This window comes from Miscanthus floridulus, chromosome 17, assembly GCF_019320115.1.
Source record: "Miscanthus floridulus cultivar M001 chromosome 17, ASM1932011v1, whole genome shotgun sequence".
In the NCBI taxonomy this organism is placed as follows: Eukaryota; Viridiplantae; Streptophyta; class Magnoliopsida; order Poales; family Poaceae; genus Miscanthus; species Miscanthus floridulus.
This window is the reverse complement of record NC_089596.1, coordinates 102,367,342-102,428,289: the sequence shown is the minus strand read 5'-3', so window position 1 is coordinate 102,428,289 and position 60,948 is coordinate 102,367,342. Positions and strand designations below refer to the sequence as shown.

The window sequence follows — 60,948 nt, the reverse complement described above, 5'->3', positions numbered from 1 at the left end:
ATGCAAACAAAAAGGAACAATTCACCAAGATGAATGATTAACTCCAGTAATTGTTCTACAAAAATGCATCTAGCCTCCGCCCGATCGTCCTCCCTCTCTTGATTGGAGAGATCAATAAAAATCTCTCACTAGACTTGAAGACCTAGGCTAGATCGAGAGAGAAGGTGTGTTCCCTGGAACCCTAGGCACGGGTACTGTTCCCGTGAACAGTAAATCGCCCCAAAAATCCCAAAAGCCCAGCCCCTCTCAACCCTAGGTGTCACATATTTATATCTCCAAAAGGTGGCCCACCTAAATTACAAGACTGTCATTACGCGACGTAAACGACACGTAATGGCATGATAATCATATCCAATCAATCACGTCCTCCATGGCAAATTCCGCGATGTTCGTGATCCCTCCATCTCCGCGATGTGATCCTTGCGATGTCGCCACACGACCATCCGAAATCATATCGCGATCGCCGGAAATTTCCATCTCCGGCCACGCCCGCCGCACGAGCGTCCCGGTACGTCCTTGGTTTTTGTGGCTCAACCAAGAAACCGTCCACCGACGTCCTCCCGCCGTGTAGCCAGATACAGTAGACGTACACCGCACAATCTCCGTCCCTCGAACGCGAGCGTCGAACCACCCTTCACCGTCCCGCGGTTCATCAGCATGGCATCCTATCCCCGTTCTTCAAAGATCGCCGCATGATTAGTCTCCACCTGTCACCTGCAACCACAGCCTGCCAAGAGACACGTCACACGCACACCGTGCTGTCAATCGCTCATCACAAGGCACTAGCCCCATGGGCATCTCAATCTCCCCCTTGATGAGTGCATTGACAACACCACACCTCACAAATTCATAGAGCTATAAAATCAAAACAGAAGAAGAAAGAAAAAGAAACAATCTTGATCCCCAAAGACATGGGCTAGGCTCGACACGATCAAGACAAATAAAAGAGCAACTCGAACAGCTCCAAAAACTGACTCCCTCCCTTTCTCCCTCAAAATCAGCAATTCCATTTGCAAAAATCTGGCCACAACTCAAACTCCCCCTGAAATCAAGCATTATCCCAAAAGCAATTCAAGAAAAAATAGCTCCCCCTGCAAACATGAATTTGTGCCACTCATTCTCCCCCTTGTTGACAAGGCACTCCATCAAGTAAAAATGCAAGAATCCATTCTGAGATACATGAGAAGACGGCACATGTAGAAGCTTCAGAAACATATATCAAATACTTATAAAAGCTAACCAGTGACGCTAGCCATCCAAAGAAGAAGCAGCACAATGCAGTGACCATTAAAGTTAGGAACCAAAAGCCTTTTGAAAACCAAAGAGCAAGGTGAAGCAAACAAACCATGAGACAGTACCAAGTTGAAAGCAGAACATATATCAAGCTCACGCGATGGGTAACAAAACTTCCAAACAAAGTTCACTGCAAACACTTCAATCAGGTCTATGCCATGAAAGACAAACCCATGGCACACACGTCACTTGCAACTTGGGCAAACTGTGAGTAACCAACTTAGGCCGCCATGCCAAAAGCACTAGTCCTTATGAAATTTTGTTTTTTACCCCATTTCAGCATCATATATTTTTCTTTTATACCCCAATTTTGCATGCTGAATCATGAACCCATTTTTCTTTTGGTGTCCCTGCTGATTCGGGATATTTTGACAGCCCCTGGACTATAGAGTGCCCGGTTCATGTGTGTCTTTGCGACACGAAGGAACCTTGCCCTTCCATAGGCCTAAAAGAAGCTACATTTGCAGTGACAAACGGTCTTTGACCCATTGCAAGGAAGCTGAAAACCGAACCATGAACAAGATATATGTCGAGTCTTCAACAAGATATTAAATCAAGGATAAGCAAGCAAAGCCCAATATAAACAAGAGAAATTATGTGCTATTTTCAAAACAAAGTATGGTCAAGCAAAGCATCACAACCTCTCCAAAAACTTTGATCACCAACTAGTCAAAACAAGTATAAGGTATATGAAACCGAAGCAAGCAAAAAGACTAATACTAGAATGGATAGCACACACTAAGCTCACCACGCAAACGTGCAAACGTGGTTTGATCGAGTGGCTTCGTTAAAATATCAGCAAGTTGCTGACTAGTATCAACGCGCCGAAGCTCAATATCACCCTTCTCAGAATGATCCCTCAGAAAATGATAACGAACATCAATATGTTTCGTTTTCGAATGAAGCACAGGATTCTTTGCAACACTAATAGCACTAGTGCTGTCACACAAAAGAGGAACATGAGAAAACGACAAACCAAAATCACGAAGGGTAGCTATCATCCATAAAAGCTGAGAACAACAGCTAGCAGCAGCAACATACTCGGCCTCTGTAGTAGATTGAGCAACATTTGATTGTTTTTAAGAGGACCAAGAAACAAGTGAAGAACCCAAAAACTGGCAAGTACCCGAAGTAGATTTTCTATCCAACCGACACCCAGAAAAATCAGCATCCGAATAACCGCACAAACTGAGAGTCGAAGAAGCAGAGTACCAAAGGCCAAACTCAGGAGTGAATCGAAGGTACCTCATTATGCGCTTCACAGCCTGTCGGTGAGAAGTCCTAGGAGACGCCTGAAAACGAGCGCACAGACACACTGCAAAGTGTATGTCCGGCCTCGTCGCTGTCAAGTACAAAAGCGACCCGATCATGCTTCTATACTCCTGATCCACGGGCTCTCCATCTTCATCAGCATCCAAAGCTGCGCTAGTCGACATGGGTGTAGAGATTGGCTTTGCATCAGCCATATCAAACTTCTTGAGGACATCCTTTGTATATTTTCCCTGATGCAAAAAAGTCCCATCTGGTGTCTGTTTAATTTGTAGCCCAAGGAAGAAGTTCAGCTCACCCATCATTGACATCTCAAATTCCCTGCTCATAGAATCTGCAAACTTGGCAACAAGAGCATGAGAAGAACCACCGAAAATGATATCATCCACGTATATCTGAACTATTAGAGTGTCTTTGCCTTGCTTGAGGAGAAATAAAGTTTTATCAACCGAGCCCATTTTAAAACTGGTTGCAAGTAAAAAGGTTTTTAGTCTAGCATACCATGCACGAGGTGCTTGTTTCAACCCATACAAAGCCTTTTGCAACTTAAAAACACGATCAGGAAATTTAGGATGCTCAAAACCAAGAGGTTGTTTTACATAAACTTCTTCTTCTATAAACCCATTCAGAAAAGCACTCTTCACGTCCATTTGATAAAGCTTAAAACCACGTGAAGCAGCAAAAGCAAGCACAATGCGAATAGCTTCCAAATGAGCAACAGGAGCAAAAGTTTCACCATAATCAATTCCCTCCTTTTGACTGAACCCCTAAGCCACTAATCTGGCTTTGTTTATGACAACAAGTCCATCTTCCCCTTGTTTGTTCTTAAAAACCCATTTAGTACCAATTGGTTTGCAAGAAGGAGGTGGATCAACCAAAACCCAAACCCGATTCCGTTCAAAATTTTCTAACTCCTCATGCATGGCATTGACCCAATTAGAATCAAAAAGCGCGTGTCCAACATCACGGGGTTCAAAGGAGGCAACGAATGTAGAATGCGCAAAAACACACTGATTTTTATATTTATACCTTGTCGTGCGTTCATTCAAATTACCTATCATTTGTTGGGGAGGATGGCGACGCTGAATATGTCATGGTGCTGTCCTCTCTGAGATCGCCTCCCCCTCAACTGCAGCCAGTACATGATCATCCATGAGTGGAGCTACATGATCGACAGTGGACGTATACATGTTTGAAGGCCCATCCTCTGTAGTAGTGCTGGACGCCTACACCGGCTGAGGGCTAGGCGCCACCGGTGCCTCCAATGCATCATCATCCTCATCATCACGTCCATCATCCTCATCATCATTCTCAAATATGGCCTGTCCAATTTCATCATCACCTGCACACTCAAAAGCAGAAGAAGAACAAGGCATTGTCTCGTCGAAAGTGACCTCACAAGTCTCATCGATGCGATTAGTGTCAAGATTAAGCACACGGTAGGCACGCCCTTGCAAAGCATACCCCAAAAATAACCCATCGGAAGAACGAGACTCAAACTTGTCCAAATTTCCCTTTTCCAGAATAAAACACTTGCACCCAAAAACTCGAAAGTGGGAAACTTTGGGAGAACGACCAAATCTCAACTCATATGATGTTTTCCCCAAAAAAACTCCCAGAAAAATTCTATTAGCAACATAGCAAGCGGTGTTGATTGCCTCAGCCCAGAAACGCCTAGGAGTTTTATGTTCATCTAGCATTGTCCTAGCCATTTCAACAAGCGTGTGATTTTTCCTTTCAACAACACCGTTCTGAGGGGGAACATAAGGAGAAGAAAACTGATGATCAAGACCATGTTTTTCACAAAAAGCTTTCATACGAGTATTCTTGAATTCTGTGCCGTTGTCACTACGAATAGCTCTTACGGCATTATTAGATAACTCGTTTTTCAGCTTTAGAATAAGATCACGAACATGTGCAAAAGCCTCATCCTTAGATTCCAGAAAGAACACCCAAGAGTAATGAGAAAAGTCATCCACAACAACGAGCGCATACCACTTTCCACCAGCAGAGCGAACACGGGCTGGACCAACAGTGTCCATATGTAACAGCTCACCCAGTCGTTCTATCATCACCTAAGTCAGAGGTGTATGAGGAGCAGCAACCATTTTGCCATGCTTGCAGGGAGCACAGACCAAATCCTTCTCAAACTTGAGTTTCGGTAAACCAGCAATTAAATTCATAGAACTCAAGCGGCAAAGCAAGTCAAAGCTCAAATGGCCCAAGTGACGATGCCACTTCCAAATATCAGTGGAACCATGAGCAACCAAACAACGAGTCTGTCCAAAAGATTTAGAAAAATCAACCTTAAAAACTCGTCCAAAGGGAGAGATCTTGAAAACAAGGTTACCAGCAGAATCAAGAACTCACGAATTGCCTTTCTTAAAACGCACTTCAAAATCATCTTCAAGAAGTTGCGAAACAGAAAGCAAATTATAATGCAAATTTTGTACCTTCGCGACGTCCTTTAGCATGTATTTTTTAGTTACCTTGATGCAGCCATGCACCAGAACCTTACCTTTACTATTATCCCCGAATGTAATATATTCCTTGCTGCTCGCGGGGGTGAGGCTGGAGAACCATTTGTCATCTCCGGTCATGTGGCGCGAACAACCGGAGTCCATTATCCATATGTTCTCCTCACCTCCATCCTGCAGTCAATGATGAGCATAAGAGTGAGCTAATGACTCAACACTGGGGTTAGAATAATGCAAAGAAAACCAGTGCTAAGCCACTTGCTCAAAAGAGGCATTAGCAAAATCAAAACTCTCAAAAGAACGATGAGAACCACAAGGGGGAAAACGTAGCCTGTCATTCCGACGTGGTGCAAGAGCACGAGTACGTGAGCAAAAACCAAAAGAGCGAACAGTAGGCTCATGACCCAAAATAGGACGATCATGAGTACCACATGCAAGGTACTGCTCACGTCTCTCAGCACGCTTCCGACGGAAGCAAAACTCATACAGATGACCATCACGATCACAAAAATCACAATGGTAACGCTTATGCGCAGGAGCAAAAGAAGCCATAGCCTTAGAACCAGAAGCAGCAAAGTTAGGCTTAGCCATAGCAAAATGATCAGATGATGAAGCAGTTGGCTTAGCATTCTGCGTAACCTTGAAGTGTTTAGGTTTTGGCACCCAAACCTACTTTTTAGGAGCAGATCTAGATGGTTCAACCAACAACCCCTCAGGTGTGACACCTGAACCCTCCTTCTTGGGAGGTGGTCCAGTGTACTTAGCCAAAGGTGGATTCTTTTCATTAATAGGAGCTCCACTCTTTTCACCAAACACATGTTTCAAATCGTATCCAGGTCCAAAACGCTCACTCCGTTTAATTTGAGCAATAGACATACCAATCTGGGGTTCACGAATAGAGCACCAACCAAGAATAACTCTCAAATGTTTATTTTCTTCTTCCAAAGCAGAAAACTTTACCCTCAAATCATTATTTTTAGCAACAAAAGTAGAGCAAGTCAAACAGGGAGGCAAAACAGGACAAGAATGTTTCTCCAACTCAACAATACAAGATTTAGCATTATTCAATTCAGATTGCAAGGTTGGACACGAGACACAAGCACCAAGTAAAGCAGAACTAGAGTGAAGTTTTTCCAACTCAATCTTAGCATTTTCAAATTTATCAACATTGGAGGCATGCTTAGATTGCAATTCAGAAAGTGAAACCATATGCACAGAGCACTCTTCACATTCTACTTCAGCAGGAGTAGCATCTTTTAAGACTTTTAATTCAGAATTGACTCTATCATACTCGGCCTTAAGTTTTGCTAAAATTTTATTTTGTTTATCAACATTTTTTGTCAATTCTTTAATTTCTTCTTCTACTGAATTTTGTACCTCATTGTCGGAAGAGTTATCGCTGCAACCAGAGGCCTCATCATCATCCAAGGCCATGGTGCACATCCCTCCCTTGATGTCGGCGAGGAAGCAGAGTCCATCAGTTTTCTTCTTGGGAAGCTCATCCTCAGAGTTTGAATCACTCGAGTTCGAAGAAGCATCTGAAATAAAATCACCAAGAGAAGAAAACAAAACATGTGCAGCCTTTTTAATTTGCTTATCAGTGTACTTCTGGCCATTCTTCTTCATGCGCCTATCACCCTTCTTCTTCTTCTTCTCCCTTGATTGTTCCTGGCGCCTGGAGTTGTTGCCCTGCTCAAATGTTCTAATCTTGTTTAGGCAATCAACAACAAAGTGGCCTCGCTCACCACAACTGAAGCATCCTTCTGAGCGTCTTCTGTTGCGTTGGTTCTCATAGACTCGCTTGAACTTGTTGGAGAGCAAAACCAACTAATCATCATCCAGCGCCTCCAACTCGTCATCTGCAACATGACACAGAGAAGACAAAGCAAAGCTAGGAGAACTTGGATTAGTGTTAACGTTAGTCTTACTCCCAGAAACCAAAGCCATAGGAACATCAGTAGAAGAAGTGCTAGTGGGATTTTTCAATTTGCGCTTGGAGAGGACATCAATCTCTTTTGATTTGAGCTTACTGAAAAGCTCATCAGTGGTAAGAGTCTCATAGCCAGCAGACTCAACGATCGCCTCTACCTTCATATCCCACTCATCAGTAGGTGAATGTAACAATCTAAGAGCCCTTGCATGATCATCGTAAGGCATATCCTTATTAAGAGCTTTCATCTTGTTTACAATCACTTGAAACCTTGCAAAAAGATCTTCAATAGATTCATCGGGCAATTGAGAAAAAGCATCAAATTCTTTTCTATGAATTTCGAATTTTCATGTTTTCACAGCATTGGAGCCTTCATGACATTTCTTTAACTTATCCCAAATCTGGAAGGCTAGCTCCTCACTGGAAATACGATCATACTCAGGTTTATAAAGGGAAGCTTGCAAAATGTCAACAACCTGGTTATTTGCCTCAAGAAGAGCAACGACAGCAGGATCAGTAGGGTCCTCTGTAGGAATCACATATGTAGAGTTTTGTGTGATCCTCCACAGATTCATCCCCTTCCCCTTCAAATAAGCTTTCATACGTGACTACCAATAGTCATAATCAGTACCATCAAAATGTGGAGCGCGTGTATCGGATTTTCCAGAGGTCGCCATGGTTTTTTGGAATCGATTAAGATATGGAAAACCTTAACCTTTCTCTGATACCAATTGAAGGACCAGAATAGGCGACCAGAGGGGGGGTTTGAATGGGAGCCGATAAAAGTTTCTTCAATAAGAAAGCAATCAGCAGAATAATAAAACAAGTAAATAGGCAAACGTATGGATTTAACCGGAAGCCAAGATGTTGAGAATGGAGCAGCTGTTGCCAATGGCTTGACCCTGACAGCAGCTTGCTGGTGGCCGGCAAATAGCAGGTGCTGAACTCCCATCCTGGTGTGCTCGACCAGCAGCAGCAGGGAACGGCAACAACACCCAGCGGACGGCAGAAACTGGACTCCACGACGGCGCGTGTGAAAGCTCTAGTTTGGTTTTGGTAAATTGATGAAACCCTAAGTGCTAACCTAGTTTATCAAGTGATCATGACATAGGTAGCACACTTCAAGTAGAAGAAGCTAATGAAGATCATAGCATGACAATGGTGATGGCATGGCGATGATCAAGGGCTTAAACTTGAAATAAAGAAAGAGAAAAACAAAAAGCTCAAGGCAAAGGTATAAACCATAGGAGCTATTTTGTTTTGGTGATCAAGACACTTAGAGAGTGTGATCACATTTAGGTTTGATAGCCGTACTATTAAGAGGGCTGAAACTCGTATTGGAATGCGGTTATCAAAGTGCCACTAGATGCTCTAACTCATTGCATATGCATTTAGGATCTAGTGGAGTGCTAACACCCTTGAAAATATTTGTGAAAATATGCTAACACATGTGCACAAGGTGTTTGTAGGGTTGAGATGGGTTTGGGTCCCTCTCTATTTTGAAAAATGAAATGTCTATTTTCTATTGCGCCGGATGCAAAATTCTTGGTGGTTGACACATTTGAGCAAGAGTGAAGAAGTTAGAGTTGAAATGGAGTTGGTCGAAATGATGCTGGCGTCGATCTACTGACCGGATGCTGGGTCACTCAGCGACCGGACGCTGAAAGGCTGCGTCCGGTCGAGCTGTCAGACGGCACAGTAGGCTAGGGTTGAGCACCGAACGCTGGCTGCGTCCGGTCAAGGTGGACCGGACGCGTCCGGTCGGAAAAACATGCCTCGGGGAGCTTACTAGAAACGACCGGACGCTGGGGCTTCAGCGTCCGGTCAGTTTTGACCGGAGCGTCCGGTCAGCGTCATAACCGTTGGGATCTGACGAACAGCGTTTGAAGGCGATGACATGTGACGTCCATCGGGCGACCGGACGCTGAGGGCCAGCGTCCGGTCAGTTTGACCAGAGCGTCCGATCAGAGCGCGTTTTGCCTAGTGAAGGGGTATAACGGCTCTATTTGATGGGGGCTCTATTTATAGCCCCATGGCCGGCTCAAGGGCAGCCTCTTGCATATTTTCATTGACATAGCAACCTTGTGAGCCTAGCCAAAGGACTCCCACTCATCTACATCATTGATTCATCATCATAGTGAGATTGGGAGTGATCCAAGTGCATTGCTTGAGTGATTGCATCTAGAGACACTTAGTGATCGTGTTTCGCTGCGGATTTCGCTTGTTACTCTTGGTGGTTGCCGCCACCTAGACGGCTTGGAGCAGCGAGGATCGTCGAGTGGAGGTGGTGATTGTCTCCGGCTCCGATCGTGGTGATTGTGAGGGGTTCTTGACCTTTCCCCGGCGGAGCGCCAAAAGGTACTCTAGTGGATTGCTCGTGGCTTGTGTGATCCTCATCTTGTGTTGGTTGTGCAGCACCCTATTGAGGGTTTGGCGTGTGAAGCCAATTAGCGCGTGAACCTCCAAGTGAGTGAATCGCCACAACGAGGACTAGCTTGCTGGCAAGCAAGTGAACCTCGGTAAAAAAAATCATTGTCTTCATCATTGATTCCGAGGTGATTGGTCTTCATTGTTATTCATCTTTGTGATTGATTAGTTCTTCATCTACACGGCGGTATAACTATCCTAACCACTCTCTTTACTTTACCGCAAACTAGTTGACAAGCTCTTTAGTGTAGCTAGTTGTGAGAGCTTACTTGCTTGGTTGGTGTGGCTCTTTAGTTAGTCTTTGAGAGCACACTAACATAGGATAGTGTCTTTGCTATTGTGTGAATAGACACTATCTAAACTAGAATTGTGGTAGGTGGCTTGCATTTTAAGTAGGCTAGTGCAACACTCGCTTCGCCTCAAAATTGTCTAACCATTTGGTTAAGTGTTGTTGTAGAAATTTTTATTAGGCTATTCATCCCCCCTCTAGCCATTAGGACCTTTCAAGTGGGAGGTCCCTGGCGATGGTGGAACTGAGACCCCCAGGTGACAATCTGGAATAGTGCAGAACACAGAACCAAAAGCAAACACAACTACCCTGGTGGCGAACGGTAGGAAAAGTAGACGCAAACAAAAAGGAACAATTCACCAAGATGAATGATTAACTCTAGTAATTGTTCTACAAAAATGCATCTAGCCTCCGCCCGATCGTCCTCCCTCTCTTGATTGGAGAGATCAATAAAAATCTCTCACTAGACTTGAAGACCTAGGCTAGATCGAGAGAGAAGGTGTGTTCCCTGGAACCCTAGGCACGGGTACTGTTCCCATGAATAGTAAATCACCCCAAAAATCCCAAAAGCCTAGCCCCTCTCAACCCTAGGTGCCACATATTTATATCTCCAAAAGGTGGCCCACCTAAATTACAAGACTGTCATTACGCGACGTAAACGACATGTAATGGCATGATAATCATATCCAATCAATCACATCCTCCATGGCAAATTCCGCGATGTTCGTGATCCCTCCATCTCCGCGATGTGATCCTCGCGATGTCGCCACACGACCATCTGAAATCATATCGCGATCGCCGGAAATTTCCATCTCCGGCCACGCCCGCCGCACAAGCGTCCCGGTACGTCCTTGGTTTTTGTGGCTCAACCAAGAAACCGTCCACCGACGTCCTCCCGCCGTGTAGCTAGATACAGTAGACGTACACCGCACAATCTCCGTCCCTCGAACGCGAGCGTCGAACCACCCTTCACTGTCCCGCGGTTCATCAGCATGGCATCCTATCCCCGTTCTTCACAGATCGCCGCATGATTAGTCTCCACCTGTCACCTGCAACCACAGCCTGCCAAGAGACACGTCACACGCACACCGTGTTGTCAATCGCTCATCACAAGGCACTAGCCCCACGGGCATCTCAGAGATTGAAAAGCAGCTTTCTGAGATGTTGAAGAATGGCATTATTAAGCATAGCCAAAGCCCCTATGCTTCACCAGTTTTATTGGTTAAAAAGGATGGGACATGGAGATTTTGTGTTGATTATAGACACTTGAATGCACAAACTATGAAAAACAAACATCCTATGCCCATAGCTGATGAGTTAATTGATGAATTAGTAGGAGCTCAGTGGTTCTCAAAGTTGGACTTCAGAGCAGGATATCATTAGATCTGTATAAGTCCTAAGGACACCCACAAAACTGCATTCAAAACTTATAGTGGGCTGTATGAGTTCCTAGTGTTGGATTTTGGATTGACCAATGCACCTGCAACTTTTCAGAGTGTGATGAATCTTATTTTTCTGCTCTGCTAAGAAAAGGGGTAATTGTGTTTATGGATGGCATATTAGTTTATTCATCTACCCTAGAGCAGCATGTGAGCTTGCTGAAACAGGTGTTTGACATTCTGAGACAACACTAGTTTTTCATCAAGCTATCCAAATGTTCTTTTGCTCAAAGGGAAGTTCAGTATTTGGGACACTGTGTCTCTAGCCAAGGTGTAGCTACAGAGAAGTCCAAGATTGCTGCAGTAGAACAGTGCCCTACACCTAAGAATGTGAAAGATTTTAGAGGCTTCCTAGGGTTAACTGGATACTACAGGAAGTTCATTAAGAACTATGGATTGATTAGTAGACCATTGACTGACATGCTAAAGAAGGGAGTACCTTTTTGTCAGTGTTTCGAGCCACCACCGATGAGTAAATTTCTAATATTGCGTGTCTGGCTAGGATGGTATGCTTAGAGGACACGAGGTTTCTAATAGTTCTGGCAGAATGTCCCTATGTCCAGTTCGTTGCTGCTGCTCGTGTTACTAGCACTGAAAGTTTGTAGTAGGGGTTACAAACGGACGAGAGAGGGACGGGTCCCAAGTCTTTGGTGAAAGAAGTGAACGGGTGCTGAGAGAGCTCGGTTGCTGCTCAGCCGTATGTTCGGGGTTCGATGGGTTTGTTCGGACCTGGCTTGAATCGATCCGATCGGTTATCAGATGCCCTTCAATGGAGCGCCCTGCTTTCCCTTTTTAGGCCAGGAGAAAGTGCGGGTTACAGCGGATGGAAAGAGGAGAACGAGAGAGAGAGAGCCGAAGGCCTTCAGGATCGTCGGGTCCTTCTTCTCCTTCATGTGGGTCCCACCGACACTGTAGATGTCAACAGGGACGACGCCACGTCGCAGTCTTGTCCGTCACTGGCGCCATGCGTAGGCGTCGTCCGTCGGCCATGGCGCTCCACTCCGTCCTGGTGGACGTCGTGGTGAACCAACGTGTCTGTCAGTGTTCGTACGAGGGTTAGACAGAACAGTACCGGTACGCTCGACGCTGTTCTTGATGTGAATCCTCAGGTATGGCCCATCGTGGCCACAGGTTAAATCGGGGCGTGCTGGTCTCTTTCTTGGCGTTAGAGTTTTGACCTAGGCCCATACGCTTAGACCCGGAGTGGTTGGCGGCGGTATGGGACCCCATCGGGCGAGGCGGAGCCCGCATCCGAGGGGTTGGGTGAGGCGGAGCCCGCGGCCTCGGGGTCGGGCGAGGCGGAGCCTGACCCCAGAGGTCGGGTGAAGCAGAGCCCGCCCCCAGAGGTCGGACGAGGCGGAGCCCATGGCCTCGGGGTCGGGCGAGGTGAAGCCTACCCCTAGAGGGCGGACGAGGTAGAGCCCGCGGCCTCGGGGTCAGACGGGCAGAGCACGAACCCAAGGGCCGGGCGAGGCAGAGCGTAAACCCAACGGTCGGGCGAGGCGGAGCCCGTGGCCTTGGGGTTGGGCGAGGCGGAGCGCAAACACAAGGGTCTAGTGAGGCGGAGCCCTCCCCCATAGGTCGGGCAAGGCATAGTTCGCCCCCAGAGGTCGAGCAAGGAGGAGCTTGCGCGCCTAGGGGTTAGTTCGAGCCGTAGTTGCGCTCTTGACTTCTCGGATGAATCAATGTTGATGGTCATTAGCTCCTCCTCTTCAGATACCCTAGTATTGGTCCCGACACTTTTGTTTGGACTGCCTTAACTCAATCAACATTCAACCAGCTCAAGTACTCTTTGGTTCATGCTCCTGTCTTGGCCATTCCTGATTTCAGTAAAACTTTTACTTTGGAGACTGATGCAAGTGATGTTGGATTTGGGGCAGTACTCTTGCAGGATTCTCATCCAATTGCATATTTGAGCAAGGCTGTTTGTCCTAAGAACCAGGCCTTGTCAACATATGAAACGGAATGCATGGCTATTATTCTTGCAGTTGAAAAATGGCGTCCATATCTCCAAAACATTGAGTCTGTGATTAGGACAGATCACAAGAGCTTACTCCATCTTACTGAGCAAAGGATTACATCTAAGATTCAACAGAAGGCATTGCTAAAGTTAATGGATCCGTAGTTCAGAATTGTGTATAAGCAAGGGGCACTAAATCAGGCTATAGATGCCTTATCAAGATGTCACTCACATCCTTCTGTATTGGCTCTGTCTATGTGCAGTCCTGACTGGGTGGACAAGGTTAAAATGGGATATGAAGATGATCCTGCTGCTATGCAAATTTTGACCAATCCAACTAGGGATTTCTCTGTCAAAGATGGATTGATTAGACATCAAGGCAGAATTTGGTTGGGTTCAAATGCTTTAGCACAGCAGCATGTGTTGCAAGCTGTCCATAATTCAGGTGTGGGGGGACATTCAGGGTTCCAGGCCACTTATTACAGAATCCAAAACTTATTTTCTTGGCCAAGCATGAAAGCAACCATTGCTAAGTTTGTTCAAGAATGTGGGGTATGTCAGCAAGCCAAGGTAGAACATGTGAAACCTCCTAGGCTTTTGCAACCTCTGTCTGTACCCACTCAGTCTTAGCAAATAGTATGTATGGACTTCATTGAAGGGTTAACCAAATCCCAGAAATATGACACAATCATGGTGGTAGTGGATAAGTATACAAAGTATGCACATTTCATTCCTCTAGCCCATCCCTTTTCAGCGTTGGTGGTAGCTCAGGCTTATCTGGACTCAGTATACAAACTCCATGGATTGCCTCAAGGGGTTGTGTCTGACCGTGACAAGATTTCACAAGTGCTATTTGGAGGGAGCTGTTTTGGTTGATAGACACTCAACTATTGATGAGTTCTTCGTATCACCCACAGACGGATGGACAGTCCGAACGATTGAATCAGTGTTTGGAAGGGTTCCTTCGTTGTGCAGTCAGTTCTTGTCCTGGGCAGTGGAACAAGTGGTTATCAGTCATTGAGCTATGGTATAACACAAGTTTCCATTTAGCATTGGGTAGATCACCATTCAAAGTTCTTTATGGTCATCCTCCTAGGCAGTTTGGACTTTCAAATGAGATACAATTTCTCTCACCGGACCTGGAACAATGGTTGACTGAGCGCAATCTCTTGTCAGATGTTATACAACACCATTTGCACTAGGCTCAGCAGCGTATGAAGGCTTATGCTGACAAAAACCATACTGAGCATGAATTCAAGGTGGGTGATATGGTGCACTTGAAGCTGCAGCCATATATACAGTCCTCGGTGGCTCCTCGATCAAATCAAAAGCTCAGTTTTAGGTACTATGGTCCATTTCTGGTCCTTGAGCATGTGGGTGCAGTTGCCTACAAGCTGAAGCTTCCCGAGGACTGTCGTGTACATCCTGTGGTGCATGTCTCTCAATGGAAGCGTCATGTACCACCTTCTGTCCGCATTGATAATGATATTTCCCAGGTTCCTGATGATCCAACTAGCTCAGTTTCTCCGGTGAGATTTCTGAACTCCAGAATGTGCAGGAAAGGAGCTTCAACTATATCTCAGGTTTTGGTACAGTGGGATTCATTGCCGCATACGTTGGCCACTTGGGAGTGAAAGCCCAAGTTTATTTTTGGATAATTGATGAAACCTAGGACTAACCTTTGATCTAAGTGTTTGAACTAGACAAGGTGGTCCAATCCAAGTGATGGAGCAAGTTAGAGGTCCATGGTGATGAAGGTGGACATGAAATGAAGATGAAAGCTCAACTTGGAAAAGAAGAAAGAGAAAAACAAAAACCGAGAAGATCAAGACAAAGGTATAAAGATAGGCTTTTGTTTTGCACTTAAGACACCATAGAGAGTGTGAGTGACTTAGGATCGATAGCCGTACTATAAAGAGGTGAAATCTTTGACTAAACGGTTTATCAAGTGCCACTAGGTGACATGACTTTTGCATATGCATTTAGGAACCTAGTGTGTTAACTTTGACCCTTGTAAAATGCTAACACACATGCACACAAGTTCTATACTGTGGTTAGCAAATTGGAAGCAAGGACGAAGTGGTTGCGGCCTTAGAAAATGAAAAGGAGGCGATGGTGTGTGACTGGATGTGGCAGAACCGCCTAATCTAATGCCTCCTACGAGTGCTTGTCTTCCATTAGACACTAAGCACTCAAGGGAGAACACCAAATTACGCAGTTCCGTTGGGCACACCCCAAGGGAGAACCCGAAAATCCATATTTTCCCATCAGGATCATAAATGAGAGAATAAAGCTTACATCATTCTTAACCATTTCTTACATCACTTTTAATACAACGTCAGAGTATGATATTTATTGTTATAACAACGAAATGTAATCATATTATTAGAGTTATGAACAATTTAAATTAACGGCGGAATATAAACATTTGATCAGAGTTATATCGGAAATAAATATCTATTCATGACATGATGAAACATTGTTATATAAACTATGACAACATATTATAAAACTTTTATTTAGAAAACATTTAGTGAGAGTTATAAATGAAAACTATGATCGCAGCGTAAAGGAAATTCTCTCTGAGCCTACCAGGAGGAATCTATACACAAAGGTCAGCTCTAGCCTCCACCTGTCACCTGCAACAGGGGAAAATAAAACCCTGAGTACTCAATTGTACTCAGCAAGACTTACCCGACAGGAGAAAAGAAAAGACTCCAAGGATATGCAAGGCTATCTAACTTGTGGGTTTATTGCATCTGCAGAAAGCATTACTAAATGTGTGTCCTTATATTCGATTTTTATTAGCAGTGCATTAGTTCATTAACTAACCATTCTATGTAAGCACCTGTGCTACTTTCAAGCAAGTGGTAAGCAATCAGATTTCCTTTTTTTATCTTTCATCTCTCAGTTCTTACTACGGTGACAAGCCGCCGACAAGCCATACCGGATTGCCCGACGATTCGCGAATCAATGCCCCCAGTTAAGTACCTCAAAAACACACGCCCCGCTTGTACCCTAGGCACAAGCAGGACCAACCCACTATCCTCCTATCATGGGGTCCAGGTCCCCATCCAAACTAAGACTCTAAGCCCCCGCCCCTAAGTCCCGGACTCAGTGCGGTACAAGGACATCCTAACCCAAAAACCACCATGACAGTCGGTTCAGAAAGAGCTGGAACCCATGACAAGAGAGTAACAAGTCTTTCAAGCGCCCATACCCAAGTATGTGCTCGGGATAATAAGTCTATGACTTGCCTAGAGTCTTATGCAACGACCGGTCCTTAATCGACACGAACAGGAAAAATAGTGTAATCAAGCTATGCCCCGTTGACTGCAGGACACAACCTCTTACACCCACCAATACCCAAACCATATCCCTGTCCTGTCACCATTTTCTTTTCCACTATTTATATTTTCCAAGTGATAATAATACACTAATATATTTTCTATCTCTCGCGAGTGACAGGCAATCACTCGGCTTCTACCGGAGTCATGTAGCATAGCAATCTACACGATCCTGTAATACTAGTAAGACTCATAGGATAAAAATATATATATGCAAGTGGGTTTAATTCAACTCCTTAAAACTTAATCCACAAATATAGTTTAAAGTGCATAAAAGTAGGGGTTATGCACCGGGGCTTGCATGGGTAAAATATAACCAGAAGTTAGTATTTGCATCTTCGGATCATCCACCATCATCTGGATAGAAAACCCATTGCATCATCTTCTAGAGAGAACACCATTACACCATCTTTAGATTCCCACTCATCCTTTACTTGATCTGTTGATCCATCATCGTACCTATATGATATGCAATGCGATTTAATGCAAAGACGTAATTAATCGACTACAATCGTGACTCGTAAAAATACGATTTATGCCTCTCAAGTTAACGAGCTAGTTCTAACGATGACCATACTTAGGCTACATATCTATGTTGTCGAATAAGATGTTATTTCTCAACAATTATTTTAGTTATATAAACCCAAGTTATTTTTTTATTTCCCAACAATTATTCGAAATAGGGCATCATTATCTATCTAGCAAACTAATTATTTCGGAGCTACAAAAATTACTGTGAGCAGCTAATAATATTAGTAATTTACTGTAAAATCCTCAGAGTCAACACTATCACCGATTTATCACGGAAATTCCTACAAATTCATATTTTAATAATATTAAGCATTCTAAATTAATTAAAGCAACCCTAGAAACATCTTAAAACTAGGTGAACAAATTATACTAACAAATAGATCCTGATTTTTAGAACCTAAGAAAATGAGTTTCATAATTTTTGAATTCCTCTACTATTTTATATTGATTTTACAAGTTAACTAAAATCCTATATTAGAAAAGCATTTAGAAAATGGAAAGGCCGGCGGCAACGAAATTGGCCCAGCAGCCCTACGCGGAAGCAGCTGCGCGCGCAGTGGCTGGCCCAGCATCGGCCAACAGCGCGCGGCCCAGGCGCGACAGCAGCAAGCTGGACCAGCCAGAGCGCGACCCATGCGCGCTGATGAATTTTACAAAAAGACCCTAGGATTTCCTTCTAACTACGACAAGGTCCAATTACTATTTTGTACACCCACTAACAAGCTCATTTACCCCCTGGCTGCCACCTAATTCATGCGCATACGTCCTTAGAGGCAGAGCACCATGGCGGGGATGGTCCGACAGCGTCCGAGACCGGCCAGGGAGGGCACGGCGGCGGCGGAGGGGTGGCCGCCAGGGCACAGGGCCACCGCAGGGTTCGCGCGACCACGCAGGACCGCGACGGCCCGCAATGGCGTGCAGGGCATGTCTGCCCGCGTGCAGACATGGGTGACGGCAATGGCGTGCGTGCCGGCGAACCTACACGCTCATGGAAAAGTGGAGATGGCGGGAAAGCACCGGGGGCTCACCGTGGCTCCCGCTGCAGAGACGGTCAGAGCGAAGGACGGTCGAAGCAGTGGCGCTCCAAGGTGGACATGGCCACATCACCGCATTGCCGGTGAGGACCCTGGCCGAAGAAAGGTGAGCACCCGATAGAGGGGGTCAAATCAATACTATCGGTGCCAACAATCGAATCACTACCGACGATTAGGGCCTTACCCCCAATTGCGCCCTGCTCTGGCGGCGAGCTAACCGGTGGTGACGGAAATGCCCAATTGGCCAGCAACCGTGCACTTCTAGTTCTCTATGTGGGTTGGGTGTTTAGCTAGCTTCGTGACCTAGCTACTGACGCGAAGAATCAAATCGAGATGGCCCACACATTGTGAATTTGAACGGCGCCTGCCAATAGCAGCACGAGGGCGCGACATGGCACAGTGGGCAGTAGTGCGTGACATAGGGTGTGGTTTGTCTTACTGTGGCATGCGAGTGCCAAGGCGACTGCGCTACCGGACAGCGGAGACGAGTGGCTACTCGACGGGACCACCTGGCCTTTTCCAAGAGCGGGCGGCTAAAGCGAAACGACAAGCGTGCGGGAAGGGCATTGACAACCCAATAAGGCGGTAGCTCGACGAGACGGCCACGACGTAGGCGCAGCGACACAGCATGTAGCAGCTGTACATAACGCGAGGTGTCATGACGTGCATAAATGCGGTCGGGTTGCGTGGTGCTGGCCGAGCACGGCACGATGGGACGCGACAAGACAGCGGCTCAACACGACTGCCCATGCGCGCCCAGCAATGCAGCAACGAGGCAACAACGAAGCGCGGCAAGGCAGGCAACGTCAATCAGCCGGGTCGCAGCCGGCCAAGACCGGCCGATGCCATGGTGCGCGTGGCCGTAGCCGGCTAGCACTCGGGGCAAGGTGACTGCGAACACATACCGGAAGATGAAAAACGGTGGCGTGCACGCTATTTAAAAGCAGACCAAAAGCCACTTAAAAACCCGACTAAAGCTAAACCAATTTCACAAATCTACTGTCCACACCACCGGCTATCTAGCGAAGCAATCCGCACAACAAACGGGCCACCTGAGAGGAAGATACAAGCGCGCCAACTTGGGTTCGTCACTCGGGCACCAGTTCGCGAACTGAGTTCCAGAACATGGGTTACAGCGCGTTTCGAAAGGACTTCGGGTTATTTTTGGGGTAACCCCGCAACGTCACACCAACCTACGAACTACACCAAGCCAAGATACTCGCAGTGAATCATCAAACTCTACAAAAACAGGGATATATTGTTTAATCATTTTTGTTAAATTTTAAATGCCAAAGTAGCATCGTCTATGTCGTCGCTGACTTAGCAATTGACGAGGGGCTCGTTAGAACTTAACACCTGTTAACACTTTTGTCTTAATTTTTACAACGTTTAAACCTCGTCGACTTCAACTAATCAACATAGTATGACATAGTCCATACTTCATACTAATTCGTGGAACAAAATATTAAAGCGCTACTTAAGTAGGTTTCACTATATAATTCACCCAAGATAGCACTTTTAAACACAAATCATTAGTTTGCCGACTCAATGAAATTCGATCTTTGAGCTATCAGAAATACCATGGAACAACACCTATTCATCAAATCCACAGTTGCGCTTCGAATTTATTTAAGTACTAAATACAAGTTATATTTTATCTTTATTTATAAAAAATTGTTCTTCACGCTTAATCCCATCGAATAAACCATCCGCTACTTATTTGCTAGAATTGTTGCCCAACATTCCTAAATATCTTTACGCACCGAGTAATTTAACTTGGGTATTTATTTGAGTCCACAAAACTGAGTCACACAGGATTCGCTTATCGCTTCAAGTATGTTTTAAATAAAAAATCCGAGAAACTCGCTTCAGAAATTTTTCTTAGGCCTAAATCTCGGTGCTAAACGAGCTTGTAACACCAGAGGTGTTACACCGGATGCAGGCCACGTCCTGACCGGACGCTGGCCGGCCGAGTCCGGTCAATTTTAGCGCGGCGCACTGACTGGACGAGAGGAGCAACGTATGATCGGACGCTAGCATGTGTTACACCTGCGCGTCCGGGCACTTTCTGAGTGGCAGCGGTTAGGTGCGATTGGTGACGTCAGCACCTCAGGAACGCGAAGAAGAGAGAAGTCTGGACCGGACGCACGGGCGCGTCAGGTCGCATCTGACCTGACGCGTCCGGTCAATGAAAACCGACTCTAGAGCCTTTCTGTTCATGACCTGATGTTGTGTACTCCAGAGTCCGGTCGTTCAAGGAGCGAGTCTGGTCTCAACTTAATTGAGCTGGCGCTTGATCACTTGACCATTGACGATCAACAAACGACATTCAAAGCGGGGACACGTGGATGCATCCATGTGACCGAATGCAGGGGGCCGAGCGTCCGGTCATCTTGACCGGCGTGTCCGGTCCCTGCGCAGTGAGCCCAATTCTGAGCCTAACGGCTCTATTCTTTGCAGGGGCTCTATAAATAGTTGGGGGTCAGCTGCAAGGTGTTTCTTTTGGCCATTTGACATCTTTGATATCCTTGTGAGCTGAGCATACTCCCTCCCACTTATCTCTCTTGCTTGATTGCTAATTCAAAGTGAGATTGAGTGATTCCAAGTGTATTTGCTTGAGTGATTGCATCTAGTGGCATTTGGGGATCGTTGTGGCTGCGGATTTCTTATTTTTCTTGGTGGTTGCCGCCACCTAGACGACTTGGAGCAGCGGAGGAGGATTGACACGAGTTGATGATTGTTCGTGGCCATCTTCCAGTGATTGTGAGGGGTCTTCTATCTTCCCCAGCGAAGAGCTGAAAGGTAACTCTAGTGGCGTGTCATTGAGTTACCTCACTTATGGGTAAGTTCTTGCGGTGTCTAATTGTGTGGACGAGGTTCGTGCAACACCTCTTAGCCGTCGAACCACCAAGTGTTTGTTGACACAGCGGGGACTAGCGTGCCGGCAAGCACGTAAACCTCGGGAGAAAAATTGGTTGTCTCTTGCCCTTGGTGATTGAATTGGTATTCATCTTGTGATTGGTTCACTCATCTACGCGATGGTATAATCACTCTACTCACTCATTTATATTCTCGCAAAATAGTTGTAGCAAGCTCATTAATGTAGCTAGAATTGAGAGCTTGCTTTGTAGTTTAAGTTGTGGAGCTCTTTAGTGTAGCAAGTGTGAGAGCTCTCAGTGAGTAGCGACTTAGCCAATTACGTGCCTAGTGATTATAGTAACTAAAATTATTGGATACATGGCTTGCAACCCTTATAGAGCCAGAGCAAATTTGCATTTCGCTATTTGTCATACTAATTAAATTGCTCTAGTTAATTTGTAGTTTTTTAAATAGGTTATTCATCCTTTCTAGTCATATTAGGACCTTTCTGGGAGGCGGCAGAAGACCTTCATCCCCGCTATCCAAGATCACCCGTTTGGGGACAACCCGGTTTTCAATCGGGGAGAAATGTCAGGATCAAGCGCAAGGGGAGAAAGGACACTGTAGCCCATCCGGCAACAAGACGCGTGATGTCTGAAGATAGCTGAGCAGGAAGCGGTTGAAGTAAATGGGCCGTATTCGTTTAGTAAAGCTTGGCGGTTGTAACCCATTAGCTGTAGTCGGTTGGCTGGCTGAGATCGGGCATTATATAAGCCCTTGTAACCGTTCTTGGTAAGGCATCGAACAACTGAACCCTGTTCTCTGAACTCTGAATAAACATTCGTTTGAAACCTTCCCCTGCTGTTCTTCTGAACCGACTCTGTTCTTGCTCATTCTTCCCCAAATTCCAATTCCACTCCAGTTATCCGTTGTATTCTAATCCGGAATACAAAACTTCTATAGTATCCACGTCAACAAGAATCCGGCTCTCGGGCCTGCTTGGTTTTGAGCGGATCTTGTCTGGCCTCATCTACTTGTGTCGACGCAGGTAACGAGAAAATTGGCTGCTCGGGCGAGCCGTTTTGGCTCTCCCTCCCGAGCAAGCTAACCTTGTCAGCATAATCCAAAAAAAACTTGAGTTGGGCAGGGCTCTCCGCGAGCAGCGTGGCTAGCTCAAGCTCTAGGGGCCGCGACGACGTGGACCACCGAGCTCGCGAGCGCGAGCGGCCACGATGGTGACGACAACTGCGTGCGCCGCCAGGCTCGTCCGCACGAGCTGCGACGGTGCCAGCGAGGACGCGAGTCAAGCAGTGGATGAGGGGCGGCGAGGCGCGAATACAAAGCAGCCCAGGGGCAGCCGGTGCGCACGAGTAGCGAGCAGCGTCGTTGTCCCAAGCTCGAGCATCTGTGACGGTGCAGGGCACTTAGCTCTTGACCCGTTGAGCGGAGTGGCCAGCCTGTTCATTTGGCTGTGGCTTGTCGTAAACGATCGTAAATTTTCAGTCGAAATAATATTTTTCTCTCACACAAACCAGCCAATAGTACTTCTTCACGAACCAGTAACGATACGAACCAACCAAGCTGATTGTTGGGCTGCGGTGGCGGGACGACCGGTCGGCGCCAGCGAGGATGTGCGCGAGGGTTGTGGTTTGATCGATGGACGGGCTGTTGGTAGGCGCACCTATATATATATATATATATATATATAGAACTACTATTCTGTAGCTGGCTACAGAATAACTTATTCTGTAGCCACTTTGAGTTATGATAATTACTATGTTAATTTACGAGATTATAGTAACTCCTTACTAAGTGGTTTAATATAACGTTATGGTAAATATCCCCATGTGTTATAGTAACCCAACTATCGTAAATATGTATTGACATTATGGTAAATTAGTATATAAAATTATAGTAAATGGAGGTGGCTACAGAATAACTTATTTTGTAGCCGGCTACTGAATAGCCTCTCCCTATATATATATATATATATATATATATATATATATATATATATATATATATATATATGAACTCTGTTGTATGCGGACGATCATTCTGCGAGTTCAGTTGTATCGAGTGCGAACACTCTTGGAGTCTTGGTTGCCTGCGTGGTATACGATTACGACAGCGAACACTTTTGCATTGGTTGCCTGATCGAGTAGTATACGATTACGACAGGAGCTAGTTGTTGACGTCCACGGCCACCTCCAGTCCTTAGCCAGTAAGAACTCTGTTAAGCGTTGCATCGCGGGACGGACGCAGCGGGCGCGCGCACGAAGCGCGGTTGGACGAAACCACTCGGTATATTTTAAGCAGTAATAACAGACGATGAAAAGACAAAATTTCCGGTCAATTTTTTTTTGTTTATCCAATTTTTTTTTCTGTCTTCCTATAACTATCGGATGGTGGATATATATGACGCGTGTTCATACAAGTTACAACAGCTCGCGTCAAAAACATACTGAATCATACCTTCCGTATCTAGACTCATGACTCACGAGTTAGATTCTAATATTAAAGAGAGTCCGATTCCTTTTTTTTTTCCCCAGCTCTTCCGTAACTATCCGGTTCTCAACTAGCTTCATAAAAGAAATTTCTCGTTCCGATTAGGTGCAGAAGTTTTTTTTTCCAACCCTCCCTTCGCTCCTATGGTTTATTGTTTTTAAAAATAAATGATTTTCATCCTTTTCTATTCTTTTTTACTTTTTCTTGTGTTTTCTTCCGTTTCGTCTACCGAGCACAAACTCTTGTCTGAGAAGTCCGTTCTCGAGAAGTAACGTCTTTCTGTTTTTCGAGTTTTTTTTTTCTATTTTCCTTTTTATTTTAATGTTTTCCATGCCTTTTCTGTTTTCTCTTTTCGATTTACATTCAAGTGGTTTTCCGTTCAGGTTTTCCTGTTCATTTCAATTTTCTCGTGTCTTTTCTTTTCATGTTTTTTCTTTTCAATTTTCTTTTTCTTGGAATTGTATGCCGTCAGATAGATCTGAGCATTTTGAAGGCTAGGTTAAGGTTGAGCCGAGCCAAAAAAGCTCAACTATTTCAGAATGAAATATCAAGCCCATGACCGTCCAACCAGATAAGTTGGGCCTATTGTTTGAGGGCTAGGCTTAGATCGGGCCCAGGCCTAAGCGGGTTGTCCATGTAGTTTATAGTGTAAAATATCTAAAACAATTGTTTCGGTTCGGGTCAAGAATAATTTTTCTAGACAACAGGATTTGTGTTCAGCCTGTCCACTAAGGCTTGTGGGTGGGCAAAATCCCATCGGACTCGAGCCGGGCCTGCCGGCCAGGCTAGATTGTACGTCTTGGCATAACGTCTGGACATAAAATTAAAAAAGAGTATTTCCATCCAAAATTTACTACTTTCTGCAATACCCTCGTGCTTCTCATATCGTATATATAATCAGGATTATCATTTCATCCTCAAACGTGTTAGCACAACATATGTCCACTGACAACGGGAAGTCTTATTTCATGACATGTCCAACGATGGGACAAAGTTCGGTTCAAAGCAACTCGAAGAGACTCTCTATATTCTCTCTAATTGTTAGAAATAAAGATTTTTTTTATGGAAAAATACGCTTCGACAGCTTCTTTATCTGGTTATCCAAATATAGACATGTTCTATTCTGGATTTTTCGCTAGCTAACAATAGAAAATTGCAATGGCTCACTAGAGTGCACATAAGATATTGAAAAATTATCGGAGAGCGAGAAAATATAAAAACCGATTTTTAAGTAAATAACTCTTCAAATGATGATTTAAAGAGTGAGTTTTAGAAAGACTATCGGAGATGTTCTAATATATATTGGAATAGATGGCATGATCCTTAAATAAATATTTGAAACTTAGATCGTTCGGGTGACCGTCACGTACATCCCGTTGCAACGCTAAGAATTAAAGCACGTTGTCCTCGGATCATCCGGTGCATCAACGGTCATCTGGCAGCGTCCGATCAATCATCTCCACGACGTACGGCAACCCGACCGCTGCCAGAAGACACATGTCGATCGTCACAGAGAACAGAGGCAGATTCGTTACCAGAAAGCAATGAAGCATCTCTGCAATTCTGTATAGTGTGTGCACCTCCATACACACACACACCTTCAAATACGAAGGACCTACATATTTGTGGTGGAACTATATATCTAAATTTAAGTTCTTGATTTAACGTAGATGTTCACATTTTTTATATTTATTTATTTTAAGATTTAATGGTGTTGTTTTTAGGTGATACACAATCTGTCCAAACTAAGCGTGTACGGTGACTTTATCAATTTTGAAGTTTGCTAGCTCAGTTTCTCGGATGTACGAATATACATGTGTAAATTCATAGGAATGATTGTTCGCGCATTTTTAAGTGTCTATGTTGATTCAAAAAAAAATCTTAGTCAAGAGTTTTCCAATATTTGTTTTTTCCAAGATTACAATGCTTAGAGAATATCGCGGTTCCAATATCGTTAATTAATTAATTATAAATAAAAAAACATGTTTACCTTGCCTTTCTTTCGCACGGGGCCTCGGATAAGGCCCTGAGTCACCGTGCCAACCAAAAACGCATGGAGGCGTCTACCTCACCGCAAAAGAGACACACTGGAATGCCAGATGGCGGCTGAACGGACGGACGTACGAGAGCCGGTGACATCACACCAGCCACCACGCGGCGGCCCCCTTCCGTCACTCAACCTGCCGGCGCAAGCTTGACGATGGCCGAACGGGCTGGAGTGCAGCCGGAAGCAAAAGCAACCATGGCCGAATTGCGCCGCAAAAACACCAGCCCGTTCGGCCGTTTCTCGTGCAAGCAACCGCAAGCTCCCCCGATTTGTTTATGGGCCGCCCGGGTTCCTGTAACTTGCAAGTCAAGTGCCGGTCAGAAATGGCCCCGACACGTCGGCCACGTCCGCGAAGGCGAACTCGTCATGCACGCGTTCCCGTTCCCGCGGGCGCCTTTAAATCCCCCGCACGTTCCATCGGCGGCGGCAAAAGGCCATTGATCGCGCGATCGGTTACATTTACATGCATGCGCCATTACCGCCGATCAACGAGTAGGCGAAGGCGATCGATCTGGTGCGGAGGGGTCGATGGCGGCGGCGGCGGCGGGGACGACGACACAGCGGCGCGACGACGTGGAGTCTCAGCGGGAGCACGACGACGATGGTAGTAGCCGCCGTGAGCAGCAAGAGCAGCAGCGGCCTCTGCTGGTGAAGCGGCGCTCCTTGGCCGCGGACGACATCGACGGCGGGATGAGCCCGGTCCAGCGTGCCATCAGCCAGACGTACCAGAGCACGGCGCACCTGGCGAAGCTGCTGCCGACGGGCACGGTGCTGGCGTTCCAGCTGCTGTCCCCCGTGGTGACGGCGCAGGGCCACTGCGTGCGTGCCAACCGCGCCATGGCCGCCGCGCTCCTGGCACTCTGCGCGCTCTCCTGCTTCGTGCTCAGCTTCACCGACAGCTTCCGGGACGCCGCCACGGGCGCCGTCCGCTACGGCTTCGCCACCACCGGGGGGCTCTGGGTCATCGACGGCGGCGCGCCGCTGGACGACCCGCGCGCCGCGGCGGCGTACCGGATCCGGTTCCTCGACCTGGTGCACGCCGTGGTGTCCGTCATGATCTTCGCCACCGTCGCGCTGCTCGACCAGAACGTCGTCGCCTGCTTCTACCCCGTGCCGTCGGAGGACGCCAGGCAGGTGCTCACAGTGCTGCCCATCGCCATCGGCGTCGTCGGGAGCATGCTGTTCGTCACCTTCCCGACCACCCGCCACGGCATCGGGTTTCCGCTCTCACAGCACTAACTTATTTGGTAGAATGATCGATCTCTACCTGTTTGAGACTTTGTATGTACTCCTATATCCATTTCCATTTCCAGTTGTAAATAAATTGCACAAAAAAGATTGTGAACTCCGTTGAAGGAGAGATGAGTATAGCTAGATCAAGAAACACAAGATATTTTGTCGGTGTTTCGAACCACCGGCTAGTAAATTTGTATCTGCACGTCTGGCATGGATAGTGTGCTCGGAGGACACAATGATTAATACGGGTTCGAATGAAATGTCCCCACGTCCTGTCTGCTACTGCTCGTGTTACCGGCACTAGTTTGTAGTAGGGGTTATAAACGGGTGAGAGAGGGAGAAGGTCCCAAGTCTCCGGTGAAAAGATCGAACGGAGTTGAGTCTTGTTGAGCTCGTTCAACCATGTGCTCGTGCCTCTCTCCCACATGGGGCGTCCTGCTTCCCCTTTTATAGGTGAAGAGGAAGGCGCATGTTACAGAGAGAGAAAAAGAGAGAAAAGAAGAAAAGCGAGGGTGAAGAAGGCCTTCAGAGTCGCGGCGTCCTTCATCTCCTTTATGCGGATCTCGTCGGTCTTGTAGATGATGACGAGGACGGCTCCACGTCGCGGCCCTGTTTGTCACTGGCGCTATACGCAGGCGTCGTCAGCCAGTCGCGGCGCTCCACTCCGTTCTGGCGGGCGGCGCGGTCAACAGGTACTCCTGTCAGAAGCCGTACGGGGATTAGGCAGCACAACGTCGGCACACCCGACACTGTTGGCGACGTGAGCCCCCAGGTATGGTCCGTTGTGTCCATGGGTCACATCGAGACATGCCCACTTCCCTCTCGGTATCAGAAGTTTGACCCTGAGGTCGTACTCTTGGACCCGTAGTGGTTGGAGGCGGTATGGATCCCCGTCGGGCGAGACGGAACCCGCGCCCGAGGGTTCTGGCGAGTCGGAGCCCGCGCCCTCAGGGTCGGGCGAGACGGAGCCCACGCCCGAGGGGTCTGGCGAGACGGGGCCCACGCCCTCGGGTCGGGCAAGACCTTAAATACGTCTTGGACCATCCGGGCGAATTAACGTTCGTGGCCGTTAACTTCTTTCCTCTGGGTATCCTAATATCGATAAACGACACATTTGCATGATGATCGTTTCGTATACTTCATGCTACAACTTGATGAGCTTGAAATGCATGTGTGCTTCTAATGTTTTGAATTCTTGGTCGATAGATAGCATGCGTGTAAGTTACAGGGCAAGTGAAATAAGTACTACATTTGTACACCACACCAAAGTAGCAAGAAACAAGCTGATACTTGCAAGTAAAATAAAGTTAGATGTGTGACACTGCAGGATAGAATAAGTGTTAGATATGACACGCACATTGCTATTTCAGCGCCACGGCGAGCTTGTTCGGAGCGCGCAGAAAAGGATCGAAGCATGCCAAACCCTGTCCAACAAAAAGCGCTTGACGGGCAGCAAGACTGGAAAAGCCCATCCGGCAGACGCCAAGTTAGTGTACAAGGACTTCAAACGGCACGCAAACGCCAAGTTAGTGTACGTAGAGCTTTTTTTTTAAAGCAAATGATGGGATGAAGGGCCCTGAGCACGATCATGCCATGGCATCAAGCACGCTGGCGAGAAGTGATGACGACACTGTCCTTTTATGAAACATGAGGAGGTTGAGATTTAGAGAGGAATGAAGTGAAGAAGGAACTTTGGACCAAAGTTGTGGCAAATACAAGTGTCAAGCGTGCACATTCACATAAATTAAAGCCTGAATGCAGGCAGGACTCTAACCCGAACGACAGAAACCAGGGATGGATACTAGATGTGCGTGTGCATCAGCTCTCTATGTGCGTTGAATCTGAGACCAGGCCATCCAAATCCATAGTTCTATGTATTGTAGGCAAATATACTTCTTCATGTCGCTTTAGTAGTAGGTCTACATATCATGGAGAATCAGTTTTTAGCTACTTATGGGTAGATTCCTAGTTGCCCTCCTTCCTCATATCTGATTCCACTAAGGGCTTGTTCGGTTGTTTTTGAAATGGAAGGGATTGAAGGGGATTAGAGGGGGTTGAGGGGGATTTTGACTTGTAAGGGATTTAATCCCTCTCATTCCCTCCCAATCCTCTTGTCTCGGGACCAAACGAACATAATTAGTTACTTTTTGGGGGGTTAAACTGCACCCTTCCATTTTCTAGTTCCAACTTTGTTTGTGTATGTTCAATGAATAATTGGAAAGAATCCACCTCATTCTCACTCCATTTGCCAGACTCATTTTTTTATGGATTTGCTCTCATCTTTAGACCCCAAAAAACGTATATTAATAGTAACCTAATAAAATAAAAACCAAGCAAATGCTCTTTTTCCTAAATTAAAATATGAGATCTTTTTTTATTTAAGATCCTCTTTTCTCCATCTTATTTCTACTTCTACTGCTTTTGTGACCCATAGAAAGTTGGTCTGCTTTTGTGACCATAGAAAGTTGGTCATATAATCTATATATTATTATTATTATAGAAATCATTGTTTTTGGTGAAATCCACTGTACACCTACTTCCTCCTCACACATCCCTGTTCATCTACGCCACCGGATGCCTGCCACGGCAACGTACCCGACCCCATCCGCCCTGCCTACCCGCTACCGCCACGCTCACAATCCATCCCAGCCCCGCCGTACAAAAAGAAAAGAAAAGGGTCTGCAGCGATGACGCCGCCCAGGCCTGCACCATTGCCGCCGCTCCGAACGCCCGCCCACCGCGCCACGCACTGCCTCGCCGCCCGCACGTACGCCAAAGGCCGCAGCTCGCGCGTCATGCTGGCGCAGCCCCACCGTAGCGTCGCCACGACGTGGCCCACCTGCCTCGCCGTCGCGCCATTGCCCTAGACCTGGAGCAGCGTCGGTCTGTCTCCGCTCATCTCCCTTGCGAATCTCGCTTGCGCCGCTTCACCATCCCGCGCCCAGCCACTTGCCGCTGCTCCGGCCCTCTCCCTTCCACACTGGCTGGGCCAATGCTGTCCCCTTTAATCTCCACAGCAGATCCTATCACGCAGTACCTCTCCCATGCCCACGACCCTCTTGCACGACGTCGGCACCTCGCCCACGCCTATGTCTCAGAAGCAGGTAAGGCTGGATAACGAGAAGGCTCGTCTCGTTTCGGCTCGGCTCGTTAAAAACTCGAGCTGGCTCGTTAAGCTCGCGAGCCAGGTATAAAAAATACACAAAACATAATATTTGCATTTATCTAAAATTTGAGAATAATAATAATACAAAAGAAATGCATCTAACAACCTTAAATCGAATAAAAAATTAATATGCGCTAATATATATACAAGTATAATAAAATACTATAGTATTCATGCATCTAACAACCTTAAATGATACTTTTTTCCTGGAAGCTTGGCTCGTTTAGCTCACGAGCGGCTCGCGAGCTGGCTCGTTATAGCTAACGAGCTAAAATCTTGGCTCGGCTCGGCTCGTTATCTTAACGAGCCGAGCCGAGCCGAGTCGAGCCAGCCACGAGCCGAGCGAGCTAACGAGCTTTGAGTTTTTCGTCCAGCCTTAGTAGCAGGTATCCTTGATAGGATTTATGGAATCATTTAGGCGTAGATCAATGGGTAAGACTTGACTTAGATATAGAACTTACTGATGATGTACCTCATCTTGAGTCTCCAGTCATGGCCATGGCACCGGCGACGAAGTAGCAGCAGAGCGGGCCTGGTCTGGTGACAGCGGTGAAGGTGGTGGAGCTTCCCGTCCCTCACAGCGCCCCTCTCGATCGGTCTAGGGTTAGAAACTTCGGGGTGGGGCTGGCGGCTACCGGTGATCTCGTATCATGTGCCCTGGCCCCCATCGTCCTTTTATGGCGCAACGCGAGCCGGGTTTTCTAGTGTGTAGATCTAGATCGGGGTAGAAAAGTAAAAAGAAAGTAGAAGGATGGGATTCGTTTTTCGAATCGGATCAAAACCCTAACCCTAGAACAAAGGTCGGCGAGCGGAGGGACCTACCCGAGTTTTCCTCACCGCCGGTGGTACCGCCGTCCCGCGGGAAGAAGTCCCACCACTGCTGACCGCCTGATGGCACCGTGCGGGAAGTCGTGCCAAGCAGGCGCACAGGCCGGAGCTTAGGGCACCTGAAAGGTCCTTGTTTGGTTTTGGTAATTGAGTGACAACTTAGGTGGACTAATTGTGTTTATGTGAGATACACAGGTGATTAGTCCACAGGTACATGTGTGTGAGCAACATATGCCATGAAGGTGAAAATGGCTTGGAGATGTTGCAAAGCTCACACATATGATGATGAAGGGGCTTAAATGCACATGAGACATGACATTGAGTCATGTGATCAAGGTGGAGAAGATCAAGACAAGACTTGGCTTGATGGACCGGTTGCAAGCGTGAAGGGCAAGTCGAAGGCTTTGGAGTGATGGACCGCGTGGCGGTGAAGCTTGAGCAAGACTTGGCGCCGATGGACGATGGCAACGGTGAAGAGCAAGTAGAGTCAAGATCGATGAACCAATATGATCATGTGATGATATGAAGTGGATCATATCATTGTTGATCGTGTTGGTGCATGTGTTGCATCGACATTGAAGGAGATGGAATGGAACGCGCAAGGCAAAGGTATAATCTAGGGCATTTCATTTCACCGGTCATAGGTGTGTAGAGAAGTTTATGATCGGGTTTAGGATAGATGGCCATACTATCAAGAGGGGCAAACTTGTTTGCATATCGGTTATCTAGTGCCACTCGAGTGATCTAACTTTGCATTGTCGCTAGGATCGAGTAGCGTGGCAAGTTGAGTGGCTAACATCCTTTGGGAAATGATTGTGAAAATGCTAACACACATACATATGTTGGTGTACACTTGGTGGTGTTGGCACATTTACAAAGGAGGTGGTGTTTGTAGGGGTGAGATGGGTTTGGGTGAAGAGATCGGCGCTTTTGGGAAATTGGAATGTCTATTTTCTATTGTGCCGGATGCAAATTCTTGTGGTTAGCACACTTGAGCAAGGGTGAAGAGAATGGAGAAGATGCTGGCGTCGGTCAACTGACTGGACGCTGGATCTGAATGCACCGGACGCTGGCAGGCTGCGTCCGGTCGTGCTGACGTACGGTGACGCAGTAGCTGGAGAGTGATCGGACGCTGGCTGCGTCCGATTGCGTTCGACCGGACGCGTCCGGTCATGCTCGGGAGCTTAGTGGAAACGACCGAACGCTAGGGGTTCAGCGTCTGGTCAGTTGAAGCTAGAGCGTCCGGTCAGGTCAAGTGACCATTGGAACCGGGACACGTGGTCGTCTGTGGGCGACTGGACGCTGAGGTCCAGCGTCCGGTCAACACGACCGGAGCGTCCGGTCGGCCCGACCGTTGCCCAATGAAGGGGTAACGGCTAGTTTAGCCCTTGGGGCTATAAATAGAAGTGGCCTTCGGCCATGGCTGGTGTGGAGCACCTTGGGGGACTTTGTGTCCATGCTTGAGAGTGCTTAGGAGCCCTCCATCTCACATATACTTGATAGTGATCATTCGATTGTGTGAGTGAGCGATTCTAGTGCGATTGCATCGTGAGGTTGCATCGAGTGGCACTAGGTGATCGAGTTGCAAGCCAGTGGTGCTTGTTACTCTTGGAGGTTGCCACCTCCTAGATGGCTTGGTGGTGGTCTCCGTCGAAGCGCGCAAGAAGCTTGTGCGGCGCTCCGGAGAAGTGCTTGTGAGGGGCATTGTGCTCGCCCCGCGGGAGCCGCGAAGAGCAACTCTAGTAAAGCGTGTCATTGAGCTACCCTCACTCAAGGGGTAGATTCTTGCGGCGCCCGACGTGCGGGCTTACCGGGTGATGCTAATTAGCCGCCGAACCACCAAGTGAGCGGTCGACACAACGGGGACTAGCGTGTTGGCAAACACGTGAACCTCGGGAGAATAATCATCGTGTCAACCTTTGTTCTTCCCGTTGGTTTGCATCCCCATTACACAAGCTTGCAATTACTTTTATACATATTAAGCTTGTGTAGTTGCTCTTGTAATTAGATAGCTTGTGTAGCTTGCTAATTACCTTCTTGCTTGTGTAGCATAGAAGTAGCTCCCTTGCGTGGCTAATTTGGTTTTAGTAACCTTGTTAGTCACATTGCTTAGTTTGTGTAGCTAAGTATTTGCGCTCTCTAATTAGGCATTGGTTGCCTTATTATTGAGCATTGCTAGTGAGCATCGTTAGCTTTGTGCTTTCGGTTACTAGCATGTGTAGGAGCTCCCTTGTTGCTTAAAGTACTGGTGGCATAGGTTTGTGTAACCTTGCTCCTAGAATTGTTTAGGAGAGCTCTAGCTAGCCCGGCACCTTTGTTACATATTTGTTATCTTTGCAAGGTGCTAGTGAACATATATAGCGGGGTATAGTCTTGGCTAGACCGATAGTTTTAATTCCGCATTTGTATCGGTTAGCCGACGTGATTAAGTTTTAGAAAAGACTATTCACCCCCCCTCTAGTCGCCATCTCGACCCTTTAGCACCACCACGTGATCGCTCGACGGTGGCGCGCCCACCCTCGGGGGAGCGCGCGTGCCAGCTAAAGGCCTCGCAGCGGCGCCGTCATCTGCCATCCATTGCCACCGCCGACCGTTGTCTGGATACCGCGTGGGAAGAGGGAGCGTGGTCTTGCCGCAGGTGCTTTTTCCACCTTGGGCCATAGGGCACCACCGGGGAGCCGCTCGACGGCACCGCGTGTGGGACCGTGTGGGAAGAGGGAGTGTGGTCTTGCCGCATGTGCTTTTTCCACCTCGGGCCATAGGGCACCACCGGGGAGCCACTCGACGGCGCCGCGTGCGGCTCCGGCCGCACACGTGCGCCGACGAGGGGTACCACGACGGCGCCGCCGTTGCAATTTTCCTAGGTTCGAACGGCTACGGCGGCTACAGTGGGCGGCGAAGAGAAAGAAAGAGGTAGAGGGTGGATAGCCGGATATGCTCCGGCGGAGTTTTTTCCCTCATCGGCGCCGATGGCCACCGTGGCCGCCGCCGCCGTTATCACCTCTGTGGCGAAGAGGAGAGGAGAGGGAGAGAGAACGAATGAACTAGGGTTCAGGGGAGCGGCGGGCGCCTGGGGATTTTGTTCCATTGAGATCACCGCCTGGCCGTAGGATCATGATCGACGGCCGACGTTGATCGGGTCGGCTTTCAGCCTAGGCAGGGCAGCGGATTCCTGGCCCAAGCCTAGGTTACGGCCTGGGTGCGGGGGAGCGGGCACGCGCGCTGGCAAAGTAGGCCACTGGGCCACGAGCGCAGGCGCTACTGGGCCACGCACTGCCGCTGCGTTATGGTCCACGCGCGAGCGCCTGATGGGTCAGGCCGAATGCACAGTGAAGGTTATAAATTTGTTTATTTATTTTCAGAAGCGAATTTTATGAATTTTGATTAGTTTTTCATCTCTATTTAATTTTGAACCAATGGGATAAATTGTTCAGAGAGTAGATGAGTGTAACAGAACCGACTAATTATACGAAATTAAGTAAGAAAATCATCCGCCAGAGCAGATGATTTAGCAAACTTAAGCCCGTATAACCCGGTAGTCTGTGAAATCACGAAGGATTTTAAACCAACTCACATCCCAGCCAAGATCGTAATAAGTTTAACGGTCACCATCACATATTACATAAAAGTTTGCATCACAGATACATTAGAGTTTAAACATAGTTATTACAAACGAGTTCGAATAAAAGTAGCGGAAGCCATTTGTTCAAAACCACACACACTCACACGGAGTTCAAATACAGTGCCAGCTAATGATCATCTCTAATAAAAGCATCAGACGAGATGTAAGGAATGACCATGCCCATGGTCCTAAGCATCACCCATCGCAGGATAAAGGTAGTTGATACAGTAGCCGTAATACATCTGCTCATCTGCAACAAGTGGGAATAAAACCCTGAGTACGAGAAGGTACTCAGCTAGACTTACCCAACATAACCGAAAATAAGTGACACCAAGGATTATAAAGGGCTTTATAGTAGTGTAGCTGACTCATTTGCAAAAAGAAGCATTTTTAGCATTTCAAGAACCTCTCTAAAAGCATTATTGTCAAGTTAATTATTTATAACCTGTCGACTAGATTTGCACCTATACTAGAGCAAACATGTGATTAAGCAGATAATGATAACCAATGATCATTAACAACTTCCATATTGTCATATTCATTATAACTGTCCAAGTGTTCCATCAACATTACTACGATGAAGTAACTCAAGTCAAGTGCTCACTATCCAGGAGCGATGGCGATTCGAATCGATTCCTAACCAGCTGGTGATTTATTCCTTACACAAACCTCACTCACCCACTAAAGTGAGGTATTGATCACCGAGTCAACTATCCAGGAATCTCAAGTTTGCCAGGAACCACATGTACCCGGGGGCCAACCGACTGCACTTTGGTCTTATCATCTCGCCCCCGTGTCCTACCACACCTACTCCGGCACAGTGCGCCGCGGGCAATCTACTCGGCCCGAATAATCTCCCAGCTTCACGGTCGGAAGGTACTTTATCTGGCCAGCTAAATGTAAGGCATGCGTTCAACATGACTCGAGGCCCAACAACGGTCGGTCCTTAATCGACACAGACGGAAAGCACTACAGTCCAAAACTCTGTAAGTCTCCGTCCGGTCTCAACTTTATTTAACACTCAGTTATACCATGACTACATAGTCATCCAAGCAGATCCAGGTAACCACCTATAGCTCGCAGGTGATAGGAAATCACCCGACTTCTACCGGTCTAAGTCAGCTAAGCATTGACTCGACTGCGGATACCAGGGTAACAAGGATATAGTATAACAAAGGTAGACAAGGTATAATGCAGCAATGATTGCAAACAACTCCTGAACGTAATGCATCAATTAAAGTAAAGCAGTTAATTAACAATTTGCAAACCGGGGAGAAAATGCTTCGGGGCTTGCCTCTCTCGAAGGAGCTCGGGCGATGATCGGGGCACTCCAGAAGTTCCTCAACGTCCTCCTCGTCGGCTTCGGTCACTTCCTGCGGCTGCACCTTGGGCTGCTTCTCGGGCTCCTCGGGTATGACGACTGGGTTCTCGGTTTGCGATCCTGTATGATGCAATGTGCGTAAGTGCTAATGCATAGGTGCATCGGAGAGATGACATGTAATGATCATGATGCATGAACGGTAGATGAGCATGTTTAACTTTATTGGACATAGTCGTAGCAAAGCTGTTCGACATGGTAGTCAACATCATCCAAGAACATGTACTACTATCTACTATGACCACCCTGTACTGACATGCCAAATCACCACAACAAATTAAGATGCTTCAAAGATACACCAAAGCGAACATTATTAACTAAACTCGCATTAAAGGAGATTGTTTTATTTCATTTTAAACCAGGGCTACTACAGCAAGAATATATTTCTGGTGCTTATAAAAATCTAAGAAAATTACAGTAGCATAGTACTACTCTAAGTAGACTACCATAAAATTTTCATGGCATTTGGATAAGTAAAATAGCCTACACAAAAATGACAAGGCATAAATGCTTAAAAAGGCATAAATAGGAAACCTTAGTTAAAAGTGCCAAGCAACAGATTTCATATTTTTCCTAATATCCTTAAGGTACTTATATACTCCCCACAAAATTTCATGGTCATAGTATTCCTAGATAATTTACAAAAAAAATCACATAAGTATCAATCAATGATGAATGGAAAATCTATAACTCAAAAACCACGCATGCAATGACTCTCAAATTTTTATCAGAGCTTCTACTAAGCAAGAATAGCTTACCCACAAAATTTCATATTTTTTGGACCACAGAAACTTTAGATATAAAATAAACAAGTTTGCATGCATTCAAAAACACCTTTCAAGTTTCCATTTAAATCTTCCAAAATTTCTACTGTAAGTATCAAGACTATATTTTTCCTAAATACTAGACTTCTTAAGGAACACTACCAAATTTATTTCACAATTTTTGAAGCTACAAAACTAGAGATACAGTTATTACAAAACAGCATAGAAACCTGGAATGTTTGCACTATCCTATTGCTCAACGGTCACTGGCAAGCGGGACCTACACGTCAGCTGGGACCATGCGTCAGCGACAAGAAAAACAGGGGACGGCTCACTCAATGGCGCGGCAACGGTGAAACTCGCCGACGGTGGCTCCTCCGGCGACACTGAAAGCACCGGTGTGCTCTCCGTGATGAGGTGACTCGATTGGTGCCACCGGCGGGACCTAAGACCTAGCAGAGGTGGCACATCGACGGGGATGGCGGCCCGGCCGAGCTCCGGCGTGAGATGCCGGCGATGGCAAGCCATGGCTACCTCAACCGAGCATGGCATGAGCTATAGGGAATCGCTATGGTGCTACCCAGGCAACAAGCGGAGGACAAGGGAGTTTCCAGCTACCCCGACCACGACGGCCTCAACTCCGGCAAGGACACGCCCATGGCGGCGGTGGCGGGAATGGACAATGCGTCCCTACCAAAGCTCAAACGGCTCAGCGGTGAGGTGGACGTGCAGAAGGGGACTACGGTGGCGCTGGTACGGTGGCGATTGCACGACATGGGCGAGCTTTGCACTGCCAATGGCGCCGGCGCGGCTGCGGTGCTACGTTGTGCTTGCTGCGGGCGACGAAGGAGAAAACAGAAAGCTGAATGAGAGCGCGGGAGGGAGCGGGCGAGTGTGGGGCGTGTAGAGGCGCGCGGCAGCCTGACGTGGCCTGGCTCGGCAGGACGTCAGCGACGTGTGGCCTCCACGCGGCGTTTGAATCCTGACACCGGTCGGCCACTCGGCCTGACAAAGATGGCCATCAGACCCGCGATCAGAGCCTTACGATGCAATTTGACGACGTTCGTTCTCCTAAACTATGAAGTATTAGCTCATACAATCTACACAAGAGTTGTAGCCCTAAGTACCATCTGTAATTCATCTTAAACAATCAAGACCTAATTCGCAACGGTTAAAGAGTAATGTCATCCCAAAGGTCGGCTTGTCAAACTGTCGGCGTCAAACACTTGTGAAAATTTTCCTAAGTGCTCAAAACAGTGAAAAGCTGATTTTTGAAAGCTAATTTCAAGCATGTTAGGAGCTAAACTAGTCTATGACACAAACATAAAAGTTGTTCCCCACATCAAATACTACAACTTTGCTTTAGTGACCACCTTCATGCAAAGTCTATAGCACGTAGTTCAAACTTGGTCAAACATGTCACTTTCAAAGGATGACTTGTACTTGAACTCTGACCCAATGACCTATTTACCCTTAACCATGAATATCAAAGTTGTTCATAATGGTGCTCTAGACATGTTTAAGCTAATTGCAAGGTCACACACTCATTTCATGCATTGGTCACACATAGGGCTATCCAGTTCAACACACATAGCATCACTTAAGTACTGGATTAGACAAAATGATCTTCATGAACATTGTTCCATTAGTCATCATAAGTGTAGCTAATATGTTTTAGTGACTCACATCAACTACTTACACCTATTCACTCATGATCATAAGCATACACAAAGAAAACATGAAATAACAAGACATGTTTCATATGTTTCATTCATATGTTTCAAATGTAAAAGCATAAATATGAATGCTTGATGCTCATGCTTATGCAATGCAAGTCAATTATGCAAGCCTAACACCAGGGGTGTTACAATGAGTACAATGATATGCTTCTAAAAACTAGATAAAGAATTTTTCATGTTTTCGCTGCAAAGTTTAATGTTTATTATCTTTTAATTAAATTCGATCCAACAGGAGAATTTAATTTGAAGAGTAGTTATATTGATTCAGTAAATTATGATTATGTTTATCCCCTAATTAAATTATAACCAACGGGAGAAATTAAATGAGAGGAGTAGTCCGATTTGTTTATGTTAAATTATGGTATTGTTATTTTCTGACCATGTTGATGATAACAATATTATAATGAGTTTAAGGTTGAGTTTAAATCTCTGATAAATTTTACACCAACATGGTCAATATTTCAGAGAGTAGATAAGGACCAAGAAATGCTTCTGAACTAATAGAATGAATTTTATTATCGTGTTTCCGCTGTAATGATATTGATTATCTTCTAATTAAATTCGAACCAATGAGAGAATTTAATTTTGAAGAGTAGTTATATGTCTTTCAAGTTAATTTATGAGTTTATGCATTAATTCTATTTTCTGCCCAACTATGATGTAGAATTGATGCAGAAGCATCTTGTAAGTTTTATTTTTTAACCAATGAGATCACTCGGCTGCATGCCAATGGGCTGCAATGCTGGGGTATGTGAATGAAAAGGCTTGAGTTAAGCCAGTTCAGGACAGTTTTTTGTTAGTTTACTAATTTTCTGATTAAATTGAAACCAACGGGGAGATTTAATTGGAAAATAAAGTATAAGTGAATGTTTTAGTCATCATGACTAAATTTTCCATACGGAAGTATAATGGGAAGATGAAGATTTAATTAGGGCACGAGAAACGAGGCGAAACCGCAAGCAAATGACCCTCCGCCTTCTCAGACAGGGTTTAGAGGGGGCCACCAACAGAATCTCCATCGAGGAGAGGCCAGCGGGTCACCTGAGTCAATCGGATGGCTCGGGCGGCTACCAAGAGATAGGTAAGGAGCAATGGGATGCCCCATGCAGGTTATGCCGACTCCATCATGAACGATGGGTACGGATTCCACTCGGATATATCCGACAGGAGCTCCCCAAACCCATCACTCGAGCCATCGAGGTAACTTTACCAACCCCTGTTTTACTTTTCCAATACATAAGCATTCATTCTCATGCATGCATTTATACATCCAAATCATTGCATATGCAATCATTGTATCGAAACGCTTCGCGTCGCGTCATGAAGTGGTGGTCGTCTCATTCGATATGAGTGGCAACCAACCGAGGTTCAAAGGTTGGCCCGCAAAGGGCTCGAGGCTGCCTCGCGTCAAATAGAGCCAGGGGAGAAAACACATATGAGCCCTAGTGGCCCTCGCCCGACTCGCTCAAGAGCGGATAGGGTCATCTCAATCTTCTCGTTCAATCCTGACCTCGAGCCGTTCCCACAGAATCTCCATCGAGGGGAGGCCATTGGGTCACCTGAGTCGCTCTTCGAAATGACCCGGGCATCTACCGGGAGGCGGGTTAAGGAGAAGTGGAGCACCACATGAGGGCTATGCCGACCCTATCATGAACGACAAACCCAGATTCCACTCGGACATGCCAGTTAGCGAGCTCATCGAAGCCCGCCACTCGAACCATCGAGGCAAGTGGCATCTACTCAACCCCTCTAGTTGCGGAAACCACAGATAGGGTGACGTAGGAAATCATGCGACCGACCCTGACCGGCCCCTAGTGGTTCGGGGGCTCGAGCCACCAGATCCTAACTCAGGAACCCGACCGACCACATAGGTTGTGGTTGGAACGGACACGGGTGAACACCTCGACCGGAAGAGACACAAAAGTCTGCAGCCCTAAAAGAGAGTACCAAGGTGCTCAGCCTCTGACCGACTCCCCAGTCGGCCATAGGCTTGGGGGCTGCACCCATTGGGTACGCTCGTGCGCACCTAGCCAAAAACGGATTACCAACAAGTCTTCTCCTCAGGGGCTAGGCGCCTATGTCTGCACGGCACACCTCCGCGGCCTTTGCCAGTCCTCCACATGGAGGCTGGGCGCCTAAATCCTACTCGGTTACCCTACGTGGTACAACAAACCAAGGAGGAAAAACACCAAAGTTTCAATAACAGCCTGCCTCCACGGCACAATGGGCACAGGAATTACAAAGGAAATACAAGCTTTCATTAAGCTAAAAATATAAGCCCCTGACTTTTACAATATCATGCAAAGCATGTCCGAACAACCCCTTTATGACTTCATAGAAGTCCCAAAGGGGCTCGGGGGCTCCTGTTGGGTTCATAAACCCGGGGTCCCAATGGACCCGCTTCCCTACAAAACTCAGCCCAGCAGGCGGCGCAGTGACAGCACAAACTTGGGCCGGCCCAGATACACAATGACAGGCCAGACCATGATCCAATCCCCGACGGCACCTTTGGCCAGGAGATCTAATCGGAGGTGCGACCGAAAGGCGTGGCCAATGTGGGACCATAGTCTGACTCTGACCCCCTTTCTCCGACTAAGAATACACTAGGACCGACATGGTGTGCTCTTTCCCGACCGACATGGTCGGGGCCAACTGGCAACAACCGATCGGGGACGCCCACTCGGTGTGGGCCCGGGGAGCAGGCAGAGCAGATAAGTTAAGACGCTCAAGTCAACCGCAATACCAAGGACCATACCCTACCATGCCCTACGCACCTATAGGACGGTGCCATTGGGGCATGTCAGGCGAACACGGTAGAACCTGCCAGACGTGTCAGAGCATAAATAGTATTGTGGGCACTATCGTTTGCCATACCAAGCAAACACTATGCAGCCTGCCAGATACAATAGAGCATAAATAGTAAGGTGGGCGATGGTGACCATCCGGTACCCGATGCCATGGGCAACAAGACTAGACAGCGCCCATATGCACTCTATCTTTCTCTCTGACTATTATGGCCATCCCTTTCAACTATAAAAGGGGATACGCTCTCTCCTACCAGAAGGATCGAAGACCCAAAGACTCAAAGACTTAAGGACTCAAGGACAATAGCACAACAGCTCTAGAGCTCGATAGCTACACAATCTATATGCTATCAATAGCTGATAAGCTCAGACACACAGAACATACGCTCTAATACTTAGCGCACGTTTGAGCATCCATCACTCTCTTCCACTCGGTTCAGAGTCTGACCAGGCCTCTAACACCCCCTTCTCATTCCTTACTTGTTTGTAACCCCACAGCAAACTTCGAGCACCTAGGCTTAGGAATAAAGTCACCGACTGACCTCAACTAGATGTAGGGCCTGTTGCCTAAACCAGTATAAATTATGTGTTATTGTGTGCTACGCCACATCCGATCACAACGCACAGCAAACTACAAATATTTACTTGTTGGCCATATTTCGCACCGACAATTGGCATCGTCTATGGGGAGGATGTTGTGCGTTCACGCTTTTGGTCATCGGATGGCCCACCTTTCCACCATCTTCTGCATGGCAGGCTAGAGCAATACGATTCGCTTTGGCTCGCTGGAGTTTCCCACGCTCCCATTTGCTGGGATGTGGGTTCCTTCCATCTTCATGACACTCTAGACCTTCCTCTTTGGGAGTCTAGACTTCATCACCGACCAGCTCAGCGTATTCCGCCTCTGTGAGGTGGCGCTTGCCCTGGCGCCCACTAGAGGAGAAGCGCCTTCTACCGGCCCTAGACCACTCGACGACCTCAACTTTGAGACACTCGTGCTTTGCCTTGAGCCCATGCTAGGCTCAAACCCTAGGATGAGTGATGCACATATTGTTCTTTACTCACTATTTAACACCTTCCGTCGACTCTCTGGACGAACCCCGTTGTCCCTACCGCGACCATCGTGCGACTGGTTCCCATATGGCTTCACATCCCCCATGGATGCATGTGCACGGGGGGCTCCAAAGGATGCTGACACCGCCCCCTCTCACATCTAAGTTCGTGGGGATGGCGGGCTACGCTCCTGCCTCCTTCCACGACCTCGTCGCTGATGAGGTCAAAAGCGATGGCTCTAGCATCGACGGTGTCATGGCACCTAGCCACCCTCTGTCCTAGGAGTGTGCTATGGTGGATGCTCTAGGATAGCCACCGGTGGCAGTGGAGTCTCTGTAGACTCATACCCCTTTAGACCCCCTACGCTGACCCTAGCATGTGCGTAGGAGCACGGCAAGGAGTGACGACAAAGGCGGCAGAGCCAGCCGCCGCCTGCGCTGGTGCACCCAGCGCATCACACTGCGCCCCATGTGCATAAAACAGTAAGTGGCGCTCAGGGTCGTGCCCGTTAGGTCTAGTGTAACATACTAGACGGAGGGGACAGCCCCCTTCAATTTGCTCGGGCTGGCTAGAACATCATGGTTGCGGCGATGCTTCTACGCGGCCTCTCCGAGCCTGCTGACCCCTAGGATCAGGCAATCTACCAGAACCTCTAGGCGCTGGTGGAGACCGCCGTCATTCAGCAGGTGGAGAGCTCTATGTCATGACACTGGCTCATGGCCTCATGCCTAACCAGGGGACTGGGGCCGCACCAGTCGAATCACTCTGTCCACTCAGCGCAGCAGTCATCGGGCATGGAGCAGAAGCCGTGGCTACACCGCAGCCCAACCCGGCGCTCGCTCCACAGCGACCACCTATGCGTGAATGGCTCAGGCGGAACCATGATGCTCGCAGCGTCATTGACAATCGATGCCACACCCGGCACGATGATGACATCCATTGAATGGTGGCGAGACCAGGCAGTGTGGGCCCCAGCCTAACCATCGAGGAGTGCGAGGACTCACACCTCAGGCATGGTGCCCGACCAAACGACTAGAGCCCTAGCCTAGACGGCCTGGGGCCACGGGCTTTTGGTCGCTGCATCCAGAAAGCGCTGTTCCCACAGCACTTCCAACCGCCCACCAACATCGCCAGGTACATCGGGGAGACGAACGATGGTATATGGCTTGAAGACTTTTGGCTCGCTCGCTGAGTTGAAGGAGTGGATGATGACTACTTCATCATCTAGTACCTCCCCATCTATGTGGGGGAGCATGTTCGAGCATGGCTCGAATTCCTTCCACCCGACAACATCCACGACTGGGTGAATCTCATGAGGGTCTTCGTTGGAAATTTCTAGGGGACATATGTCCATCCTAGGAATTCCTGGGACCTTAAGAGCTGCCAGCATGAGCCTAATGAGTCCCTATGGAATTACATCCATAGGTTCTCAAAATAGTGCAACTCCCTTCCTGATGTCATCGACGCAGACGTCGTCAGCGCATTCCTCTCTGGGACAACCTACAAGTCCCTAATCCACAAGCTCGGCTATGTGAAGCCATGTACCACCCATGACCTGCTCGACATTGCCATGAACTATGCCTCCGGTGAGGAGGCGGTCGGGGCAGTCTTTAGTGGTGGTTGCGACAGGGGCAAGGTCAAGTACGAGGATCAAGGCGAGGGCCCCTCCACACAAAAGGACAAGAAGAACAAGAGGGATCAGAGCCGACCAGCCAACCTAGCTTTGGTCGTCGTGGTCAACCACGCGAGCAAGTAGCCCCACCAGGGCTAGCCCGACCACTTCAACAAGCTCATGGAGAGTCCTTGCACCAACCATGTCTATCCTATCAAACACCTCTACAAAGATTGCGAGCTCCTCAAGCGCTTCCCGTGGCAAGCCGCCAAGCCAAAGGAAGGGATATGCAAGGAGGAGGAGGCCAAGAAAGGAGGCGTGCTACGCAAGGATGAAGATAGCTTCCCAACCTCGAGGAATGCCTCATGATCTTTGGGGGATCTGACGCCATCCACTCCAAGTGCCAGCACAAGGTATGCTACAGAGAGGCATGCGCTGTCGAGTTGGCCATCCCCTCTTTCCTTAGCTGATCGGACTCCCCGATCACTTTTGATCAGAGAGACCATCCTTCCCATGTCGTCCGACCGAATCGCTACCTACTCATGTTGACCCCATCGTCCACAAGAAGCACCTCACCAAGGTGCTGATGGATAGAGGCAGCAGCCTCAACATTCTCTATGTCGACACCCTCGATGCCATGTGCATCCCCCAGTCAGAACTCCGCCCAGTGAGCTCTCCCTTCCATGGTGTGATCCCAAGGACACAGGCATACCCACTCGGGCAGATCAACCTACCCATCATGTTTGGTGACCGTGCCAACTTCCGCTTGGAGGTCATAACCTTTGAGGTAGTGGACTTTTCGGGGTGCTACCACACCATCTTGGGCGCGGCCATGCTATGCCAAGTTCATGGCGATCCTCAACTACACCTACCTCAAACTAAATATGCTAGGGCTGAACAGCATCATCACCATAGGTAGCACCTTCTTGCATGCCTACACGTGCGACCGCGAGCATTATGAGCTCACCACTGCCGTCATCAACTCCACCGAGCACCTAGAGCTCAGGAATTCAGCCACTCTAGCAGTCCCCAACCGCAACGGGTAGACCTCCTCAACCACCTTCCATCTGACCGAGCAAGCCAAGGCGGTGGGGATTGACCCTACTGATCCAACCAAGACGATGCGGATCGGGACCAAGCTCCTAACTAAATAGGAAAGCGAGCTCACCGATTTCCTATGCGCAAATTGCAATGTGTTCACATGGAAGCCTTCTAACATGCTGGGCATACCAAGGGAGGTTGCCGAGCACACACTACGTGTCGTCCTAGGCTCAAAGCCTGCCAAGCAATGCCTGTGTCGCTTTGATGGCGAGAGGCGTAGGGCCATAGGTGAGGAGATTGCTAAACTTCTAGCAGCCGGATTTGTCAAAGAGGTATACCACTCCGACTGGCTAGCTAATCCTGTTCTTGTGAAAAAGAAGAATGGGAAATGGAGAATGTGTGTTGACTATACTGGCCTCAACAAAGTGTGTCCAAATGACCACTTCCCTTTACCACGCATAGATCAGATAGTCGACTCCACCTCAGGGTGCAAAATCCTCTCCTTCCTAGATGCCTACTCAGGCTACCACCAGATCATGTTGAAAGAGTCAGAATAGGTCACGACTTTATTCAGCACCCCGTATGGTTTGTACTATTACATAACCATGCCTTTTGGTCTGAAGAACACTGGCGCCACCTATCAACGGTGCATGTAGCGATGCTTCACCGACCACATTGACCCACCCGACCAACCTGATCAAGTCGAGCGGCCAAAACGAACAATTGTTGCCTATGTAGATGACATAGTGGTGAAAAAGGCTCAAGCTAGTGACCTAATAGCAAACTTGGCCACCACATTCGTGAATGTTCGAAGGTTCAACATCAAATTGAATCCTGAAAAATGTGTTTTTGGGGTTAAGAAGGGGAAGTTGCTCGAATACATCATGTCCAAGCATTACATCGAAGCCAACCCCAAAAAATCATGGTCATCTCCAACATGGGCCTTATACGCAATGTTAAGGGCGTACAGAGGCTCACCGACTGTTTGGCCACCCTGAGCCAGTTCATCTCCCGACTAGGTGAGCGAGGGATGCCTCTCCACAAACTTCTCAAGAAAACAGATGCATTCGTCTAGACAAAGGAGGCACAACAAGCTTTGGAAAGCCTCAAAGTATCATTGACATCAGCCCCAATCCTCGTTGCTCCCGAACGAGGAGAATCTCTCCTCCTCTACATCGTGGCAAGCAACCACATTGAGAGCGCCACCCTCATCATCAAGAGGGAGGAGCCAGGACACCCCCTGAAGGTCTAGCGACTGGTGTACTTCATCGGTGAGGTACTCACAGGCGCCAAAATTCGCTACCCCTAGGTTCAAAAGCTTTTGTACGCCGTGCTAATGGCAACCCAGAAGCTTCTGTGCTACTTCATCGACCACGAGGTCATGGTCATCACCTCATACCCACTTAGGGAAGTTGTCCATAACCATGATGCCGTTGGCTGAATCTCTAAGTGGGCTCTTGAGATCATGGCCCACGACATCAGGTATGTCCCCCGTACCGCTATTAAGTCTTAGGCTATTGCCAACTTCATCACTGAATGGACGGAAGTCTAGCTCCTGACCCTAGGCATCACCCATGAGTATTGGATGATGTACTTCGACGAGTCGATCATGGCGCCTAGCTCAGGGGCTAGAGTGGTTCTGATCTCCCCAGAAGGGAGCAGACTCCGCTACATGATCCATCTCTATTTTTCAGCCTCGAACAACACCACGGAGTATGAGGCCCTCATCAATGGACTATGCATCTCCGTCGAGCTCGGTGCCACGTGGTTGTATGTCCGTGGCGACTAAGAGTTGGTCATTGACCAAGTCATGAAGGAGTCCTCCTGCAAGAGCACTCTCATGGTAGTGTACCGCCAGGAGGTGTGCAAGCTCGAGGAAGGGTTCTGAGGGATCGAACTGCACCATGTCCCTTGAAAGGACAACGACGCCGCTAACTTCCTCACAAAATTGGTGGCCAGACAGGAACTGCCCACCGACGGGGTCTTTGAAAATGACCTCCATGAGCCATCTGCCTACATCTGAGAGGATCCGACCTAGATGCGCTCCAACACCACTCTAGCACTCGAGGGCTCTGACCCCCCGACATGCCCTAACCATGACCGAGCGCTCGGGGGCTCTGACCTTGGTGCCTCTAAGGCAACGTCACCCGGTGACATCACCATGATGGCACTCGATCTGGCTGACTGGAGAGCACCACTGCTCGCCTACCTCCTCGAGGAGGTTCTCCCATCGAAAAGGACTGAAGCACGATGAATCCCTCGATGCGCCAAGATGTTTGTCGCCATTAGTAACGAACTTTACAAGCGAAGTCTGTCAAGAGTGCTCATGAAGTACATCCTGACTGACTAGGGGAAACATCTTCTCCTCGAAGTCCATGCCAAAATCTGTGGACATCATGCGGCCCCAAGGTCGCTGGTTAGGAAAGCCTTTCACCAAGGTTTTTACTAGCCCATTGCACTGTGAGATGTAGAGGAGGTGGTCTACAGGTGTGAAGGATGCCAGCTCTACGCTTGGCAAACTCACCTACCGGCATAGGAGCTTTAGACCATCCCCATCACCTGGCCATTCATGGTCTAGGGCCTCGACATGGTTGGGCCCCTCAAAAAGGCCCTGGGTGGCTTCACTCACCTACTCATGGTAGTGGACAAGTTTACCAAGTGGATAGAGGCAAAGCCCATCACCAATATACGCTCGGAAGAGGCGGCCAAGTTCTTCCTCGACATCATCTATCGGTTTGGTGTTCCTAACTGTATCATCACCGACCATGGAACAAACTTCATCGGGAAGAAGTTCCTGGACTTTTGTGATGGATATGGCATCAGGATCGATTGGGCCTCAGTCGGACACCCGTGTATTAATGGTCAGGTCGAATGGGCCAATGGCATGGTCCTCCCAGGACTCAAGCCCCACATCTTCGATCGACTCAAAAAGTATGCTGAGCATTGAGTTATAGAGGTCCCAGCCATCCTCTAGAACCTAAGAATGACCTTAAACCGATCCATGGGGTTCACCCCCATTCTTCCTGGCATACGGAGCCTAAGCAGTGTTGCCATCCGACCTCGATCACGACGCCCCAAGAGTAAAGGCCTTCGACCAAGACTAAGCCACGGAGGCTCAGCAGGACGTGGTTGACCTGCTCAAGGAGGCTCGTGAGACGACCATCATCCACTCCGCTCATTACCAGCAAACTCTCCGTATGTAACATGAAAGAAAAATCAGGGGGAGGATCCTCGAGGTCGGTGATCTCATACTCAGGAGGACCCAATCAACCAAGGACAAACATAAGCTCTCTCCACCATGGGAAGGACCATACATGGTGGCTGTGGTGATCCGACCGGGCGCCTACCGGCTGAAGGACGACAACAACAACGTTCTCACCAACACACGGAATATCGAACAGTATGTCGTTTCTTTCCCTAAAACTCGATCTTACCATTTATTTCCATTCAATGCTTGCTCCCACAGTGCCCCAGGCCGAGCACTCTCGGCCTGGGTCACTTGGGGGCTCCACGAGGGTGCGATACCACCCTTCCTTTTTTTACTATCATGTAGTAACACTTTTTGCCCAAACAAAAGGGCATCGCTCAAAAGAAAGGGCATTCCGTTTCTTTGATTACCCTACGTAACTTGCGCTTTAACCTCTCGACCGATCACACCCCACCATGACCTATGGTTATGAGCAGCTGAGCCTCGTGGGCCACGCCCGAGTTCTTAAGGTTGTAGCCTACGGGTCAACAGGAGGTGCGAAAAAGAAAGGACAAAAAACAAAGCTACGCAAGGATAGAAATAAGGGTGAATAGGATAAGCTTCCCCTCACGAGTGATTTCATCACAAAACAAATTTAAAATATTCATGAATGTAAAACTATTCACACGGAGGCTCCCCCATGAATTCATCTTTTACATAGACTGACTATTTCTACTCTAAATCCATTATGGCCCCCCGGCTGTGTCGGTTGATGGTGCGATTGATGAGGATGAAGGCAGCTCGGTTGTAGTCAAGACGATGGCGCTTGGCTCAGCTACGGTCGGGACAACGTTTGGCTCGGTTGGGGGTAGAATGACGCTCACCTTCGACCTAGCCTCCGCTGCCTTCGTAGGCTGGACGATGTCTTCCTAGCACACATCTGTGGCCACAGTCGAACGACAAGCCTCCATCACCCACTACATGGTGACCTACTCAGCGACCACCTGTGCGTGCGGCACCAAACTTTCCCCTAGCTCATGGATCTTGTCTGTGCTCCACCCGTCGGCATATCCTCTGTAGATGGCCATGAAGTCCAGATTGGGGTCGTGGGTCACCGCCGAGGTCAGCACCCCCGATGTCCCATAGAACATGACATCAGAGATGAGCACCCAAACTTCATTCAGGACCTCCGCCAGCTGGACAGCGGGCGTACTAGTGCTCGGTCCTGACCCAAACACCTTGGAGCCCACCACCTGTGCAATGTTGTGAAGCTAGTCGAGCTCTCCCTTAAGAGCACATCGCTCCTCAAGGGACTAGGCTAGTGCCTCCACGCTCCGACCAACCGCCACTTTGACCATCTCCAGCTCTTGCTCCAGAGAGCCAATCTTTCCACCCAGTCCTAGAAACGGACGACAAATTCAGGAGCAAGGAAAAGAAAAATTCAAGGCATCAACCGAGGGCAGAACATGTATGTACTGAGGCAGGCACTTTTGAGAATGGAGAGCCCTTCCTCTTGCTAGGTCACCCTCTGCCCTAAGCATCTACCCTCGGAGCGCCACGACCTCTCGCTCGACGTCCGACTGGGCATTCCGCTCCACTTATAGAGCCTCTAGGGACTTCCTGAGCCCTGCCTTAGTCTTCGCCAAATGGGCGTCGAGTTTCTACAAGGCAGCAGTCACCCGCTCGATCGCACGTAGCTCCGCCACCCATGCTCCCATCGCCTCGGCCATCCAGTCTTGGGACTCATGGCGGGCGGACTCCAGCTCGTGCCTAACCTCGTTGACCCACCGCAATGCCACCACTTCTTGCTCCATTCGACCATGCTCCTCCCAAAGAAACCAGGACTTGTGGATCGATATCATCTCTAGGTCCTGTGAGACAAGAAGCAGGCCTGCTGAGATAACCGTTTAAATGCTAAGGAATCAAAGACAACACCAGGAACGTAGAAAACTTACCTCTACAACGCATGGTAGGTCGATTGTCATGGCCTAATGGATGAGCTCAACCATCTCCAAGGCCTTGGTAAGGGTGAGATCAGACTCCATCGATAGTTCTCTCTCCCTGAGCAGGTGCCAAAGCTTCACCTCCTCCCCATTGTGAAGGATGAACTGGGCCTTTCCCAGCTCACTAGGGCAAGGCCACACCAGCTCATGAGTCACCCTTGACCCATCAAAAGATCTAGCCATCACAGTATCAAGCGACGATCGGATCATCACCAACTCCCGAGATAGCGGGATGGCTGGCGGCTCTACCCCGGTGTCCTCCTTGCCATCAAAGGGGATGTCCGCCACTAGGACTTCATGGCTCACTAGCAACTGCTCTACCTCTGACCTGGTTGTGGCTCCTCTAAACCCCTCTAGCTCTGACCAGGCGGGCGAACCATGCGCTCCTCCACCGGGTGAGACAGGGAGCTTAGTTTCCCTCCTCTCCTTCTTCGTGACTGGCGGGGGATGGACCACAAGAGTCACCTCCAACCTAGCCTCCGTCGTCACCACAGGGATCACTGCCATCATGGCCATCGCTGTGCTCACGACCGGTCGGGAAGACGCAACCCCCATTAAGGAAGGTCACACTGCCATTAGCCTGCTTCCCTCTGTGCTCATCGCAACCCACCACAGGCTAGGTCTCCACTCTTCTCGCATGGGAGGTGGGGAGATCCCTAGTCCTGCCGGCTCTTGGCCGCTACAAAAAAGGGCACAAGCACAGGATAGTCACACTCAAAAACTCAACTATGAGAACAAAGGAAAGCATGAATACATACCCAGATGAAAGCAGCAGAACCCTAAAGTCTCAACCAGCTAACGACACGCCGACCGGACAAGGATCGTTCGAGGGGTCGTGACCCGTGCCCCCTCACATCAACCAAGGGAGGGGTGACCTGGTTGGTCCCCGATCAGCCCACGAATGGCTGCGACCACTAGCTCATGGCGAAACCACCAGAGCAACTATCGGGGCATCTCCTCATTGGGGGTCGCGCACGTGTGTTGACCCTAAAGATGTAGGGGAATGATCACATTCCCCTGACCGACCGGCATGCTCCTCCACACTCAGAGCAGAGGGCCATGAAGCCGATGATGCCTCTGAAGGGCACGGCGACTGTGCCCGCTTTGCCTCTCGTTCGAGGGCGGCGTCTTCACTTGTGGCGTGCTTCCTCAACTTAGGAACATCGCCGCGCACCTCCGTACCATGCCGACCGCTAACGGGCACAGCCGTGGGCTTATGGTGCTCCACTAAGGTCATGGTAGTGCCTTTGCCTCCCTCGTCCTCCGAGGAACTCATGTCATCACCCATCTCCATGGACTCCTCCAACTCAAGCTCTGCCTCCACGTCGCTCCGGCTCTCGCCACCATGGACTTGCCTGTTGATCTCTTTCTCCTTATCAAACCTCCTCTAGACCTTCTTAGTTTTCTTCTTCTTCTTGGCAAGTGTGGCCTCCCTCTGGGTGGCTTGCCAAACCATGCCTTTCGGCCCTCTCAAAAGATGCGGCCGGGATTTATAGCCCGTGAGTCCCTTCAAAATGGGCACCTTGAAATCAATCAAAAAATCAAAACAAGAAGGAAAAGGTCATGAGAAAAAAGCATACCAAATTAGATAGCTTCGCAACATGAAGGGGTCCGGGCATCCCTTCGAGGGAGTCTTCATCCCTCAATTGCAGTGCTCAACCAAGATAACTCTGGACTTCATCTTTCGACAACTCCTCCGATGATGCACGATCGGGATCCGTCGGACCAGAGTATTCCCACATCGGCCATGTCCTTTCCCCTAGCGGGGCAACCCAACGGCGATAGAAGGTGTGGAAGACCCGCAACCCATTGAGGCCATTTTGCACGAGCTTCTGAAACTCTGGTTCGATGATCCCCAGCTTTTTCTATTGACGGGAAGGACCTCACGTCCAACTTTCCCTCTTCTTCGGCCTCCCCCCGATAAACATCAGGAACGGCGCCTTCACCGGGTTCCTGATATAGAACCACTCACCATGCCACCCCCGGTTGGAGTCACTGGGGGAGTACAGCGGGTAGGGGACCGATGGCTTCAGCCTCTTCTGCAAGGCAAACCCCCTGACTGGTGTGGTTCTAGGCGGTTTCCCCTCGGACAGGGCTCGCCTGATGAAGACTCGCTAGAATAGATCCACATGCGGCTCCATCTCGAGGAAGGCCTCGCAAACGGTGACGAAGCTAATGATGTGCAGCACCCCAGTCGGGTTGAGGAGCTACAACTCCAAGCCCCACTCATTGAGGAGCCCACGCAGGAACCAGTGTGCGGGGTACTCGAGCCCGCACTTGTGGAAGGCAAGGAAGGAGACACCCTTGTTAGCCTGGGGTTATGGGACAACCTCCTCTAGTGCGCCTCCTCCTTCGACGGAAGCAACCCCTTCATGGAGAAGTCAGCCAGCATGGCCTCATCCACATTGGAAGGCCTCTAGTTTGACATCGCACCTCGGATTTATGAATGAATCTGTGAGTTTTTTCTCTCCCTCGCTCTGCCCTACTCTCTCCTAGAAACCACTGCGGCACATGAATAGGCTTGGCAAAAAGAAGGAAGGAGGAATAGTAGTGGTTGAAGAAAGGTGAAAGATTAGAAGGAAAACCCTCTCCCTTCCCCCTATTTAATGCGAAAAGGCATGCGGCGGGACGTGGCCCTGGCTGACGGGACACGGCCTGCCCAACAGGACATCGCCTGGCTAACAGGACGTGGCCTGGGTGGGGCCACCACTACCACAATCTGGGCATGAAAAATGAGGCGTAACCACACGTAAATGACCCTTCGCCTTCCTAGGTAGGGTTTAGAGGGGCCCACCGATGGAATCTCCATCGAGGAGAGGCCAGCGGGTCACCCGAGTCAATTGGATGACTCGGGCGGCTACCAAGAGATAGGTAAGGACCAGTGGGATGTCCCATATGGGTTATGCTGACTCTGTCATGAGCGACAGACCCAGATCCAACTCGGGCATATCTAACAGGAGCTACCTGAACCCGTCACTCGAGCCATCAAGGTAACTTTACCAACCCCTGTTTTACTTTTCCAGTACATAAGTATTCATTCTCATGCAAGCATTTATACATCCAAATCATTGCATATGCAATCATTGTATCGAAACACTTCACGTCGCGTCATGAAGTGGTAGTCATCTCATTCAATATGAGCGGCAACCGACTGACGTTCGAAGGCTGGCCCGCGAAGGGCTCGAGGCTGCCTTGTGTCAAACAAAGCCAGGGGAGAAAACACAGATGAGCCCTAGCGGCCCTTGCCTGACTCGCTCTAGAGCGGATAGGGTCATCTCAACCTTCTTGTTCAATCCTGACCTCGAGCCATTCCCATAGAATCTCCATTGAGGGAAGGCCATCGGGCCACCTAAGTTCCTCTTCGAAATGACTCGGGCATCTGTTGGGAGGCGTAAGGGGAAGTGGAGCGCCATATGAGGGCTATGCGACCCTGTCATAAACGACGGACCTAGATTCCACTTAGACATGCCTGTTAGCGAGCTCACCAAAGCCCGCCACTTGAGCCATCGAGGCAAGTGGCGTCAGCTCAACCCCTCCGGTTGCGGAAACCACGGACGAGGTGATGCAGGAAATCATATGACCGACCTTGATCAACCCCTAGTGGCTCGGGGGCTCGAGCCGCTAGATCCCGACTCATGAACCCGACTGACCACATAGGTTGCGGTTGGAACGGACATGGGCGAACACCCTGACCAGAAGAGGCACAAGAGTTTGCAGCCCCAAAAGAGAGTACCAAGGTGCTCAGCCTCCGAATGACTCCCCATTCGGCCACAGGCTCGGGGGCTACACCCACCGGGTGCGCTCGCGCACACCCAGCCAAAAACAGATTACCAATGAGTCTCCTCCTCAGGGGCTAGCCACCTATATCTACACAGCATGCCTCCACGGCCTTTGCCAGTCCTCACATGGAGGCTAGGCACCTAAATCCTACTCAGTTACCCTACGCGGTACAATAAACCAAGGAGGAAAAACACCAAAGTTTCAATAACAGCCCGCCTCCACGGCACAATGGGCATAGGAATTACAAAGGAAATACAAGCTTTCATTAAGCTAAAAACACAAGCCCTGGCTTTTACAATATCACGCAAAGCGTGTCCGAACAACCCTTTCATGACTTCACAGAAGTCCCAAAGGGGCTCGGGGGCTCCTGTCGGGTTCATAAACCCAGGGTCCCAATGGACCTGCTTCCCTACAAAACTCGGCCCAGTAGGTGGCGTAGCGACAGCAAGTGCCTGGGTCGGCCTAGATACACAATGACATGCTAAGACCACGATCCAGTCCTCGACCAGCACCTCCGCCCAGGAGATCTGATCGTAGGTGCGACCGGAAGGCCTAGCCATGGTGGGACCACAGTCCGACTCTGACCCCATTTCTTTGACTGAGAATACGCTAGGACCTCTGCTCGCTGCTCTTTCTCGACCGACATGGTTGGGGCCAACTGGTAATGACCGACCAGGGACACTAGCTCGGTGTGGGCCCAGGGAGCAGGCGAAGCAGATAAGGTAAGGCGCTCAAGTCAACCGCAATACCGAGGACTGTACCCTCCCATGCCCTGCGCACCTGTAGGATGGTGCCATCGGGGCATGTCAGACGAACATGGTAGAACACAAATAGTATTGTGGGCACTGTCGTTTTTCGTACCAGGCAAACAATGTGTAGCCTGCCAAATACAACAGAGCATAAATAGTAAGGTAGGCGATGGTGACCATCTCGTATCCGATGGCGTGGGCAACAAGACTAGGCATCGCCCGTATGCACTCTCTCTTTCTCTCTAACTTGTATGGCCATCCCCTTCAACTATAAAAGGGTATGCACTCTCTCCTACCAGAAGGATCGAAGACCCGAAGACCCGAAGACTCGAAGACTTGAGGACTCAAGGACAACAGCACAACAACTCTAGAGCTTGACTTCTACATAGTCTACACACTCTCAACAACTGATAAGCTCAGACACACAGAGCATACGCTCTAATACTTAGCGCACATTTGAGCATTTGTCACTCTCTTCCACTCGGTTCAGAGTCCGATCGGGCCTCGAACATGCCCCTTCTCATTCCTTACTCGTTTGTAACCCCATAGCAAACTTCAAGCACCTGGGCTCTAGAATAAAGTCACCGACCAACCTCAACTGGATGTAGGGCTTATTGCCTGAACCAGTATAAATCCTGTATCATTGAGTGCTAGGCCACATCCGATCACAACGCACGGCAAAACTACAAATATTTACTTGTTGGCCACATTTCGCACCGACACTAATCAAAGAACAAGAAAAGGATGCAAACACGACTTACAAAAGTATAGTTAATAAAAGACCTCGTCGAGTTCTTGAAGTGGAATGAGGAAAGTGTACTCCTATACGGATTAAGAAATAACTTTATTTGCATGGCATAATCATGTGAATGAAGTAAGTCATAAGTATCTCCTCGTTCATAGTTTTCTAAATAGTTCTCAAAATTATGGCAGTATAGTTCATGCCATATTTCGAGGGGGAGAATTGTAAGATGGATTAAGAGTAAGAATTAAGATCAATTAAGAAACTACTCTTCATTAAGAGTGAGATAAAATATTGATGAATGTGTACTCTTCATTAAGAGTGAGATACAGATTTTGTAAGAAACTGAGTGAGATAAAGATTTTGATGAATGTGATCATCGATCATAACAATGATACCCCTAAACAGAGAAACAACTAAATTCCTAAATTTTTTAAAGTTCCGAGAGAAAGATAGCGTAGTCACCATCAAAGATATTGAAGCGGTGCTTAAAGCGCCATATAAGGTTTTAACAGATTAAATCCAAATAAGAAATTCGAAGATACACTATCTTTATAAAAGATGAGACGATCTGGGGGAGCACGGTATGTAGAGACCTATGAATTGAAGAGAAGCGGGACTGCGTTCCCACTTTAGTGATTCAAAACAATGAATTTTCTCGATACTTGTTGATGTTGTATGACTTATACAACATCTATTGTTGGCTCTTCGAAGAAGATGAATAATATAAACAAGGATCTTATGATACAAGAGTCTGTAGAATCAATTGCCTCTTGGCAATGAAGAGCAACAACAGGCCCACATGAAAGTGCCAGTAGCTGAGGCCCTAGAAGGCCTCAAAGAATTAGTAAACCAGTTTTCTAATGACTATGAAGTCTATGTTAGTGAAGAAATTCAAATGAAGGGTGATCCCACCTCATTTGAAGAAGCCATGAGAAGCGTTTACTCGTTTGAATGCCAAGAAGCTATGGAAGTTGAAATGAATTCGATGAATACCAATAATGTTTGAGAGTTAGAAGAAATTCCTAATGGAGCCAAAATAGTAGGCTATGAAAGGATCTACAAGACAAAATATGACTCCAAAGAGAATGTAAAAAGATATAAAGCATGACTTGTAGCAAAAGACTTTACGTAGAGAGAATGCATAGATTACGATGAGAGTTTTCTCTCTAGTCTCATGCAAGGATTCTTTTAGAATTATAATGGTGTTATTGACACATTATGATTTAGAGTTACATCAGATGGATGTAAAGACGACATTCCTCAACGGGGATTTGTATAAAAACGTTTACATGACACAACCCAAAGGTTTTGTTATGGAAGAAAAAGAATGTATGGGATGCCGCCTGTAGAAATCCATTTATGGGTTAAAATAAGTTTCTAGACAGTAGTACTTGGAGTTGATGAAACGATAAGAAAGTTTGGGTTTAAAGAAAATAAGGACAATAGCGTTTATGCGAAGTTCAAGAATGGAAAATTCTTTTTCCACATCCTGTGTATAAATGACATCCTACTCACTAGTAGTAATGTTAATCTGCCATTGGAGAAGAAGAAGTTTTTGTCATCAAGTTTCAATGTAAATGATCTTGGTGAAGCCTCATTGGTTCTAGGAATTAAAATTCACCGAGATAGATGAAAAGGGGTATTAGGACTATCGCAAAGGCATACTTAGAAAAGATTCTACAGAAATAAAGTATGCATACGAGTAAACCTATGCCTGCTCCTATAGTCAAGGGTAATAGATTTGAGAACTTTCAGTGTTCCAGGAACCGATATGAGATCGATCAAATGAACATGGTTCCATATGCTTCAGCTGTTGGAAGCTTAATGAATGTACAAGAACTTACCTTGACGTAGCTTACGTATCTGGGATATTTTGGTAGAAGTCCAGTCCAGATATAGATCACTAGAATGGAGTTAAGAATGTCTTGCAATTTTTGCAAAGTATCATAGGCCTCATGCTGAGTAAAAAAGAACAAGTACTCTCAAATAGTTGTTGGTATAAATGTTAAGTTTTGGCGAGATGCGTAGTGAAATCCACAGTAGTTGCTAACACTCGCAGTTGGAGTATTATTGTGAAAAAGCTCAAATAAAACAGTTGTGGTGTTATCAATGATGCATACCATAGTATAGCTTGTCATGAGGCATCAGAAATAGACAAAAGTTGTTAATGGAATTTGTACCCGGATTTAACAATGGTAGTCAACAGCAATAACCATTTAAAGTAGTTAACTCCTAAGACAACAGGTCAAGTGTGCTACCAAACACATTGACATTGAGTTATATGTTGTAAAGGAGAAAATCCAGAATCATTTTGAAAGCATTGAGCATATGAGTACCAAGCAAGTACTTATGGATCCGCTTACCAAAGACTAACCACCCAGTGCGTTCAGAGAACACACATTCGACATGGGTTTACGGAAAAGCCTATGATTTCTGGATACTAAGAGCTTAGTTGATAATATGTTTCAAAACAGAGAGGTGCATGGCAGCTGTTTAATCTAGTGACAACTGACCGTGACGATGAGGCATGCTCTATACACTGATCTGTGATGGAATGGGAAAACGATAATGTAAGTTGAGTTTAAGTCATAAGGTGAGATCAAGGGGGTGAATGTTAGGATGATTTCCATCAGTTGGCCCAACGGTCAATTGGGCCTTTAATCCGCGCCCTGATCGGGATGCTCAATCGGTTCTCCTGGCTGATGGGCCTCCGTCGCGCAACGCCATCAAGGGCCCAATTAAGCGTTGGTCCAACTAGTGGAGATTATCCTAACAATCCTCTCTTTTTTTAGCCTTTTTATTTTGCCCTTTTCTTCGGATAGTGTGCAGCTGTCGATCCACTGCATATGCACTTAGACGTGAATAGCGATTACATGGAGCCTTCAAAGTTTCCTAAAATTCCTGCTCCTGCACATGCATTTATTGGTCAATATCGATTACATGGAGCCTTCTAAATTTTCTTTCCCCTCATAAAAATAATTTGGAGGTACGTATCATCTAGCGACTATATGTCATTGTCGATTATATGCAGATGTGATTGTAATGCATTTTTATTTCTAATATGTGAATAGCGACTATATGGAGCCTTCTAAATTTTCGTTCTTTCAGATACCTATCATTGGCTGCATAGCTGACTATATCCTTCCAACACAAAGATGCTTTCGTAAAGATAATTTCGAGATAGATATCATAGCCTCCACATAGCGTGCTGCTCTTTTTGTCAAGGCCATGGTCTCATTTCCCCCTGTATGAATGCTGGGATGCCTGGCTTCTACACCTTCGGTGTCAATCTTCAGGTTTACATAAACATACACTTAAACAACCATACATTTTATTTACAGAATATTGCACATTGCCTTGCATTTGTCTGCCTGCCTCCTACTGTCTTATGGTACTACTTCTTATGTTATTTACAGCAGATTTTTTCTCGCGGATTACGTTTGTGCACTATCTTAGTTACGTACTTTTGCCTTGCTGCTTCCACATACTTTCTACATCTTGGATAGCAGACGATGACAAAGCAGACAACAGACTATTTCTAGGCCCATGGACAAACAACGCCACGGTCTAAAATACCACATCGTGAAGCACTAAGGCGTCGTTCTATGGTGCTTCCCCACGATGCTCCGGCCTTCGTCGATGCCACCTCTCCTCATGGTATTCGCATTCCTTTTGCCAAATATGCATTTTTCCCATGCTTACATCCACTGCCTTCTACAGTTCTCCAGTTACACTCATTCATTTTTATACTTTTCCGCACCGTCCCAGCCACCTGAGCCATCCGTTGCTTCTACAACGATTCGCAGGCGCACGCTAGACGATGGTCAGTGCAAGCATATTGCCTACATCCAACTGCTTGGTTACATTCCTGATTTCCAGATCTCTACACTGTACTAGCTGTCGTTAAATAACGCTGTGCTGTTTCAGCATCGTCCTCTTCAAGGTCTACCCGCCGTTGGATTTCATTTACTCAGACGAATACCACAACGAATCCTCCTCTTCCAAGCTTCGGTCCACACAAACGTGAGCATCTTCTCCCACAACATTTTCTTTCCGAGTTTACTCTCCAGGAAGGCTAAATTTACTGCTGCATGTGACCACAATAACTCTTTTTCTACATGTTAAATCCATTGCTATATTGGCCCTACAACTATTGGTAACTAGCCATGGTACTACGTGTCTTCACACCAATGTCCATAATAATGGAACCTTTGTTATTCGAGTCGAAGAAATATAGGAATTTTACAACTACCCAAAACACAACAAATCTTTTCATTGGCATAGTAATGCCCACACCTTTGGCTGCTCAGAACATTGTCACTGCAAAAGCTACAAACTTGCTACATTTAATTGATATTAGAATCGCTGGATACCACCACACCCAGCCTGGACATGCCCAAATCTTTGACATTTTTGCAGCCCCAGATAAGACGTCGAATTAACAAGCCTAAAGCTGCAGGTCACATTGTCGCTGTCCTCATTGTCAAAGTAAGCTGACCCGCTCAGCTTTTTGCGATCTCTTGCATGCAAATATCATTTCAGGTTTTACTTTTGGATTCTTAAGCTCGCTAACATTTTTTTTATACGGTGGAACAAAGTTCCAACCTCTAATTACCTACATAACACTGCAGCAGCTCTTCTTCATTTATTCGGGTTCTGTCTTCCAATAAATTGTTTGCATAATTCATAGGACCTTGCAAATATGATTTGTTGCTACTGAAACCATAAACAGCACACAAGTTGCTGACAACTAAACACTTGCAATCAGTTCATGGCCTAATTCATTTCTTGCTTTGCTTCTCAGCTAGGAGTAAGTCTCTGTTTCGTGTTCACAGCATCAAGGACTCATATACCTATTTCCAATTTGACAATGCTTCTGGATTCGCGCTGCAGTTCACGATTTGACAACATTCCGCCTGCAGGTTATGGCAGGTACATGCCGCCCTGAAGCTCCGGCCATGCTGCTCTGTCCACCTGCTATTGCTGTTCTCTTCCGCTGCAATATGAGGATCGCACTACATCTTCAATTCAGAGAAGCATCCTCGCACGTTGAAGGCTTACAAAGCGGCAAATGTTGCACTTCCTCCTTCATGAAAACATTTAGCTATATCATGTAGTTTCCTGCTCGCGCGAGGCGCGGGGTTACCGGCTAGTACATAGGAGTACGTCATAATTGTATGTATAGCTATAAGAAAAAGGAAGGGAAATTGGATAAGATAAGAAAGATTTTGGGTTATACATATAGAAAAGCAAAAGTAGAAAAGAATGAAAAATAGAATAGAGGGGTTTTTGAATCCAATCAAAAAACCTATTTTGGTCTTAGTATGGATAAGAGATCTTCCTATGTTATATTATTCCACTATCAACCATGAATTGATTTGATAGATCCAATATTCATAACATTGAATTGATTCAGTATTATCAGAATGCAAGTCCTCCCCTTGAATTTACAGGATACCCCTTTTTCCTCTCCATGGGATTACATCCCGAGTTATTGTGAAAATTTTTTTAAAGAAGTAAGGAAATCTACCACCGCAGTCCACTCAAGTATCCTTTATCATACAGTACGTATGTTAACTTCGGAACCGCCTCCATTTATATACAACGATGTGACTTCATCCGTTAAACCGATCAAAATCGGTCACAATGCATGGCCCTTGTTTGGGTGCCACCTAAAATGTAGAAGCTAGCTTTTAAAAGCTATTGGATTATAAAAGTTGGATGGAAAAGGTTGTTTGATTCATAGCTAGTAAAAGCTATAAGGTAAGCCGTTGTACATGGTTAGATTACCAAAATACCATTATTCTTTGTTTTTTTATGTTGGTGCAGTA

At 47.5% G+C, this 60,948-nt stretch overlaps 2 protein-coding genes and 1 long non-coding RNA gene across 3 annotated transcripts; 2 read left to right on the top strand and 1 right to left on the bottom strand.

Annotated features, from left to right (window-relative positions):
* Positions 1-3,788: 3,788 nt before the first annotated feature.
* LOC136516105 (uncharacterized) lies at positions 3,789-7,571 on the bottom strand. Its single transcript, XM_066509500.1, has 8 exons — positions 7,349-7,571; positions 6,957-7,252; positions 6,785-6,898; positions 5,713-6,728; positions 5,489-5,594; positions 5,052-5,213; positions 4,913-4,966; positions 3,789-4,493 (listed from the first exon to the last, which is right to left on the bottom strand). Exons 1-8 carry the CDS (start codon positions 7,569-7,571, stop codon positions 3,789-3,791), a joined length of 2,676 nt encoding a protein of 891 aa, XP_066365597.1.
* An 18,288-nt stretch (positions 7,572-25,859) lies between these two features.
* On the top strand, positions 25,860-26,869 carry LOC136518911 (protein DMP6-like). The gene has a single exon (XM_066512600.1). It carries the CDS (start codon positions 25,939-25,941, stop codon positions 26,647-26,649), a length of 711 nt encoding a protein of 236 aa, XP_066368697.1. The 5' UTR covers positions 25,860-25,938; the 3' UTR covers positions 26,650-26,869.
* A 32,008-nt stretch (positions 26,870-58,877) lies between these two features.
* Positions 58,878-60,188, top strand: LOC136517362 (uncharacterized). Its single transcript, XR_010774263.1, has 3 exons — positions 58,878-58,940; positions 59,045-59,140; positions 60,050-60,188. It is a non-coding gene; the product is annotated as an uncharacterized lncRNA (long non-coding RNA).
* Positions 60,189-60,948: the final 760 nt, after the last annotated feature.

Bases quoted from the DNA above. Each gene is read 5' to 3' on its own strand.
- LOC136516105 (XM_066509500.1), bottom strand. From the start codon at position 7,571: ATGAAAGCTTATTTGAAGGGGAAGGGGATGAATCTGTGGAGGATCACA. The intron at 6,729-6,784 runs GTGAGCGAGGCC...ACATTTGAGCAG, and splicing joins AGAAGGATGCTTCAGTTGTG to GGCAACAACTCCAGGCGCCA. The intron at 5,214-5,488 runs GTGAGCAGTACC...CATTGACTGCAG, and splicing joins TCGGAAGCGTGCTGAGAGAC to GATGGAGGTGAGGAGAACAT.
- LOC136518911 (XM_066512600.1), top strand. From the start codon at position 25,939: ATGGCGGCGGCGGCGGCGGGGACGACGACACAGCGGCGCGACGACGTG.